This window comes from Miscanthus floridulus, chromosome 4 (assembly GCF_019320115.1).
Source record: "Miscanthus floridulus cultivar M001 chromosome 4, ASM1932011v1, whole genome shotgun sequence".
Classification (NCBI taxonomy): Eukaryota; Viridiplantae; Streptophyta; class Magnoliopsida; order Poales; family Poaceae; genus Miscanthus; species Miscanthus floridulus.
The window spans coordinates 4,475,124-4,545,879 of record NC_089583.1 but is presented as its reverse complement, the minus strand read 5'-3'; the positions used below and the strand labels follow the sequence as shown (position 1 = coordinate 4,545,879).

Genomic DNA, 70,756 nt, shown 5'->3' with positions numbered 1-70,756 from the left:
CAAGCGATCGGCTCTGAGAGTTTATTTTAGTAAGAAAGGTTACGGCTTCATATCGGCCATTGGAATAAAGGAAAACAAGTATTAGTTATGAGGTTTAGGCTGATGTATGAATGCTAGATAAGGTGGCGAATTCGAAGTTAATGGATTTGAAGAAGTCATGTTTGACTTAATAGTATGTTCGACCTGGGTTGATTGCTCGTTCGACTTTTGATGTGAAAGTTTCTGTGATACATTATCCTGACAGTCGGGCAACATTCGATAGCCGATTCATTCTCGGCTCTAATAGCCAATGCCAGGAGGGTATCGCCTCTAGTTCAGTAAACATCTTCAAAGATAGTAATAGCCAATACGATATGTATCGCCTATAGAGCAAAAAACAAAAAGAGCAAGAAACATTCACAGTCATACATGAAGGCATTGCATTGAAACACAATCATAAAAGAACAGGAGTCTTCATTCATTGATTTATCCTAAATACAAACTAATCGAAGACCTTGTTCACCACATCCTGAGCGGATGTGATGTCTACTACGTCCTCCACTGCCACGGTGAATTCTTCAAGCAGGTCCTTGTGCTCCTCAGGGCCATCGCCCATTGGGAAACCTGTGTCCATGGCATGAAGCTCGTACCCAGTTTGGACTTGTGATGCGGTCAGCGACACCACCGCACCATGACGAACGCCATGGAGGGTGATCTCCCGAATGCGAACTGGGACGTCTTGGAGGCGAGCGTCGATGGAGGAACCCCAGGTATTGACAACATCTATGGCCGCGTTCACCACCAGTTGGAGAGATTCCAACTGTGCTGTTAGGACTGACAATCACGAGAATAAGAAGGCGGTCAAGATGAAGATAATGGAAGTTAGAGTAAAAAGCCTTCATGGGATTCATCTTACCCACCACCATGGCGTCGGATTCGGCCAGCCGCGCTCGGACAGCGCTGACCTCCTCCTCAGTTGCGTGAAGGGTAGCCTAGGAAACCCTGAGGCGAGTCTCCAGTTGGCTGTTCTCCCAAGTCACCTTGGAGTAACGGTTTTGAGCCATCCTCCACTTGTGAAGACAGCGCCGGGCGTCATTGCCATAGTAGGAATCAGAAGAATCCGACGACGAGGCCGGCACAGAAGATGCTACGTTAGAGGGCCCACCGGCCCTGGGAAGAGGATAGAGATTGTCATTCACAACAAACCTGTAGGTGGATCAAAACTGTTCATCATCATGAACAAGAAATGTCAATCTCACCTCATGCGTCGGAGGCACTGATTCATCGGCATATTCTTTTCTGGGATTTCCTCCGCCGCGTGCTTGCTCCGGTTATCTTCGCCGACCATGAAGAATGATTGGATCTAACCGCTACAGGGTTTCGGCAGGTGGAGAAGAGCAAAGGAACAGTTGCGGATGGAGATGTGTTCAAGGCAAAATACATCGGCTGGTATTTGAAGACATGAAGCGAAGGGACGGATGCCTCGGGATGCGCAAAAGGCAACCGTAATTAATAGGAGGCAAAGCGCTGCTTCACCAATGTCGAAGAAAATACGGCACCAGATGACTGAGGATAGAAGATCGAGGGGCTCCCTTAATGAAGGCCATGTTTTTAGACTTGAGTGGGATTAAGATCAGAAGTCTGGAATCGGCTATTCTCATTGGATCGGCTCTTTAGCCGAAGCGGACGTACTCAGTCGACTATAGTGGTTCTTTAAACCTCTTGCCTGTTCAAGTGCCCCTTGGCCAAAAAGGGAGATGAGACTATAAGGAGGGCTGAGAATAGGTCACCCTTGGTGACCAAGAGCGAAGGAGCTAATGTGATCGCCTTATGAACTTGTGTAGGGACACAATGCAGTCTTTCTTTTGGAAGTTCAAACTAGATCAAGGCATGTCACATCGCAAAAGGATTTATCAAGCCGAAGTCTACCATAATTTTGTGATTGATGACTTTGAAGACTTGGGTTGCCTTTGGCTGCATGCTCTTGAAAAATATTGAAGCCAATAAACTGAGGATTGCAAGATGTTATGATTAAGAGGTCAGGGTTAAGCAATTTTTTGAAGGAGACTTAGTCTGGAAAGTAAAATCGCCGATCGGGTCAGGGAACAACAGGTTCGGCGAAAGGTCACCCAACTAGGAAAGACCTTATCGAATCAAATATGCGCTTGGCAATACTTGTATTTTGGAGGTACTAAGAAGAGAAGGAGAATTCGACAGAGCAGTCAAACAGGGAATATTTGAAGGAGTATTTCCCTAGCATTTGGATTGATACTTAACAACCGATTTGCTCGATCGTCAACTCTAATGGCCGATACCGGGAGGGTATCGTCGCTAGCACAAAAATAGACCCGAAGGGGTGAAAGCCAGTACAATGTGTATCGATTATACAGACAGAGTGATACATATGGTATGAAGCACAAAAACAAAAGGGAAATCGCTCAAGATAAAGAATTTTTTTGCTAAATGTCGCCTATTACAAGTCATGGGCCAGAAAACACTTTGCCTACTATGTCATCGGGCAAAGTATTGAAAGCTACAGAATTGGCGGCGCTAGAGAACTCCTCAGTCAAACACTCATGATCCCTGGGGGGCACTGCATCCGGGAAACCATGAGGAAGAAGCTGAAGATTGTGGCCAGAGCGGACTAGTGCAGTAGCCAACACTGTGGCAGCGCCATGATGAACACCATGGAGACAATCCTCCCTAACATGGTTTGGAATGTCATGCAAATGGATTTCTAGAACAGTGCCCCTAGCATTGACAAACTCCACCGTGTGATCTGCGACTGATCGAAGGCTTTCCAACTGAGCAGTTAGATCTAAAAATTCAAAGGAAGGGATGATCAAAAAATCTCGAAAGCAAAAGTTAAGAAAAGCTAAGAAGATTGTGGTAGCCTTCTCACCTGTGATTCTGGCTTCAGCCTTGGCCAATCGTTCCCTTAGGTCAGCCTCGGAGGATGATCGGATTTGAATCATGGCTAGAGCCGATTTCATGAGGGAAAGGCAGTTGGATAGACTCTGATCAGTCCGATCGATGGAAGCGATTAGATCGACATTATCGATCTGCCTCCTCGGATAACTAGGGAGCTAGCGATGAATAGTGTTGAGGATGATGTCAACGGCTGAGCCGAGTTGACCCTGTGCTCTAAAACGATGGGGACATCCCAAGTGACACCTTCCCAGCGATGAAGGTGCTGGCTTGATGGTGCGGGCTCATTAAGAGCCTCCTTAGTAGGTCTCTTGCTATTCTCTATGATCTCAAACCTACAGAAGAGCAGGAACTATACTAAGGACGCATAAGGTTTGAGACGAGACAGGTAGCTTTCTGAGCCTCAGCCGTGGTCCGTATATATAGCCCGGGGAGGCAAGGAGATGGATTTCGCCAAGGATGTGAAAACTAAAAACAGATACAGAAATGGATCGGCATTCCAGGAATTCAGGGGCCGGATAATGAAAGGGTAACAAATTTGAACTTATCATTTCCCCAAATTACGAAGCATCGTGAGACGGATACAAAGAATCTACATTGGCTAGAGATCTACCCACCAAGGCTTATTTGGATTGAAGGGAGTCCGGATCCCCATAAGGCCGAGGGTCATTGTGAACCAAGTCACATCGGCTCATTGATAAGATTGTGCAAGAGAAAGGGAAGAGCCACCGACCTAACAGATACCCAGCTAATTCCTCGATAACTGAGAGACCACTGGAAAGAAGCTTGTGGCTTTCCCGATAGGCATTTGATGGGACAAACAAGGGAAGAGTGTCCACACATTCTAGCCCTTGCAAACACTAGAACAGCTCTATGAGCCTGGTGAGAAGACGCAGGCGACATCACAAGATTTCTTCTAGCCGTAGCAGCTGATTCTCTTGCTTGACAAGGTGCTAGAATGAGCGACACAATCACCCTACGCACAAGAATTCTTCGAACCACTCAAGATCTTTATCGCAAAGAGATAGGCCATGGAGGGTCCAGCAGAGTTGGGAGCACTCGAAAAGATGGATGGAAGAGAAACATGACTGAAATGGTGAGTTGCTCTCGCTAGGGGCGGGTAATCGTTTTATAGCTGGCCTAGGAAGATGAATCCAAATGCCCATGAAATAGTGGTACTCTTGAAAAGGTTTTGAGGCATAGGCTCATGAATGGATGCAAGCGGCGACAAACGGTGCACCCCAGATCAAAGTTCTCTACCCGTGACTGTGGACCAATCAAGGATGCGGACAAGATAATTTTGGAATAAAATTACTTTTATCCCAAAATTGGGGGGCATGTGTTTACACCGGAATTTGGAAGAAGGATTTCAGAAGCTTGGGAGCTCCCAAGATCATGACAGCAGGGGATTAGTTGCGTGCAGATCGAAACCAGCTGATTCAGATGCAACGCCAGAATTGGCTTTCTTCAGATAGTGCCAGCAGATAACGACAGAGGCTATGATCGACACTAAGACGAGACATGCTGGACTCTACAAAAGGGTAAAGATTAGAGTCCAAGTTATCTTAAATTAGGAATGTTTTCATTATGCCAAAGATTGTATTGAGTCGTACTCGAGTAGGGTTTGTTTTTAGACTCCAGGTATAAATACCAAACCCCGGCTATTGTAAAGAGGGAATCAATCAATCAAATACAAGTCAATTACTTTTTTTGGCTCCAGCCACCCCTTAGGAGTAGGAGTAGAGTATATCTCGGCGAGTTCTTCAGCAAGTATGGCTGCATCGATTCGGTCGACCTCCACTGCTTGTTGTAAGTACCGTCATGGTTTATACCTCTGTTCGTATGGCTGCATCGATCCGGTCAACCCCCACTGCGGCTTTGGTATAAGCTAGTTATCGACTCTTGCCTAATTCAAGTCTGGCCTGTGTGATTCTGCCTCACACCCCACTGCTTGAGTTGGATCAAGGTCAAGTTATCGGCTCTATCTTAGAGTGGCAGTCTTTGGTAGATTCATTAAGTTACCGATATTGCTTATTGCTTTCATTGCTTATCTAATTACAGCAATATCACTCTACCCGATTGAGATTGATCTGGATCGGCCTCATATCTTGTTTAACTCATCATTTGCTAATCTAAAATTGATCTAATCTACATCTTAAGCGATGAATTATGTTTTTATCGACTGTTTTGCGTCAATCTTAATCGTGCATAGCGTGCGGTTAAGGCATGTTCAATCTTGAGTAGATCTATCGGTTAGCGAGAACCGTTTCATGGCCTGCCATCATGGCCTATGGGATTCTACCTCTCGCCCCACTGTTGGCACCGTGGAGTGGGGATCATTAGTTGATAGATTCGTTCCTGAGAAGATGTGACCTTAACTGTGCGCTATGCATGTATCGGCTATTTAGCTGATATCGAATGCTTTCACGAATAGTTCACATCATGAGATCATTGAAATAGAGATAAGTTGAAAGATGTGTTAGCCCATGATCTTGTTATTGTATTACGACCTACATGATTCTGCCTCATGCCCCACTGATATTAGTAATGAGTTAGGGTCATTGAGTCTATTGTTGTTTCTATGGCCTGCATGATTCTGCCTCATGCCCCACTGGTCATGGCGATAGATGAGATCTAAAATGTTCATTAGATTTATCTTTATTAAATGATTAAGTGATGTTGAATTGTTTCTTTATATAAAAAGGAGTTCGGTTACTCGTAATCATTGGCTCAGCATGGACCGATAATCATTGATATCTTATTGCCATTGATTAATATTCGTTTAAATGATGTTTATCCTGAATGATAACCGATTCTCTTCACATGACCCCATGAGCTCAAACTGACTTCTTCTCATGAATATACTAGAATCGGCTATTTAGCCAATTTCCTTTCATATCGGCTCTCACAGCCGTACATTTGGGACTGTCTAGCAACACCGGCAAGTTCTGCCCTTAATTATTGATGAACTTTCTCTCCTTATCAATTGCAGGGTCAAATTGACTGGCACGCCTCGGGAGGATCGCGCAGGATTGACCACCCCTGTGCTGAAGCTAGGCGGATCTGCTCCATCGAGCGGACCCTTCCGACTTGCTACGTGTGTCCTCGGCACGGGATGAAATTCTATGTCGACAGCGGTCCTCCGAGGGGTATCTCATGAAGGTAGATTGATCGGTAGTGGTGCACGTAATCAAGAACAAGAAGGCAACAGAGACACAAGAGTGAGATAGGTTCGGGTTGTTTGCACGACGTAATACCCTACTCCTATGGTCTATTGGTTTGCATTGGCTATCGTATGATATTGTGTGTGTTTTGAGGGGTCCCCTACCCGCCTTATATAGCCGGGGGTTAGGGTTACAAGTCGATTTGATCTAGGAGATAACCAGTAAGTAATAACAGATTACAGGAATCATCGGATCAAACATATCCTAATAGATCTCGTAGTATCTTCAAGATATCGCCCTTGATGTCTTGCGGTACACGCTGAGTAGTAGCGTGCACTGTAGGTCTTTGTCTTGTGGGCTAGACCACCCCTAGGAGCATAGCCCATGTAGTCTACCATGGGTATCCAGGGTCGTACCCCCCATAGCTAGTCCCCAAGCGCCTTCTATCCACTGTGCAACGCCGTCTTGAGCTTGTCCGAGCAGGTGTAAACAAAGCTGAGCAGTCAGACTCATAGTCTGACCACCCTAGTGAGTCGCCAAGCAGTTGTGGACCCTAGATGACCAGCTTAACTATTTGGCTGAGCACTGGCTTTCCCAAGTAAGACTTGCCAAAATGATGTAAGGAGCTCAAGTTCAAAATCAAAAATTTCCTCACAGTGGACCAAGTGTGCCCACTTAGAGTTCGACCACGAGAAAGGGAGATAATCTCCTTCAACTTTAGGAGGCATGGAGTCTTCCAGATTATAGAAAACACACTCACTGCAAGGTTAAGTGTGCCCATTTAGTCCCTGAGCCTGACAGTAGGTGATGTGGTCACATGGTGCCAGGGTCCAGAAAGTAGAAGAAAGGCAGAAGACCAGCCAAGCAGGCAACCAGTCCATGGGTTGAGCCCTAAAATGAAAAGCGCACATTCACTGCAAGGTAAAGTGTGCCCACTTAGTCCTCGAGCCTGACAGTAGGTGATGTAGTCACATGGTGCCAGGGTTAGAAACAACAGTAGCCATAAAAAAGTCCCCCAAGTGGTGAGGAACTAAGTCATAATGATGACGTAGTCCCTGAGCCACAAGTGGAAATCTCGAATAAATCAAGAAGTACTGATTACTCAAATCGTGGAGAAAAAACCAGAGCAATGATTGTACAGTACAAATTACTAAGCCTTGATTGTATTGCGGAGAAGTCGGTGAATATTCGGTGTACAGTACCAAGTTGCATAAAAAAATAGGCGATATGGGGCCGCAGTTGCGTGGAAGCCCAGATAAAGGCCCAGCACGCCTCTTTGGGGAATTCGGAAAGGCGCAAATCGGCATGGAGTGGTTCCCCAAAAACCTTTGATTGCAAAAAGTAGAATGGGTGTGTTTATAACTATGTTGCCGCACTCCATGCTCACACCTTTGCCACTTTGCCACTTTGTCTTCCTCCTTGCCCTTGCGCTCCCCCATTCGCATTCACACGCACTCCGTCACTAGGGCTAAAAAGCTTGCATGAAGAGGCTAGTCCCAATCCAGATCTGAGGGATGGCGCCGAAGAGGGGAGGTGGTAACGCGAAGAAGGCGGCCGCCAGGATGTGCCGTGATAAGGAATGGGTACCGTCACTCATGGGGGATACAGAGCTCAATGAGATGGTGGAGGCGGGCGTTCTTCCTGACCGTGTCACCGTCGGATGGCGTTCGACCGATGGTGAGCCCTATCCGATGCCACACACCGACAAACTCGTTGTATTCAAAGATTACTTCTGGCGTGGATTAGGACTTTTGGTACATCCTTTCTTGTGGGATCTGTTGGAGTATTGGGGAGTCAGCATGTGTAATCTTCATCCAAACACTATTTTGCACATTTATGTGTTTATCCACTTATGCGAGGTTTATCTCGGCATTCTTCCCCATTTCAATCTCTTCCAACACTTTTTCTGGCTAAAGAAGAAAGGAGGGAGTGGTTCCAAAGTTGTCGGCGGTGTGTATCTATAGCTCCACGATGGGATGGCAGGCAAATACATTCCCATGCCATTGAACACCTCACTGAAGGGATGGAATACCAGGTGGTTTATATGAAGCAAAGCCATCCTGTCATCCGATCCGATGTCGACCACAAGCTGGAGAATCAAAGGGGCTGGTTAGAGAAATCGACCAGTGCCGATATGGATTAGGTGAAGGAGCTCCTCAAGCTAATAAGGGGCATGAAGATGAGCGGAGTGGTGGTGGCGGTGAACTTCATACTGCGCCGCGTCCAACCCTACAAGGAGAGGGCCTACGTAGGCTTTGACTTCAAGGGAGATACCGACGGCACCCAGGAGAGGATGGAGAACCTGGCAAAGGAGGCTGTGCTACATCGGGCTACTGAACTATTCACTCCAAACGTGTTGTACACCATGCTGGGGTAGCCAAAACCCTTCAACTGCATGAACCCACCTCCTTAGGTAAAGATCTCGACTGTTGTTCCTAGTGCTTTTTATCCCATGCCGACACTGAACAGTGGACTGATTTGTTTGTGGAAAGATCCATTGGTAGGAACAGACGGCGTACTTCTCGGGTGTGCCGAGGGGTGATTGGCCAAAGGCAGTGGACGCCAGGCTGACCACTCAGCTAGAGGAAGGTGCTGTCAGCACCTCATCTAAATCCAGAGGTGAAGCTATTGGTCAAAAGGAGAGTCCCCCCGGTATCAGAGAAAGTTCAGGGGAAAAGGGTGGCGAGAGATGAGCCAGATCGAAAGAAAAGAAAACGGTGGATGTAGCTCCCCGCAAGCCGGGCCGCATCTCACTTGGTGGTGATCGGACCGCTCGGACATAGAATGCGGCGATCTCTGAGTGGTTGAACGACGACGAGGCTCCAGCAGCTCCCCCTCCGAGCACTAAAGCGTCAACGCGCAACACGCGTGTGGAGGTGCAATCGAAGGGGGGAAAGGAGTCCCCGAGCAATAGGCAAAGGAGACGCCGATGGTGGGGGCCACAAGATCTCTAGCCCAAGACACACGGGTTAACCCTAGAGCAGTGCCTAGGTGCTCAGGGAGGCCACGCCGGTTCAGAACCATTTACTGGGAAGCCGATGTGTAAGTATCTTTGCTTTGGAATCGGTTGCTGTCAGATCTTTATAGTGGCGGTGATCGATGGACTAATCTGATGCAGAACGGGGCACGCGGAGGATCTAAATCCTTTAGACCAGACTGGCGAGCAGTCGGGGGTTGTTCTAGGTGCAGAGACATTGCGAGCAGACTCTATCCAAGAGTCCCCGAGCGCTCATCGGTTTGCGGGAGATTTGGCCACCGCTACTGATGTAGTTGGAGGCAAAGAGCGGTTGGCGACCATGATGTGCGAGTCGATGGAGATGGTAGGAGCAATGGCGAGAGCCACCGAGTCTTCAAAGGCGGTTGCGAGAGCTGCCGACATCGTGCCGGAATCGGGGGCGTAGAGGTCGGCAGCATCGGAGGAGCAAGCTACACACCCTGAGATGCCGTAGGGCATGGTCGGTCACTCTATGCGGCCACCGAGCCCTCGGGGAGCACCACTGGCTATGGAGGAAGAGGACGAGGTCGAGGAGATTGAGCACGAAGAATCATGACCACAAACCGTCTAAATCCTCCACAAGCGAGGGGAGGAAGTTGTGGTCGTGGAAGAGGAGGACACCACCCAGGAGGTGAGGAGGCTATGGTCTAGCCTTTCCACAGCTATGAAGCAAATTGAGGTTAGTATTGCGTTAGCAGCGTCCGTCTTTGGCGTTGGAGACCAAGATCCTTTATAATCTTGGTGCTTTGCTGGGCATAGCGCGAACTGCCGTACAACAATAGCAGCTGATCAAAAGGATGGAGCCCCTTGCCGAGGAGAACGAGAAGCTGAAGGAGGCGGTGAAACTGATGGAGAAAAACATCTAGAGGGCCCAGCGTGAAAGGGATCTTGCTGAGTCAAACACGAAGGACCTAGAATACCAAAAGGGCTCCTTATCCGAGCAGTTGAAGACCATCTCTAAGTAGCTGGAGTGCACCTCTGAGAAGCTGAAAAGCATCTCCAAGTAGCTAAAAACATCTTCGAATAGAAGAAAGGTATTGCGGATCGGTGAATTTGTTCTGCATTGCCAAATAGTCTTGATGTGGCTTGCGATCATTACGTTTATTGATCAAGATGCAGAGCTCGGTCGGTTGCGTCAAGTCGTCAGTCAACACCAAGAGGCGAAGGAGAAGGCGTCTGGGCGAGCGGAGAAACTGGCCAAGGATCTAGAAGGTGAGTAGTTCGTCGTCAGCGTTGTTGCTGAAATGATTTCTTTGTTCGACAGATCCCTTTGGTGTCTGCAGAATACCGTCGAAGAACCAAGGCGCAGTTCGATGTGTTGGGGCTGGAGGCCAAAATCCAGAGGGGAAAACTTGACACCATGGTGGCTGGAGTCACGCCGGTGCTCGACTATATAGACATGGAGGTAGCTCCTCAGCCCGACGACAGGACGCACTGTCCGGACGCCATCATTGACAGGTGCAAGGCAGCATGGGAGAACTTTAAGAGCTTCAACCGAGACGCCACTATCTCCATCGTAACACATGCCCTAGCAATGGTCCAGTCTCGCTACCCTGCCATCAATCTTCGAGCAATAGGGGCCAGATTCGCTAGAGGGACGGGTGTGATGAAGCAGCAGCAGCTGAAAGATAAGGTGGAGGACGTGGCAAAGAGGTTGGCCAGCGATGTCGATCTGTTCGGTGAGGTAGACGGTGAGGGCCAAGCTCAATAACTTGAGTGGAGAGGAACCTATATGGGACAACTAGAGAGGAGAGTTAGTTGCACGAGGGCATAAGCAAACATTTGTGTATTTGTATAAATGTTGTAAGTAGATGACATGTGCATGTTCAAGCGGCTTTCTAGCGCTTGCGATGAAAAAGAGATGTATTGTTAACCCTAACGTGTTTATATGTGGTATAAGTAGCATCCAAGCTGTTAGTTCATTACTAGGCTCTTGGCCTTGGCTAGCCCGTATTCCATAACGTCGAGCGCTGGAGCCCGTGCACATGTAGGAGGAACAGATGTGACCAAGGAACCACAGCCAACCACCCATAACGTAGAGCGCTGGAGCCCGTAGCATGTGTAGGGAGAGATTGGAGACAGGGTTTTCTCTAAAGAACACAGAGCGGAATGTGTGCTACTTGATGGTTAGCGGAATATCTTAAAGATATTTTAGTACAGAGAAACGGGGTGGAGCATTTATGGAGATCATGTATAATTGTCGAAGTTTGTTGAGGAGTAACTTGGAGCTGGTAATCGTAAATGGAGATCAAACTGGAGTGGAGAAATAATGGAGATAAATTATGGTGACAAAAACTTCATTCATTATGGAGTGAAGAGTACATATCTAGAGCGTTTCAAGGATAGAAACGTATGAGGTGCTCGATGTGCCATGAATTGGGGATGTCGATTCCCTCCATGTCACATAGCTTGTGCATCCCTTCAGTTTTCTGCTTTCTACAGAGAACAAGGTCACCGACCACAAATGAATGACCTTTGATGTTACGATTGTAGTATCTTCGCATGCCTTCTAGGTATTTGACTGTGTGGATGCTAGTGATCAGGCATTCTTCTTCGGCCCTATCGATGTCCTCTGTCCAAACAGCTGCAGCTTGCTCTTCATTATAATGTTCCACCCTAGCTAGGGGCTCTTTGAGCCATCTGCCTAGATGCTTTTCCTCTTTCTGGTATAGTCTCTTTTTGAGGGCAATGAGGATCATGTCGTTCGCCCGTTCGACTTAGCCGTTGGCTCTAGGATGGGCAACAGAGACGTATTTGACGGAGATGCATCGGTCTTCGCAGAAGTCCCAAAATGGTGCCCAGTGAATGTAGTTCCAAGGTCGGTGATAATGTTGTTCAGGAGACCAACTGCCTTCTTTGCAGTGGTCGAGACAAGCGGCCTATATTCTATCCACTTGGAGAACTTGTCAATGGTGATGTACACATACTAAAAACCGCCTGGTGCAGGCTTGAAAGGCCCGATCATGCCCAATCCTCAGCATGCAAAAGGCCAAGAAACTAGGATGGTCTACAATTCCTACGCCGGTACATGTATTTGCTTGCCGAAAAATTGACATCCTTTACAACGTCGAACAAGGTCTTCTGTGTTAGCAAAGGCCGTGGGCCAATAAAAACCACCTTGGAAAGCTTTGCCGACTAGGTTTCTAGAGGCCACGTGACTGCCACAGGAACCAAAGTGGATTTGAAGGAGTAATTTCACTCCTTCTCGGGTGATGCATTTCTACAGTATCCCTTTCTTGGCGCTTTTCCTCATCAACTTCTTGTTTACCAGCAAGTAATGTTTGTGGCAACTAATGAGGCATTTAGTTTCGGTCTTGTCGGTGGATACGTTGGTGCTGGTGAGGTACTTGATGAACTGTTCCCTACAATCTATGGCCGGCGAAGGTACTGCAAGTACCAGCTGCTCGGCGGGGGGAATTTTTTGAACTTCCTTCTCTTCCTTAATAGATGGCATAAAGAGGTCTTGAACAAAAACCTCAGGCAAAATCATGGTGCGAGAAGAGCCTATCTTAGATAGGTGGTCGGCGAGCTAATTTTGGTCCCGTACCACGTGGTGGTACTCGATACCGCAGAACTTTCCTTTGAGTTTCCTGATCTCGGCGCAATATGCGTCCATCTTCTCTCTAGAATAGGACCAATCTTTGTTGACTTTGTTGATGACCAACGCGGAGTCTCCGTATACCATGAGGCCTTTGACACCGAGCTCGATGGCTATACAAAGTCCATGGAGACATGCTTCATATTCCGCGGCATTGTTGGAAGCTGGGAAATGAATCCGGAGGACGTATCGGAGCTTGTCCTTAGTTGGAGTAATAAACAAAATGCCAGCGCTAGTACCGTTGATGTTGAGGGCGCCATCAAAATACATTATCCAGTGCTCGGGGCAAGCAACGGGGATGGGCTGTTGGATCTCGGTCCACTCAGCGACGAAGTCAGCTAGTGCCTGTGACTTAATGGTTGGCCAGCTCCTGAACTTGATGGAATAAGTGTCGAGCTTGACTGCCCACTTGATGATGTGGCCATTGGCCTCTTTATTGCGGAGGTTGTCCCCTAGAGGGAAATCGGAGACCACGACTATCTTGTAGTACTCGAAGTAATGGTGGAGCTTGCATGAGGTGACCAGAATGGCATACAATAGCTTCTAGACCTGAGGGTAACAAGTTTTGGACTCATTATGAACCTCATTGATGAAGTAGACCGGACGTTGTACCTTATAGGCATGTCCAAGTTCCTCACGCTCAACGATGATAGCTGTGCTAACGACGCGAGAAGTGGTGGCGATGCAGATCAATAGGGTTTCATCTGGTGAGGCGCCATCATGATCGGAGGCTTCGTTAGAAACAAATTGAGCTGCTTGAAGGCTATATCAGCCTCCTCTGACTAGGAGAAGTGCTCAGAGGCCTTGAGTAGTTTGAAGAATGGTAGTCCCTTTTTGCCGAGGCGTGATATAAAGCGACTGAGAGCAGCCTGACACCCTATGAGCTTTTGTATATCCTTTACGTAGGTTGGCTGTTGGCCATTTCATACTGGTAATGACGGAGACCATGTCGGGGTTGGGTTCGATACCGCGGGCACTGATGATGTAGCCCAGGAGTATGACGGATGGAACTCCAAAGATGCACTTTGAAGGGTTCAACTTCAATTTGTATCTTTTTAGGTTGGTGAACATTTCTTCGAGGTCGACGATGAGACTGTTGGTGGTTTTGTATTTGACAACCATATCGTCGATGTAGGCTTCGACGTTCATCCTATCTGTTAATCAAGGAATATTTGGATGACCCTTTGGTAGGTTGCCCTGGCGTTCTTGAGTCTGAAAGACATGGTGATATGGCAATACGCACTGACAGGCATGATGAATGATGTTTTGATCTTGTCATCTTCTTTGAGGGATATCTGGTGATAGCCGGAGTAATAGTCAAGGAAGGAGAGGAGTTCGTGATCGGCGGTGGAGTCTACCACCTCGTCTATCCGAGGCAGACCAAAGGGGTCTTTAGGGCAGTGTTTATTGATATCAGTGTAATCAACGCACATTCTCCATTCTTTATTCTTTTTGAACAAGAACAGGGTTTGCCAACCACTCAGGATGATACACTTCTTTAATAAATCTGATTGCTAGGAGCCATTTTATTTCTACCCTAATAGCCTCCTTGTCTGGTACAAATCGTTAGAGTTTCTGCTTGATCGGCTTGGCAGTCGACAAGACATTCAAGGAGTGCTCAATCTTCTCTCGTGGTGCCCCCGACATGTTTGTAGGTTTCCAAGCAAACACGTTGGCATTGGCATGTAGGAAGGAGACGAGCGCGCTTTCCTATTTGGGGTTGAGATGAGCCCCAATATTGGTGATCTTGGTGGGGTCATCAAGGCCAAGGCCGACCTCCTTCATTTCCTTAGATTTGGCGAAGGCGTGAGGAGGCTCCAGCGCTGGGATCTCCAGGTCATCGGTGGGCACCATCTTGGCGTCGTTGACCATGCTGGCCATCTGGATGGAGGGGTCGGTGGCTTCGGTGAGGACAAGACTCTCTGTCTTGTAGGCGTAGGCGATAGAGAGGTTGGCCTGCAGAGCCAGAACTCTTGTAGGCGAAGGCATCTTCAATACCAGATAGGCATAGTGTGGTATGGCCATGAACTTGGCCAGAGTTGGCCGACCAAGTATGGCGTGGTAGGTGGTGTTGAAGTCGGCAACGTAGAAGTTGATGTGCTCGACACGGAAGTTGCTAGCCATGCCAAATTGTACTGGGAGGGTGATCTCTCCAAGCAGTCGTGATGCCCTGCCAGATACCACACCCCAGAAGGAGGAGTTGGAGGGGGTGATGTCTTGTACTCCAAGGCCCAGCTCCTTTAAGGCTCCGGCGAAGAGCAGGTTCAGGGCACTTCTGCCGTCGACTAGTACTTTCTTAAAGAGTACCTTCTTGATGGTTGCATCGAGAACGAGGGGGAACGCGATGTGTAAGGGATGTGTGCCCACTGGTCGGCCCTGCTAAAAGTGATGGGGACCTCAGACCAGGGGCGATAGCTGGGGTTGGCGATAACGTCTTCTATGTTGACGGCGAGCACCAGGACGGCAGTGAGCTTTCAATCTCTTCTACTCTTAGTGGAGGCGAGGCCCCCGAAGATAGTGGCGACCACTTTGTCGTGATCCTAGAAGGCGTTATTGTTGTCCCTAGGTGGCCGGCGACATCTAGCTCCGTCGTCGTTGTCGTCGTCCTTCTTTTCGGCCTAGAACTCCTTAGCTGAGCCAAGGAAGTCCTTCATCTTGTGCTTGCTGTTCTTGTGGAGGGGTCACGGGCCCTCGAGGACTTTCTTCTATTGCTCATCATAGTTATGTTTGGCAAGAGGTTCGTCAACGGTGGCGATGATGTTGTCTAGACGACGGCGGCGATACTGACCAGCTTTAGACCCTTCTGACCGATCACGACCACTATCCTGATGGTGGCCACGGTCGTCGTAACAGCGGTCACTATGGCGTCGTTCGTCGGGGCGCTCATTGCTGTGGCGAGTTGGGCGGTGAGTGCCCGCATCCCCGTTGAAGCGAACTTCGGCCTCTTCAGCGTCGGCGTACGAGGCCTTTGACACCGAGCTCGATGGCTATACGAAGTCCATGGAGACATGCTTCATATTCCGCGGCATTGTTGGAAGCTGGGAAATGAATCCGGAGGACATATCGGAGCTTGTCCTTAGTTGGAGTAATAAACAAAATGCCAGCGCTAGTACCGTTGATGTTGAGGGCGCCATCAAAATACATTATCCAGTGCTCGGGGCAAGCAACGGGGATGGGCTCTTGGATCTCGGTCCACTCAGCGACGAAGTCAGCTAGTGCCTGTGACTTAATGGTTGGCCAGCTCCTGAACTTGATGGAATAAGTGTCGAGCTTGACTGTCCACTTGATGATGTGGCCATTGGCCTCTTTATTGCGGAGGTTGTCCCCTAGAGGGAAATCAGAGACCACGACTATCTTATAGTACTCAAAGTAATGGTGGAGCTTGCACGAGGTGACCAGAATGGCGTACAATAGCTTCTAGACCTGAGGGTAACAAGTTTTGGACTCATTATGAACCTCATTGATGAAGTAGACCGGACGTTGTACCTTATAGGCATGTCCAAGTTCCTCATGCTCAACGATGATAGCTGTGCTAACAACGCGAGAAGTGGTGGCGATGCAGATCAATAGGGTTTCATCTGGTGAGGCGCCATCATGATCGGAGGCTTTGTTAGAAACAAATTGAGCTGCTTGAAGGCTGTATCAGCCTCCTCTGACTAGGAGAAGTGCTCAGAGGCCTTGAGTAGTTTGAAGAACGGTAGTCCCTTTTTGTCGAGGCGTGATATAAAGCGACTGAGAGCAGCCTGACACCCTATGAGCTTTTGTATATCCCTTACGTAGGTTGGCTATTGGCCATTTCATATTGGTAATGATGGAGACCTTGTCGGGGTTGGGTTCAATACCACGGGCACTGATGATGTAGCCCAGGAGTATGACGGATGGAACTCCAAAGATGCACTTTGAAGGGTTCAACTTCCATTTGTATCTTTTTAGGTTGGTCAACATTTCTTCGAGGTCGGCGATGAGACTGTTGGTGGTTTTGTATTTGACAACCATATCGTCGATGTAGGCTTCGACGTTCATCCTATCTGTTAATCAAGGAATATCTGGATGGCCCTTTGGTAGGCCGCCCTGGTGTTCTTGAGTCTGAAAGACATGGTGATATGGCAATACGCACTGACAGGCGTGATGAATGATGTTTTGATCTTGTCATCTTCTTTGAGGGATATCTAGTGATAGCCAGAGTAATAGTCAAGGAAGGAGAGGAGTTTGTGATCGGCGGTGGAGTCTACCACCTTGTCTATCCGAGGCAGACCAAAGGGGTCTTTAGGGCAGTGTTTATTGATATCAGTGTAATCAACGCACATTCTCCATTCTTTATTCTTTTTGAACAAGAACAGGGTTTGCCAACCACTCAGGATGATACACTTCTTTAATAAATCTGATTGCTAGGAGCCATTTTATTTCTACCCTAATAGCCTCCTTGTCTGGCACAAATCGTTAGAGTTTCTGCTTGATCGGCTTGGCAGTTGACAAGACATTCAAGGAGTGCTCAATCTTCTCTCGTGGTGCCCCCGACATGTTTGTAGGTTTCCAAGCAAACACGTTGGCATTGGCACATAGGAAGGAGACGAGCGCGCTTTCCTATTTGGGGTCGAGATGAGCCCCAATATTGGTGATCTTGGTGGGGTCATCGAGGCCAAGGCCGACCTCCTTCATTTCCTTAGATTTGGCGAAAGCGTGAGGAGGCTCCAGCGCTGGGATCTCCAGGTCGTCGGTGGGCACCATCTTGGCGTCGTTGACCATGCTGGCCATCTGGATGGAGGGGTCGGTGGCTTCGGTGAGGACAAGACTCTCTGTCTCGTAGGCGTAGGCGATAGAGAGGTTGGCCTGTAGAGCCAGAACTCTTGTAGGCGAAGGCATCTTCAATACCAGATAGGCATAGTGTGGTATGGCCATGAACTTGGCCAGAGTTGGCCGACCAAGTATGGCGTGGTAGGTGGTGTTGAAGTCGGCAACGTAGAAGTTGATGTGCTCGACACGGAAGTTGCTAGCCGTGCCAAATTGTACTGGGAGGGTGATCTCTCCAAGCAGTTGTGATGCCCTGCCAGATACCACACCCCAGAAGGAGGAGTTGGAGGGGGTGATGTCTTGTACTCCAAGGCCCAGCTCCTTTAAGGCTCCGTCGAAGAGCAGGTTTAGGGCACTTCCGCCGTCGACTAGTACTTTCTTAAAGAGTACCTTCTTGATGGTTGCATCGAGAACGAGGGGGAACACGATGTGTAAGGGATGTGTGCCCACTGGTCGGCCCTGCTGAAAGTGATGGGGACCTCAGACCAGGGGCGATAGCTGGGGTTGGCGATAACGTCTTCTATGTTGACGGCGAGCACCAGGACGGCAGTGAGCTTTCAATCTCTTCTACTCTTAGTGGAGGCGAGGCCCCCGAAGATAGTGGCGACCACTTTGTTGTGATCCTAGAAGGCGTTATTGTTGTCCCTAGGTGGCCGGCGACATCTAGCTCCGCGTCGTTGTCGTCGTCCTTCTTTTCGGCCTAGAACTCCTTAGCTGAGCCAAGGAAGTCCTTCATCTTGTGCTTGCTATTCTTGTGGAGGGGTCACAGGCCCTCGAGGACTTTCTTCTATTGCTCATCATAGTTATGTTTGGCACGAGGTTCGTCAACGGTGGCGATAATGTTGTCTAGATGGCGGCGGCGATACTGACCAGCTTTAGACCCTTCTGACCGATCACGGCCACTATCCTGATGGTGGCCACGGTCGTCGTAACAGCGGTGACTATGGCGTCGTTCGTCGGGGCGCTCATTGCTGCGGCGAGTTGGGCGGTGAGTGCCCGCATCCCCGTTGAAGCGAACTTCGGCCTCTTCAGCGTCGGCGTACTGATCGATGGTTGTGATCATCTCGCTAATCCCCTTTGGCGGCTTACGATTGAATTTGGAGCGGAGGTCGTGGTGACGGAGTCCTTAGACAAAGGTGGTGATGACTTCTGCTTCCATGATGTTAGGAATAGAATTCCTCATCTCGAAAAAATGTCTGATGAAGCTACAGAGAAGCTCAGACGGTTTCTGATAGATGCGATTCCGATCGTGCTTGGTGCCTGGCCGAGTACACATAGCCATGTAGTTGTTGGTGAAGACCTTCTTCAACGGCTCCCAAGATCCGATGGAATCTGGGGCGAGGCTCTTGAGCCAGTTCATTGCGGTTGGCGTGAACATGACGGGAAGATAGTTTGCCATGACATTGGTATCCCCCCCCGGCGGCACGCACAGTGGTAACATAAGCTTGTAGCCACCATGTGGGGTTCATCCTCCCTTCATAGGGCTCGACCCTGGTGATTTTGAAACCACGGGACCACTGGAGTGTTCGGAGTGCTCTCGTGAATGCTCAGGGCCCTTCGGGATCGTCACCGTCGAGATCTGCAGCATTGCCAGTGTTAAGTGGCTAGAGGGCTGCATCCGGATTACCGAACTCTTGCTCGTTTTCTTGACGCCGGCGTACTTCCTCTTCATGGCAAGCGAAACGGCGCCCGTCGATATGACGTCGTGCATCCCAGAGATTGTTGATGTGCGCTCGCACATCTTGGTCGACTTCTTGGTCGTGTTGGCAAGGGTGGTTGATATGGTTCCCACTAGCTCCCCCTGGAGGGGTTGTCCATCATCACGATGTTGATTGGCGAAACGGCTTCTGCCGGGGCGGCGATTGGATCTTGGCGTGGCGGATCGGCGATTCGAGCTTGTCGAATAGGAAGGCCCGTGATCCTGGTGGATCTGGTTCACCTGGCAGTGTGCAGCTTTAAGCATTGTGGCGACCTCGGCGACCTCTGGCGTTTGCTCGAGCCGAGCGAGCTCATTAGCGGTCATGGCCAAGTTGGCGCTTAGGGTCTTGTAGACGTCGTGGCCATTGCACTGTAGGTCTTCGTCTTGTGCGCTGGACCGCCCCTGGGAGCGTAGCCCATGTAGTCTGCCGTGGGTATCCGGGGTCGTACCCCCACAGTGCGCCTGTGACTAACAAGTAGGTTGTGGGTTGGGAGCCTTAGTTTTCAATTCTACTAATGTATAGTACATTTTTAATGGCCTCGCTTGTTTAGTGTTTCTGGTCTCGCTGGTGGCCCACTAGCTAGAATGAAAACACTATTGTAACCTTTTAAAAAGTCTAAAACTTTCTGTATGCTAAAGGAAAAAAAAGGGGCTCAGTCCCGATCGTGGAAAAAAAGATAAGAATGGTAAAAGAAACAATGAAAAATGGCAGCAACATGTTGGGTCAAGCCGAGAAGGTGCAGAATATGGACCCAGCCCAGGCTAGCTTGACACTCGTGGTCCCCATATATACTTTGGTACGCGGAAGCTCTGCTGGGAGGTAAAAGGAAAAAGTCCACAATACCTCCCTCAACTTTTGCGAAAGTCTGCTTTTTCTCCCTGACCTCTAAAATTAAACCAGGCAAACCACCTCCCTGAACTTTTAAAACCGTTCGTTTTATCTCCCCGACCGGTTATAAGCGGTTCTCAAAGACGGTTTTGTCTTTTTCTTTTTTACTTATTTCGGCTGAATCATTCAAAAATCATAGTAAATCATAGAAAATTCATAAAATAGAAAATTTAATTTTGTTGGACTTCAAATGAGTAGATCTACACATTGAACATATAACATGATATGCTTTATTACAAATATTTTGTTATAGCTTTAGACATATGCTTTTGTATAATTAATTCGTAACTGTAGTTTCTATGGTTCAATTGTGGTAAAATTTTTATGGTGAGCTAATTATTGTATGCTTGAAATGTAATAAAAATTTTATACTCATTGGATCATGTATAACTTAGGTATAGATTTATTTAGGTGTTTGCTTGTTAAAAAGTATTTATAAATCTATAACTATGTTATACATGATCCAATGGGTATGAAATTATTACTACAGTTCAAGCATACAATGATTAGCCGACCATAAAAATTTCACCACAATTGGACCATAGAAACTGCTGCTATGAATTAATTAAAAAACATAGATCTAAAGCTACAGTAAAAAATCTGCATTAAAGCATACCATATTATATGTTCATTATATAGATATACTCACGTGGAGTCCAACAAAATTAGACTTTTTATTTTATGATTTTTCTGTGATTTACTATGATTTTTCAAAGATTCAGCCAAAATAAATAGAAAAGAAAAAGACAAAACCGCCTTTAAAAACCGCTTATAACCGGTCAAGGAGGTAAAACAAACGGTTTTAAAAATTCAAGAAGGTGGTTTACCTGGTTTTAGAGTACAGGGAGGAAAAACAGATTTTTGCAAAAGTTGAGAAAGGTAATATGGATTTTTTCCGAGGCAAAATGCAAAAATGAGCCAACACGTTTGGTCAACTGTACACCGCCGTGGGGAGGAGGAAGAGCGCGTCCCGCCAGCCGGCGGAGAGGATGGCCGAGCCGACGCCACCCTTTCCCACCACACGAGAAGGCGCTCTCGTGGACTCGAGGTACGGTCGATTTGCTCCCAATCCCGACGTCACAGTCCAGAGTCCACAGCCTGTTATTCCGTTAGTTCCGATTGCAGCAGGAGCAGAGTAGCATTAGCCTGTCTTATTAGTTGAATATTTGATGCATTGCAATTTGCAACAGGAGTATCTGTAATCGAACTGTCCAACGAGGAACTAGCCTGTCTTTTGTGTATTTCTGATCCATTTTATTCATTAGAAATAATCCCCTTTTTGTTCCTCAGTCGCAGTTTTGTGTTCGACTTTTTACTCTTTTTTTTCCCGCTCAGTTGCAATTTTGTGTATCAAACACTGTCCTTTTTCACTGACACTCTGACAATAGTTTATTGGACCGAATTTACACGGCATCGAGCAATTAGCGAGGACACTAAAAAATGACAAATAAGAGAAAATGCTAGTGTGTCGATCATCGGTCAACAGACTAGGGTGGCCTGAAAATGAACCGAGAAAGACTCACATATTGGCTTCATCTACAAGAAATTGCCAGTGACAAGCAACCCAGACTTTTCCATGTTCCTTGTCTAGTGCTGTGTGGATGAATTCCTGCCCTTGTTTGTTACTCTACTGCACCATTCTACAATTGATTTTCCACGAAACTTCAATGCAACTCTTCGAGCTCTGTTAACTTAATGCCTGTTGGCTTTTTCCATTCAAACATGGAATAAGTAGCTAGATATTCTCATCGTTGACGAAGTCTTGTTGACCAAATTTTCCATTGCAGAGACCATCATGCACACATTCCCCCTCAAAGTCTTGGACATCACTGTCTTCTCTTTAAGTTCTCATCTTACCACGCTGTGTGATTTCTCCCCAAGACATATCTATACACAGGATAGGTGTCCACCATTCACGTCTGCAATTCAATCAAAGGTAGGTTCTTACCCCCATTAAGCCAAATCATTGCCTGTGATCCAAAGTTCATTTATCTAATATCTCATTATTACTGTTGTATGTTGAATATCCTGAACACGGAAGGGATATTTTTGCAGATGTTTCAATCCTAATGGCGGAGATTGTTGGTTCTACGGTTGTTCAGGAGTCGGTTAGCCAAATTGTATCTTGTCTATTTCAAAAATATGAAGAGAAACATAACTCAAATGCGTTCCGAAACCTTGAGAGGCTAGAGATGGCACACATCAGGCTGGAAGCTGCTCTTGAGACTTCTAATAAATGGCAGATCACTGATACATCCGTGTTGCGTTGGCAGAAGAAGCTGAAGCGTGCTGCACAAGAGTGCGATGAGAAACTGCACAAACATAAGCAGAGAATCCTCGAAGAAGAATGTATGGAACAGGGGGTAAGGAATTCCTCCATTCCTAAACGGATTGGACATGCTACCAAGTCATTTGTTTTCTCCATCTTTAACCGCAACAATGATGAGTTGAACCCCTCTGTTGTTAAACGATTTGAGTGGTATGCAGATGGTGCTAGTGAATTCCTGAGATTCATAGAGCTTGGTGGCACACCACTTTGTCACGTCATGCCCTTTGGCGCCCTTATCAAGAATCTTTTGGCAGGTAAGGAACTTCACCATGAAATTGTTCGAGGAAGCCAACAGCCTTACAAGTGTCAACTATGGTTGATCCCCTTTAGTACTGCAGAGCAAGGAACAGAGGTTTTATTAATATTTATAAAGAAAGATGGTACAATAGAGGGTAATATCTTCTTTAGTATGATAGTACAGCTTTCAGAGAGTACAGACATAGTTGGGATTGCAGTTAGGAGTTTGCAGTCGTTTGCCCCTCATGTCAAATTTATAGTTGAAAATATTACCAACGAACTTACTCAACTACCTACTCAAGACTTCTCATGGGTGCCATTTGCTTCTTCATACCACAGAGAACATTTGTACAATCTTGACAACCTTGCATCTCAATGGTGTCGCCCGAACCCGTCATGTTGCAAGCTGCAGCAACAGCATGAGGTTCCATATTTTAGCAACTTAAACGCAGGATTATCAGATGTTTCACTAGAACCAGTAATTATATTTAATTTGCAGTGGCTGGTGTCACATTCAGTTTATAGCAAGCGAAAGACCTCACTGTCTGAAGGCACAATGTCTCTGCAAAATTCTCCATATCTAAAAGCCGGAATTGCTTTTGCACCCCATGGCTCTTCTGAAGACATGCTACCAGTGAATAAAAGTTCTGAAACAGTAGAGATAGATGGCAGTCAGCAACATGTCTTGCATACGGACATCTCCTTGGAGCAACTGGAAGAGATTATGCTAGCAAAGGCCGTAGATTACTTCTGCCACAATGGTGAAGCGTCCGTATACCAAATGATTTGGAGGTCTAAACATGGGGCTGCACGCATTCAAGTTGAGAAGCCAAGCATAAACAAACGAAGAACAAACATGAGAGCACAGAGAACTTTTGGGGGGCCTACAAATAGAAAGCTACTTCGAGGACAGGATCAGAAGATTGGGAACTTTTTAGGTGTGTTCACTCACCTCCTCGACTTATGGGGTGCCCATGTGCCCATCCAGCTGCAAAGTTCTCTCATGGACTGGATGCAGAAACAAAAGGAAACTCAGTTAGCCGACAGAAAAGCAAAACCTGTGAGAAACTTATAAGCATAGATATCCTCGAGAGCTATTGTCTTAGTGTTAAATGCTATAAATGCAAAGGCAAGAGGAGAGAAGCTATGAATGACATAAAGATCTTTATTTCATATTCTAATAGTCCTTATTGTGTATGTCTTTGTAATGCAGTAGTGAAGTACGTATGTTCGACATCAGGAACTTATGCAACTATGTCTTAGTTTAGTTGTCTCACTGTCTCGTATAAGTGATATTGTTTGTATCTCATCAGCTGAGATATGCTGGGAATTACTCAATTATAATGGAACCATAATGCAGTGGACTTAGTAGAAGGAGAAAATAGTTAACTCTGTGCACTGTGCATTTGTCTTTCTTTATTGCTATGTCTGTGTTTCCTTTCCTTTTGTTTTTGTTATCTCATTTTTGTTTGTTGGTTGTGCATGCTGCAATTGTTATGCTTTGAGGCCCTCTTCCCCTTCTACCATAATAATGTATACTACACTGCATAAACAATTTTAGGAGACCAACACTACCATCTCTAGAGTTCACTAGAGGCTTCACGCCCAACAACTGCCTTTGTATATCTATTTATAGAGGTGGATGGGTATAGAAGAATGCCCCCAAAATCAGCCCATTTTCAGAGGTGGACTTCCTTACCCCACCGTCGCTTTAAATAGGAGAAAGTCCACAGCTAACCCATCCTAGTTGCATTAGTACCTAGGCTAGGCTCCACCAACGGCACCCCTACTCTCCTCTCTCTTCCTGTTCTATTTGCCTTGATCAACGCCAGTTGTCACCGACCTCTGACACTCTCCCTCCTCACTCATTTCCCTCCTTCACCTTGCACGCCCCCTTCCCTTCTATCTTAGTTGCTTGTCACATCTCCTCTGCCGACACAGCCCCCACCCCCAAATCTCTAGTCCCGCCGGTTAAAATGATGAAGCTGCCAACCTCAATGCCACGTGACCTCCACAAGCTATTGACCAGGAATCCAATAGTGGTGGTGCATTGCTCCTGTTAGAGTGGGTAGAGTATCTGACCCAGCCTGCTATACACACAAGTCGGTGCTCCTCAGGCCTATGTCCACCGGAGCCCAGAATATACCAATGCCTTGGGCCTAGCTCAACCCAGAAGACTAGCTTAATAGATGAGGGATGCCCCACCTTATATGCTTTTCTCCCCTACCATTAATTTTTGATGTGGAATCAAACCTAACAGTATGAAATTGATGGTGGGGGAGTACAACTATATCTTGAGCTATATGTGTAATGACTGTATGTAGCATCTTGGTACAAAGGTTAAAACTTTATTTTAAATAAAGCTTCCCTTTTGTGTCCAACATTTAATCCTTATCTGCAGTTCCATGCATCAGATGTAGTGTACTTGTTTTTTGTAACAACAATGTATTAAGCCAAAATTTCACATAGCATCAAGCCATGTGGACCGGGTAAACATTATTTATCCTTGTCCAGACCTTCCACGCCCCTCACTATCAATAATTAATCCCTGGCCTGCAGTTTGATTTAATTTTAATATCCATAGCCTGACCTAGTCTGATTAGGTCATGCCATAGTTTACTATGAAGATTAGTATATTTGCTTTATCAACAACAAGGAAGTGGCACTTTAAAGGTGTAATCTTTCATGTGGTGAAGATGGAGATTTTTCTGACTTTTGAGTTTCCTTGTGAAATGCAACTTTGATGAAAGGAGTCGCACTTTGCTCTATAATCTGAAGTTATAGGACCACCCTCCTAATAATAATTTCTAACACAACTTAGGCCCTATATGGATATAAATTTATTTAGTTTTGGAAAACTGTACAGTTTTTCAAAATAATTTGGTTTTGGAAAACAATGAGGTTCTTGGAGTCAACAAATCTTAGCTTAATTTTTTGAAACTACGGTATTACAAAAATAATGTGTTTTTGAAATTTTAAAAACTCCATCCTAGCCTGGGGTTTTTTCTAAGCTGCTGTTTTTCACACCTATGGTTTCTAAAGCAACATTATCGTGATATCACTTCCTATATTTGTGGAAAAACCATCACCATATATTTAGGCTACCATATAGAGATACATATATTTTGTGAATTACGTAGGCTACCATATATAGATACATATACCAGTACCTATATAAAGTGCCCCCGATTCAATCCCCTCATGTGCAGTTTGATGCATCAGATGTAGTCTAGTCCATTTCCCTGACAACAATCTGTTTAGCCAAATTACAACTGGGTAAGCATTATTCCCCTGTGGAGAAATTTTTTTCCACAACCCTCACTATTATCAATTAATCCATGGCCTGTTTGATTTAACATCCCTAGTCTGAACTTTTCTCCAAGCCATGGCTTTCCACGCCTTTGGTTCTAAAGCTACACATTCCGGCTATCAGTGTCTTTTGAAACTGACATCCAAAGAGGCCCTCTTCAGGTATTAATTCACCACTTAATTCATGCCTGCCATTTAATAAGTTAAATACCCCTGGCAGAATACCATTTCTTCCACACCCATTGCTATCAGACTCATAAATGTCGATGATCTGCCTACCTATTATTGTGGGACTGGTCCCTTGACATTTTTTAAGACATCACCGGCGGAGGGGGGGGGGGCGGGGACGGGGGACGAAAGGTCCCCACCTGAATAATTTTCCACTGATACCAGCGAGGCCGGGAATGGAGAGTGCAGAGCACCTAATGTAGAGGTGACCCTTGAGGGTCAGAGAATAATATGTCAAGTGGGAGAGAGAAGGATTACAACATTAACGAAAACAACATGGTTCAGCTACCGGCACAACCTACTAACCGGAGTGAGTGCAAGCACTACTTCCTTACCTGTGCCACCACCAAAGACAGACTCTAAAGAACTCTAAACCACATGCAGCTGTAAGGCCATTGAGTCAGAGCCAATAGGTAGCAGCCGTGAGTTGCATCGCCCATGAAATCATCTAGGGTCCAACCGACGCCCACCTACGCCATTTGGGGGAAGGAAGCCTCAAAGTGGGTGGATCATCAAGAGGAGAATGAGGAGATCTAGAGGAGGAGATCAAGATCTTGTAACCCAGCATATGATAAGGCGAAGCACTCAAGTGAGCTAGAGAACGACAGAGGAAGCCGTGTGTGCAAAAGCCAAGGGGTAGGAGGGTAGTCCGACCAATAACATGATGGGGGTGGGAGAGCAACCGGAGAGAGCACAAGGTCGCGCCAAACGCAGACGGAAGCAGGCGTGCTTGTACGGACGCAACCATCAACGATCGGAGCACCAGGGCTCGTAAAGGGCTTTTGCCTCGGGACCTACCTAGCTGATGCAGCAAGCTTGGAATGGCTTCCGCGATGGCAGGAGATGAAATAGCACCTCCACCTTCAAACCAAACAACCAAAAACAAGAGGATCAGATCAAAGGCCAGGCATTAGTGGAGGTGGAGGTATGATAGAAGCACCATCGGTGCAGGTGGGACAAGGCCTGATTCATCGGGTCGCTGCTTTTAGTTCCTCCCCACCGCTATATCTCATTGCTCCTCCTCTACCGCATCATGGAGAAGACCTAGGGGGAGATGGAAAAGGCAGAGGATCATCTCTCTGGATGTCGCGATATGGAGCACTTCAGTGGAGGTGGTTGCAGTGGTCATGGGTGGGTTCACTGATGTCTGATTAACTCACTGATGGCACTAGTTCACTGATGTCTGATTAACTCACTGCATTTTTTCTGCGCCCCATTTTTGCATGTCTCCTCTCCCCTCATTTGCTTGCTTGATTGAACGACGCCGTGGAAATTTGTTAAAGCAGTAGACTACTCTCAGTGAAATGGACGGACTGTGTTGGATTGGATGCATGAAGCTGCAACAGCCGACAAAAAAAGAAAGAAAAAGAAAAATGAACCATCTGTATACGTTCTCTCTAAATAGTAGTATAGCATGTTGATAAAATCATAATGTTATGATGCTCCTTCCGTTCCAAATTATAAGTGGTTCTAGCTTTCCTAGGTTCATAACTTTTACTATACATAAATATACACTATATCTAGATGGATATGTAGTTTATTATTTATGTATATATAAAAGCCGTAAATGCAAGGACAGATCCTAGTCCCACATAGCCAGATGCCCAGATCTAGAGGTACAAGGTCGAAGCGCCATGTAGTGAGCCGAGCAAGAGGCAGTCTGGTTTCTGAAAGCAGAGCAGCAGGCAGAGGAGGCGCCGAAGGGAATAAGTTGTGCGCCCCTGCCCCCTGCCCCCTGCCCGGCTCCGGCTGCCCCGTGAGTGGCGGAGCAAATCGTGCGTACCTGGAGGCTGGAGTGCGCTTGCCGGCTTGCGTGAGGTGGAGCGCCTCGGCCGTCATCTCCGGTCCCTCTCAGCTCGCGCTCCACCTCCACGGTGCCTTCTATCTCCTCTCCGACCGTCGTTCTCCGCTCCGCCCAGGCGCACCCATGGGTAAGACTAAAATATGCATTAAAATACTAAAATATGATTTAATCTTAGAAAATATCCTTACCTCTCAAAAATATGAAACTTTCTGAGCTGGGCATGATTTTATCAAAATGTACGAAGTCCAGCATGCTAAGTTGGTCCAAGTTATCTCCCCGCTCGATCATGTGTTCTTGGGTGCACGCACAGACCTAGCTACCATGAGGTGGAGGATGCAGTGCACCGCGGCCTTGGCGAGGTCGAACATGGCGTGGTGGAGCGCGTCCTATACTAGCTGAGCTACCATGAGGTCGTGTTGGTCACCTCGAAGCACACATTGCTACGGTAGTGCTGCGTTGTGTTGTACAGTGGGACCATGACATCGGAGAAGCAGTAGATGAGAGGTTGTCTTTATAGCCGCCCATCGAGGTCTTGATGACTGGCTCAGCATGTCACTGCAATATTTCTGAGTTAAAACACAATTTATAAGATTAGATCATATTTTAATATTTTAAATGCACATTTTGAATACAATATTTGGACATTTTTTAAATGTTATCTGTATATATTTTTTAATAATGTCTAATTGACCTGAAGAACGATTTACCTCCTGGTGGTGACCACTACTACAATAAACATTTGTAGGGGCGGCTGGAGATCGCTTGTAGAGGTGGCTCAGCCAGCCGCCCCTACCATACCATCTCTACAAATCATGCATTTGTAGAGGCACAAATCGATTTGTAGGGGTGGCTACAGTATCAACCGCCCCTACCGTATATTTTTCTGCAAAAAAAAAATCAAATTTACAATTCAAATTCAACCAGAACATATATTTTTCATGCACAACCTCATCATGACTTATCTTCTGCGATTGTACTGAAACTCAATGACAATACACATTTATTTATACCAGATTATAACAAATATTCCATGACAATACACGGTGCAAATTATTGTGCTTGCTGTTCATTTAAACTATGAGACTGCACATAGGTATATGAAAAGTAATGTGAAAAGCAGGTAACACAAGAGAGAACAAGACACACTGCAGCAATTGATGGTATATCTGCTCGACCTGGAGAACCATGTAAGATGTGGTAAAAAAAACTAAAAATCTGCATAAATTATGAGACTGCTATTATTGGATATTGGTTCTAATAGAACAAATACCTTTGGAAAAAGAGGTATGAGCTGATGAAAGATGTTACTATCTTGACAGAGTTCAAAGCATTCCAACACCTGACAGACAAGAATAACAGAATTACACAAATTCAACACCACACTCTCCGATATTTAATAACAGTAGCATAGCAAACCAAGACTCACAATATCAAATACACGATTTGGGTCCAGATCAAAATGGCCAATCAATGGCTGCCACAAAATAAACAATTTGTTATTACACAGTACTGGGAAAAAAGCTAAAAATATAGCAATTAGGGAATTAAGGCCTACAGACAACCTTTATAATGCTGATCGTAACCGAAGAAGAATTCTGGCATGCCAGATCTGAACCAACTTGACAAAGAGACTGGAAACACATGAGTATTTATTGTTGCCTAATCAAGTGTACATGTCCTAATATAGACATGTATAAATAAAAGGGCTAGATGACTTACCGAAAGACCAGCAGAGTTGATGGTCTCATGAATGGAGAACAAGGTAGGCAGGTTTGTTAGGCAATTGGCACCTGCATTGTGCAGGAGCAAGCTGACAACCTGGAAAAAGGAAAAGGGTATGCAATAGCAGACAACAATACAATTGATTCAAAGTAAAGTCACTTCTAGAAGAGCATAGCAGCCCATAAAAGCAATATTCATAGTAGCAATTGACATTGTGCATTTGTGTAACAGCACAATATCCATATTTTCACTTTCAACGAGGAGAACAATAATTAGCATACCTTTAGCCTCATCATACACCTGCAAGCAGAACTGTACATAGCATAAATAGCAAATCATCAATAGGATAATAGCCATGTCCTGGTCTAAGTGATCAGGCATGCTGATTTCAATAGAGAGAGAGATGTAAAAATAATTTGGAAATCAGCGTATCCACCTTGTAAGCTGCTCTCTCCATTGCAAATTGTAAGACGTTTTGGCTTTTTTAGATACATAGATAGTAGATACATGACAAAAGTAATTTATGTAGAAAGGACAAAATGTCTGCATGTTTGTAACTCAAATATCAGATAAGCTAAAGCGAAATAATTAACATGACGCTGACCACATCACAAGCAGCCCAGGTTGCAATGCAGTGCTTTATAATAGGAACAACTTTTCCTTTAGCGATAAAGAATTGACCTTCTAAAAAAATAGTGCTAAAGAACTCGATAAATAAGCTGTTAATTTTGGCAGGGCATTCTTCTAATTTGGGGTAGCCTTCATAACCTCTGCATGTACAGACGCATTTTCTGGAGCCTGCTCAGCCACCTAAGTGTGTGTGGTTTTAGTTTCCCTCTCACATAGATGATACACACACAGATAAATAAATAGATAAATGTGTGTGCGGTTTTAGTTTCCCTCTCACAGAGAGAACTACTCAAATATTTTAGAACAGAGGGGGTAATATGTCTACCAACGAGCTGAGCTCAAGCCAGCTTGTGTACCACGGATCACATGATCCACCACAACGGTCAAGCAGGGTTCGACAGGAAGTGCATTAAGATCTCCGTTCTTTGTGCACAAACAATGTTAATCATCAGGCCGGTGGATTAGAATAGCCTCCATGAAAAATAAATCAATCATCTAGATGTATTCAAAACCAAAATCTAACAGGATTGAACTCGAATCCCCCAAAAACCAAAGAGGAAAAGGGACAGAAGTGGGAAGAGGACAAGGGGAGGGAGAGGAATGGAGCCTCACCAGCAAGTATCAAGAGTGGACGAGCGGAAAAGATAAGCGAAAGAGGACGAACAGGGAGAGCAGCGGTGGTGGGTACCAGAGATGGCGTGGAAGCGGTAACCCTAGTGCTCCCGCGCGTGTCGCTGTCCACGACCGAGGCGGACGGAGGGGCCCAGAAGGAGATGGATCCGGCCAACCAGGTGACAGATCCGTCCTCCCAGTAGACGGATTCGGTCAAGGACGTGGATTCACCAGAGCGACATCCATCCACGCCACTACGACGACGAGCCGGGGGAGTGGGTGCTCGCCCTGCACCCGCACCCAACTCCGGGTCCTGCCCGCGCGGGTCTGCCGCGCTCGCACCGGCAGCCGCCAGGTCCCGCCTATGCTGGTGTGGCTGCCTCTCTCCGGGCGCTCCGCTCCGGGCCTCGGCTGCATCCCGTCGCTCTGAGCGGGCCCCTCTCCGAGCCTCTACTCGCTGCGTGGGGGTGGGGACCGAATCTAGGCCCGCCGTGGCCAGATCTGCTGCCGGCCACCAGCCAGCACCCGTGCACTGCCTCGACCGGGGCTCCGCGCCGCCGCAGTGGAGGCAATGAGGAGGGCGGGGGAGGTGAGGAGGAGGCTGGATCTACCATCGGCCACCAGCTAGCACCCGTGCGCTGCCTCAGCCGGGCCTCCACGCCGCCTCAGTGGAGGCAAGGAGGAGGGCGGGTGAGGTGGGGAGGAGGCCGGATCTGCGCGGGGAAGGCGAGGAGGAGGGCAGGGGAGGCCGGATCTACGCGGGGAAGGCGAGGAGGAGGGCAACGGAGGCGAGGAGGGCATCGTGGTGTGGGAGGGAGGGAGGGAGCGAGCAAGTGGAGGCGGGGTGCGACCATGCGAGTGAGCGACCCGAGGAGGAGAAAGGAGTCTGTGGCCTTTTGTACGTGCAGCGTTCATAGAGGCGGCTGTTGATTGAGCCGCCTCTACAAATCATAATACTAGAGACCTGGTGAGTGAGCCGCCCCTACAAATCAGACCCATTTGTAGGGGCGGCTCGTATCATCAGCCGCCCCTGCTATTCCATTTGTAGGGGCGGCTGGTCTCTGGGCTCCCAAGCATGCTACTATTGGGGCAGCTCCATCACCAGCCTCCCCTACAAAAAATTTGACCCGTTGCTTCACGTGGTGCGCAATCGAGCACGCGCTCTACACGCGGCAACGGGGGAAGGAGGAGGTCATCGTCGACGTGTATGTGGACGACTTGATCGCCATCGGCATGCGTGCGGAGGACGTCGATAGCTTCAAGCGCAAGATGGCGGTTCATTTTCGAATGAGCGATCTCGGCGTGCTCTCCTACTACCTCGGCATTGAGGTGAGACTAGGGAAGGAGGCGCTCATGCTCGGTCAGAGCGCGTACGCCTCAAAGCGTTTGGAGTGGAGTGGCATGGCTGAGTGCAAGCCGTGCGTGACTCCGATGGAGGAGCGACTGAAGCTGATGAAGGCCAGTATTGTGTCAAAGTTAGATGTAACACTCTACCGTAGCATCATCGGTGGTCTACGCTACCTAGTCCACATAAGACCGGACATTGTGTTCGCCATGGGCTACGTCAGCAACTTCATGGAGGATCCCCGAGAGCATCACTGGGTCGCGGTGAAGCGGCTGCTGCGCTACGGCAAGGGGACAGATGGTTAGGGGATCGTCTTCCCTAAGACCGGCGGAAGTGGGCTGTAGCTCACTGTGTTCAGTGATGCAGACATGGTGGGAGACATCGACGGATGGCGAAGCACCTCTGGCGTGCACGTCTTCCTCGGGTCGGCTCCAATCTCATGGCTATCGCTGAAACAGAAGGTGGTGGTGCTATCCACGGGCGAGGTAGAGTACATGGCGGTGGCCACAGCGGTGTGCCAAGCTATGTGGCTGCACCGGCTGCTGGGCGAGCTGACCGGTGTGGAAGCTCACCCACCAGCACTGATGATGGACAACCAGCCCGCCTTCACCCTCGCGAAGAATTCGGTTCTCCACGATCGGAGCAAGCACATCGATATCAAGTTCCACTTCCTCAGGGAATGGAGGGTAGATCGTCATCAAGTTCGTTGAAACTGGTCGGCAACTCGCGGACGTTCTCACCAAGCCGCTCGGCCGTCTTTGGTTCATGGAGTTGAAGAAGATGATCAGCATGGTGGAGATTTTAGGGTTAGCAGCAGGATTAGGGGAAGAATTATAAAGTAATTTGCTGCTCTCCCATCTCTGAACGGGCGGCAAGGGCAGACGCCGAAAGGGCTCCCGGCTTCTGCACTATAGCCGCAGCAGGGGAGGCACCGAAAGGCTCCCCTGCCGCACTGTAGCCACAGCAAGGGCAGGCGCCAAAGTCAGACCTGCTGTCACATCTAGTCACTATAGCAGCATGGCAGCCTGGCATGTCTGTGTACTAGGATTAGATGGGTAGAGTTGTATATATAGCTTCCCACTGCAACTCAGTAAAGTGAGCGAGTTCAGTTTTGCCATCTCCTCTGCAGAGCTCTGGCCAACGCTGGTACTTGTGCTGTGTGTTTGCGCGCTCTGTTCTCCCTCCCTCTTCTACCTCCAGCCGTAGTGTGTGTGGTCGGCAATGATGGTGAGCAGTCGGCTCACCCGTGCGAGAGATCTCGAGACCAACAACTACAAGCAGCAGACCACAACCTCGCCATCTCGATGCAGAAGTTCTACGCAGGACTACTCACCATACCTCAAAGCTGGGCTCCACTTTACCCCCCCATGGTTATACGAAGCATAGGCTTCCTGAAGAAAAGAACTCCGCGGTAGTGACAGTCTACGGTGAAGAGCAGCACTATGTGCATACTGACATTACCTTGGACCAGCTGAATGAGATCATCCTGCCAAAGGCAACAGATTACGGGAGTGTTTGGTTTTTTAGTCGCTCCTAAAATTTATGTCACATCGAATATTTAGATACTAATACGGAGCATTAAATATAGATTAATTACAAACCAATTACATGGATGGAGGCTAATTTACGAGACGATTTTTTAAGCCTATTTAATCCGTCATTAGCACATGTTTACTGTAGCACCACGTTGTCGAATCATAGACTAATTAGACTTAAAAGATTCGTCTCGTAAATTAGTTGCAAGTTGTGCAATTAGTTTTGTAATTAGTCTATATTTAATACTCTATGTATGTATTAAACATTCGATGTGATAGAAATTTTATGAGATCCGGTAACCAAACAGGCCCTACTTCTACCGGAACCCCGAAGCGACGGCCTGCCAAATGCTTTGGAAGTCTAGACATGGCACTGAGTACATTCAGTTCAAGAAGCCAAGCATGGAGGAGATTCCAATGCCATGTGCAGCACGACGGGTAATTTCTAGGGCAGGTAGTAGGAAAAGGAAGCTGTAGGTGCAACAAGATCAGGTGCAGGTGCTGGGGAGCTGGAATCGCAAGGTGGCATGTTTCCTCAATTCGTGGGTTGCACATGCACCTGTCCGGCTGCGAGGCTTGATCCTGGACTGGATTCAGAGAGGGAAGGAAAGTCAGCTAGCAGCAGTGCCACCGCCACTGCACCTGAAGATCTGAATCGATCATGTGTAACTTATATTTAACCGTACAATAGGCTCCGGAAGGAGATTAGATAATCATGGGATTTTTTTTGTTGTATCATTTACTTGTCTGCAATCCATGATCGCATCACGCCCTGTAAGCATTGTCTCCTTTTTAATTGATTTGACTAGCAATAATTGTCGATTTGATGCCCTCCAACACCTGTGAGCTCTAGCCTCTATGTACTCCCTCTGTCTTATTTTTTGAGAGTCAACCAATTTTAAATTTGATAAAATTTCTCTATACATAATAGAGCAGTAAATATAATTTGGAAATACTAATGTTGATATTATTTTTATAAGTGTAGTGAAACTTGAAATTTATTGAACGACTACTACAATGGCAAGGCAATTTTTTATGGGACGAAGGGAGTAAGAGAATTTAAGTCACCCCATCACAGTTTTTCTTTGAGAGGCCCAGTATAAACAAAATTTGGATGTGAGGTAAAAGTAGACATGATTTTAAAAAATACATTAATTTGTAAAAAATACATTAATTTGTAAGGAAATTGTTGTAACAGTGCTTGAGGTTAATAATTTTTTTTTAAAAAACAGGAGATTAATAAGAACTTACAATAAGTTTTTGAATGCCTTTTCTGGTTTACATTGAGAATATATAAGGCAGTGATATTTGTAATCTTGATGAATGCTCTCCTAGATAAGGATGGTAGCCTCCCCAGGGGATCCCCCCCTTGACCCGCTCCTCCCCTCCGTCAACCCCTACCCACCTGAACCTAAAAAAGTACCCAGATCCGCTCCATCCCCAGCCATTCCACATGCCATCAGCGCCCAGATCCGCGTCCACCAACGCCTGATCTATCCTTTGATGGGTATGGGTCTCACTCCAGCGCTCACCTAGGAATCGGCGAGATCAAAGCCTCCGATGCCCCCATCCAGTTTCTGATCGAGTCACCGGCGCCGCCACCGTCAGTGCTTGGCTCGTGCCTAAGGAGTGGCCGCACCGGCGTCGACTCCGAGCCCAGCGGCCACCGCCTTGCACCGCTTTTCCACTCCCTTGTCTGGTCTAAAGGACGACTAGCTCAGCCGGCCAGTGCCCACCTCGACGTTTCCACGCATGGCAAGTGGCTTCCCTCCCTCCGCCCTGCCTTTCCACCCTGGAGGTAGCTCGGTGGGAAGATCCTTGCTCCATCTGTGGGCTGTTGAGGATGATGACCTCCTATCCAATGGGAACCCCACCTCCATCGCGTCCCCATCTGCCAGCCCCGCCATCGTGCATTCGGTCGATGTGCAGATGCTGGCGCCGCTGCCGCGGGAAAATTCCACTAGGCCCCAACTCATGTCTATCCAGGTGCGAACCGGTGATGGGGATCCTCCTCAGGTGGGTGTGGAGGCTAGATTCATGGCCGCGAGGCTGCCCCAAGGCAATGCAGGCGTGACCATAGGTGCCAGAGGCCCCAGATGGTTCATGGCTTGCCACTATAGAGGTCTGACAACCACCCATCACCTCAACGAGCTCCTGCTCTAAAATGGATTTGGCCTAGGGCGGTGTCCCACCACCACTGCTCATGCTGCCGAATGTGCATAGGTGGCAGGACATCCTGTGGCGAGGCCAACCGGAGCTACGTGGTTGTTCAACCCACGCGAGGTCTTTGCGGTAACAAGGAAGAGCACCGCAACCATGGCGCGCTTTCCATGGCTGATGCTTTAGGTGCCTTGTGTGGGACCACAATGTTGCTTCCTGTTGGGACCCTTTGAGGTGCTTTCACTACAACTGCAGGGAACACTTATCCAAGCATTGCCCAGCTCGCCGTAGCCTCAACAGTCGCCGTCGAGTCAAGGACAACACCCAGTCCAACAGGCTAATCGCCGCTCTGCTCACGAGCGGATCAACTTCGATGAGTTCCCGCCGTTCGTTGGGGCACCTATGTTGTCCTCGGGTGAGATGCGTGAGGTGGACACAGGAGTTGCAGTCATGACACCCAACTCTACTGTTGTGGCAAAGTTGGTCGACTTTGGCGATTGGATGCCACACTCACCATGTCAGGTCGCATGCTCTACTCTAGACCCCATGATCGAGGAAGCGGCTATGGCTTCGCTGCTAGCTAGTTTTTGGGGGAATGGTCTCATGGAAGGAATCCAGGGTAACCTAAGCCCCCATTGCTCTCATCATGCCATGGGGTCTCGTGGGTTCCTGGGGCCCATCATCCTTCAGGAGGACTTAAGCCTAATGGGTCGACAAGCCATCAACATTGGTCCAACAACTGATTATTTTGGGCTTGGGGACTATGTGCTTGCTATCACGGCCTTAACCTCTCCATTTGCCCTTCTCCCCTATGGAGATCGATGGCCCTGATGGGATGCTTGTGTCGCTAGGTTTTGGCCTAGATACCATCCAGTCAGCCACCACCGCCATGCTAGATATAGCTACCAATGTCATCAAGGATTTCGTCGACTCCTTCCAATGGCCCCTACAACAACCCCTCATCATGTCCCCTCCTAGTTTGAGGGTGACCAAGGTAATCGACTCTGATAAAGAGGACGATATTATGCCGAAGCATAACGCTCGTCTGGCAGGTAAAAATAAGTTTAGGGAGCCAAAACCAGAAGCTCAGGCAAGGAAGGCTATGATGAAGAGGTTAGGCTTAAAAACTCCTACGGAGCTTCCTGGTCAGGCATCCTTTGAAAAATTTCAGCAAGCCTTCACTCTACCGCTATCGACCATGAAGGAGGCAATGCATGCACTATTCCTAGGTAGGCGGCGCAAGAAGGGTGTGTGTTGACAGAATATCGTCGGCGGTCCTCCGAGGGTTATCCCACGAAGGTAGATTGATCGGCAGTGGTGCGCGTAATCAAGAACAAGAATGCAATAGAGACACAAGAGTTAGACAGGTTTGGGCTGTTTGCACGACGTAATACCCTACTCCTGTGGTCTGTTGGTTTGTATTGGCTATCGTATGATATTGTGTGTGTTTTGAGGGGTCCCCTACCCGCCTTATATAGCCAGGAGGGTTAGGGTTATAGGTTGGTTAGATCTAGGAGATAACCGGTAAGTAATAACAGATTACATGAATCATCGGATCGAACATATCCTAATAGATCTCGTAGTATCTTTAGGATATCGCCCTTGATGTCTTGTGGTACAAGCCGAGCTGTAGCGTGCACTGTATGTCTTTGTCTTGTGGGCTGGACCGCCCCTAGGAGCGTAGCCCATGTAGTCTACCATGGGTATCCGGGGTCATACCCCCCACAGCTAGTCCCCGAGCGCCTTGTATCCACTATGCAATGCCGTCTTGAGCATGTCCGAGCAGGTGTAAACAAAGCCGAGCAGTCAGACTCATAGTCCGACCACCCTAATGAGTCACCAAGCAGTTGTGGACCCTAGCCGACCAGCTTAACTGTCCGGCTAAGCACTGGCTTTCCCATGTAAGACTTGCCAGAAGGATGTAAGGAGCTCAAGTTCAAAATCGAAAATTTCCTCATAGTGGACCAAGTGTGCCCACTTAGAGTCCGACCACGAGAAAGGGAGATAATCTTCTTCAATTTTAGGATGCACGGAGTCTTCTAGATTATAGAAAACACACTCATAGCAAGGTAAAGTGTGTCCACTTAGTCCCCAAGCCTGACAGTAGGTGACGTGGTCACGTGGTGCCATGGTCCAGAAAGTAGAAGAAAGGTAGAAGACTTGCCAAGCAGGCAACCAGTCCACAGGCTGAGCCCTGAAATAAAAAGCGCACATTCACTGCAAGGTGAAGTGTGCCCACTTAATCCTTGAGCCTGACAGTAGGTGACGTAGTCACGTGGTGCTAGGGTTAGAAACAACAGTAGCCATAAAAAAAGTCCCTAGTGTGGTGAGGAACTAAGTCATAATGATGACGTAGTCCCCAAGCCACAAGTGGAAATCTCAAATAAATCAAGAAGTACTGATTACTCAAATCGGGGAGAAAAAACCAGAGCAATGACTGTACAGTACAAATTACTAAGCCTTGATTGTATTGTGGAGAAGTCAGCGAATATTCAGTGTGTAGTACCAAGTTGTGTAAAAAAATAGGCGATATGGGGCCGCAGTTGCGCGGAAGCCTAGATAATGGCCCAGCACGCCGCTTTGGGGAATTCGGAAAGGCACAAATCGACATGGAGCGGTTTCCCAAAAACCCTTGAATGCGAAAAGTAGAATGGGTGTGTTATAACTACATCACCGCACTCCATGCTCCCACCTTTGCCACTTCGCCACTTCGTCTTTGTAGGGTCGAGATGGTGGACTAGAGGGGGTGAATAGTCCTTTCTAAAATTAATCACGTCGTCTAACCAAAATAAGTGCGGAATTAGAACTATCGGTCTAGCCAAGATTACACCCCTCTATCTATGTTCTCTAGCACCTTCCAAAGATACTAATTAAGCAACAAAGGTACCGGGCTAGCTAGAGCTCACCTAACCAATTCTAGGAGCAAGGTCACACAAACCTATGCCACTAGTACTTTAAGCAACAAGGGAGCTCCTACACATGCTAGTAAGCAAAAGCACAAAGCCAACTAAGCTCACTAGCAATGCTCAATAACAAGGCAACCAATGCCAAATTAGAGAGCACAAATACTTAGCTACACAAACTAAGCAAAGTGACTAACAAGGTTACACAAACCTAATTAGCCACGCAAGGGAGCTACTTCTATACTACACAAGCAAGAAGGTAACTAGTAAGCTACACAAGCTAACTAGTTACAAGAGCAACTACTCAAGCATAATGTATATGAAAGTAATTACAAGCTTGTGTAACGCGGATGCAAACCAACAGGAAGAACAAGGTTGACACGATGATTTTTCTCCCGAGGTTCACGTGATTGCCAACACGCTATGTCCCTGTTGTGTCGACCGCTCACTTGGTGGTTCGGTAGCTAATTGGCATCACCCACCAAGCCCACGCGTCGGGCACCGCAAGAACCTACCCCGAAAGTGAGGGTAGCTCAATGACACGCTCAACTAGAGTTGCTCTTCGTGGCTCCCACGGGGCGAGCACAATGCCCCTTACAAAGCTCTTCTCCGGAGCACCGCACAAGCTTCTTGCGGGCTTCAATGGAGACTACCACTAAGCCATCTGGGAGGTGGCAACCTCCAAGAGTAACAAGCACCACTGGCTTACAACTCGATCACCTAGTGCCACTCGATGCAACCTCACGATGCAATCGCATTAGAATCACTCTCTCACACAATCGAATGATCACTATCAAGTATATGTGAGATGGAGGGCTCCCAAGCACTACTACACAAGCCACCAAGGCTCTAGTGTGCTTAGCTTTTGGCCCAAGGCCGACCATGGCTTCTATTTATAACCCCATGAACAAATAGAGCCATTACCCCTTCACTAGGCAAAAGTCGGGACGACCGGACGCTCTAGTCCGATCGACCGGATGCTGGACCTCAGTGTTCGATCGTGCAATGCACGCCACGTGTCCCCTACTTCAAATACTGTTCGCCCGATCTCAACGGTCATCTATCGATCGGATGCTGCAGCAACAACTGACCGGACGCAGCAACCCCAACGTCCGGTCGTTTCTAGTAAGGTACCAGACATGATTGGACATATCCGGTCGATCGCGATCGGACGCAGCACTAGCATCTGGTCACTTCTAGCTACTCTGCTCTGCCTATGTCACCACACGTCACCTTGACCGGACGCACACAGTTAGCGTCTAGTCACTTTCAGCGCCAGTGTCCGGTCAATGACCGACACCTGCACGCTGTCTACCGCCACTGATCGGACGTAGGACCCCAGCGTCCGATCACCACGTGACCAGCGTCCGGTGAACTATGTGAGACCCTGTATTTTCTATATAGGGCACCGGTGGCACCGTCGGACTGTCTACACTCTATGGGTGAACACTCCACCGGTGGAGTTCCTAACCCTTGTCACCTCCGTTCCATCGCCGAGTTGATCCACATCAACTCCAACTTCATCTCCTTTGGAAATGTGCCAACACCACCAAGTGTACACCGCTATGTGTATGTGTGTTAGCATTTTCACAATCATTTTTCAAAGGATTAGCCACTCAACTTGCCACGCCACTCAATCCTAGCGATGATGCAAAGTTAGATCACTCGAGTGGCACTAGATGACCGATATGCAAACAAGTTTGCCCCTCTTGATAGTACGGCCATCTATCCTAAACCTAGTCACAAACTTCTCTACACACCTATGACCGGTGAAATGAAATGCCCTAGGTTATACCTTTGCCTTGTGCATTCCATTCCATCTCCTCCAATGTCGATGCAACACATGCACCAACACGATCAACAATGATATGATCCACTTCATATCATCACGTGATCATATTGGTTCATCGATCTTGACATCACTTGCTTTTCACCGTTGCCTTCATCCATCGGCGCCAAGTCTTGCTTAAGCTTCACCGCCACGCGGTCCATCGCTCCAAAGCCTCCGACTTGCCCTTCATGCTTGCAACCGGTCCATCAAGCCAAGTCTTGTCTTGATCTTCTCCACCTTGATCACATGACTCAATGTCATGTCTCATGTGCAATGAGCTCCTTCATCATCACATGTGTGAGCTTTGCAACATCTCCAAACCATTTTCACCTTCATGGCATATGTTGCTCACACATATGTATCTATGGACTAATCACCTGTGTATCTCACATAAACACAATTAGTCCACCTAGGTTGTCACTCAATTACCAAAACCACACAAGGACCTTTTAGTCTTCCTCCTTGCCCTCATGTTGCCCCATTCACATTCGCATGCATTTCATCGCTAGGGCTAAAAAGCTCGCATGAAGAGGCTAGTCCCGATCCAGATCTAAGGGATGGCGCCAAAGAGGGGAGGTGGTAACGTGAAGAAGGCGGCTATCGGGACGAGCCATGACAAGGAATGGGTATCGTCACTCATGGGGGATATGGAGCTCAACGAGATGGTGGAGGTGGGCGTTCTTCCTGATCGTGTCACCGCCGGATGGCGTCCGGTCGATGGTGAGCCCTATCCGATGCCACACACCGACAAACTCATCATATTCAAAGATTACTTCTGGCGTGGATTAGGACTTTTGGTACATCCTTTCTTGCGAGATCTGTTGGAGTATTGGGGAGTCAGCTTGTGTAATCTTCATCCGAACACTATTTTGCACATTTATGTGTTTATCCACTTCTGCGAGGTTTATCTCAACATTCTTCCCCATTTCAATCTCTTCCGACACTTTTTCTGGCTAAAGAAGAAAGGAGGGGGCGGTTCCAAAGTTGTCGACGGTGTGTATCTAAAGCTCCACGATGGGATGGCGGGCAAATACATTCCTATGCCATTGAACACCTCGCTGAAGTGATGGAATACCAGGTGGTTTTATATGAAGCAAAGCCATCCTGCCATCCGATCCGATGTCGACCAGATTCTGGAGAATCAAAGGGGCTGGTTGGAGAAACCGACCAGTGCCGATATGGATTAGGTGAAGGAGGTCCTCAAGCTGATAAGGGGCATGAAGATGAGCAGAGTGGTGGTGGCGGTGAACTTCATACTGCGCCGCATCCAGCCCTGCAAGGAGAGGGCCTACGTAGGCTTTGACTTCAAGGGAGATACCGACGGCACCTAGGAGATGATGGAGAACCTGGCAAAGGAGGCTGTGCTACACTGGGCTACTGAACTATTCGCTCCAAACATGCCGTACACGATGCTGGGGCAGCCGAAACCCTTCAACTGCACAAACCCACCTCCTTAGGTAAAGATCTCGACTGTTGTTCCTAGTGCTTTGTATCCCATGCTGGTGCTGAACAGTGGACTGATTTGTTTGTGGAAAGATCCATTGGTAGGAACGGGCGGCGTACTTCTCGGGCGTGCCGAGGGGCGATTGGCCAAAGGCAGTGGACGCCAGGCCGACCACTTACCTGGAGGAAGGTGCCATCAGCATCTCATCTATGGTAGAACCACCTGAAATAGCGTACTTACGGAGGCGCTCATCTTCCACCAGACACTAAGCACCCCAAAAGCAACCACAGCGAGCGGTGTCCGTCGGGCACACCCCGAGGGAGAACTCGAAAGATCCACATTTTTCCCAAGGATCCAATAATGAGAATGAGTTACAACACAAGTCCATTTCATATATTAGAGTTTCTTAAAAAGTACATTATTACAATACCAAATATAGAGTGCGGAACAATAAACAGCGGAATATTAAAAGATAACATCTAATGATAAGATAATGAGGATTCCGTCTGAGCCCACCAGAAGAATCCTCCACACAAGGTATTCCTCAAGCATCACCTACAACAGGGGTAAATAAACCCTGAGTACACAATGTACTCGCAAGACTTATCTGACCAGTGGGAATACTTTCCTGACTCCAAGGAATATGCTAGGCTTTATGGTTGCTGGTTTTCTTTTAGCAAAAAGTAATACTAATAGTGAGACCTTATTGATACATTATTATCATTAGCCGTATTAAGTTTTCATCTAGACAATCTATATATGCACCTGTTCTACTTTCAAGCAAGAGTTGAGCAATCGATACTATTCCTTCTCCTTTTTCCACTTCCAGTTCTTACTACGGTGCTAAACCGCAGACAAGCCATACCAGATAACCCAGCGATTCATGAATCAATGTGCCCAACTGGGTGCCCTGAAGACACACGCCCCGCTTGTACCCTAGGCACAAGCAGGACTAACCCACCACTCTCCTGTCCTGGGTGTCTAGGTCCCCATCCAAACTTGGACTCCAAGCCCCTGTCCCTGAGTCCCGGACTCAGTGCGGTGCAAGGACCTCCACCACCTCCTCTTCCCATCAGTCGGTCCGGAAAGAGCCAGATCCGCGACAATAGAGCAGCAAGACTTCCCTACGCCCATACCCATGTATGTGCTCGGGACAATAGTCTGTGACTTGCCTAAAGTCATATGCAACAACCGGTCCTTAATCGACACAAACAGGGAAAAAGTGTAACCGGGCTATGCCCTATTGGTCGTAGGACACAACCCCTCATACCCACCAGTACCAAATCCACATCCCTACCCGGTCACCATTTTCCTTTCCATTATTTCATCATGATATCTTAGTTTAATCACCTATTTGCGAGTAATGGCAGGTTACTCACGTTACTGACCTCCAGAGCATAGCAGCTACTCGACCTGTACTAGTAGGACTCATGGTGGATATATTTATGCATGTAGTTTCCATAAAATGCCTGTAACGTAAATGCATATCATATAAATATATTTAGTGATCATTTAAAAATAGAGGTTATGCATCGGGGCTTGCCTTGGGTAGGTGCCGAGTCAGCAAGGTCAGTACCAATAGGCTCCTGGGCTCCCTCCTGTGCGAAGAGCTCCTCCTCGTACTCCTCGATCACCTCGTCGTACTCCGGCTCGTAGACGAGTACAAAGTCTACCTGTTCATGATCTACATGAAATGATGATGCAATGATTAACACTACGGCAACAGCAACACTCAATGCAAAAGTACCTCTATTAAACTACTAAGTGAGATCTACCCACTAAAGTCTAAGCTACATACCAGCACCACTAACAAGTATGAACATGACATACATTCTTACGGCGACTATGAATATTCCTACTCCTGATGCCAATTTATGATACATACATTACAACAAGGATAATAACTATGCTATTAAGCAACTCGCTCTATGGCTACCAATTTTACAGCAAGTACATAATATCCTAGTGAACATACTATAAAATTTCTAAAGCTAAAACTGTTACCAATTTGCCACAAGAATTCCTACAAACATTAATCTATATAATGCTAAGTCTTCTAATTAGAATTTATGAGCCTATAATCATAATAGCTAGCTGTGAACTAACTACACTAATAGATAGATGGTATTTTTGTGAACCTAACAAACTTAGTTTCACTATTTTTGGACAACCATGCAATTTACTATGATTTATCGAAGTTGGGTTCATAACAGAAAATAAATAAACATTTCTATTCTCAGGAAAATAAGAAAATCGAATCCTCTTATGTCGGCACACAAGCGCGTGGCTCGGCCCAGCGTGCCATTCCACCTACGCGTGATAGCAGGCCGCCGCGCGGCCCACGCGGAAGCGTGGCCCAGCTGGCCAACGGCCCGCGACGGGGAAGGGCCTGCGCGCATCAGCAAATATGCACGGACACCCCCGACGCACTCGGTAATCTCTGCAAGCACTAGAGCACTATTTCCTTAGTCTACCGTTTTATAGCTGCACCCTCCCATTTTTACGTCTTCACCGCGACTAAGTCCCTAGCCCCCAGGGCGCGCACCGGTGCGACGACGCGGGCACCAAGTGACCACGCCGGCCTCAACCGAACCTCTACTACCTACCTAAGGGGTCGATAGGTACCTTGATGACAAGTAGAAGCTATTGGAGGCGACACGGCAAGCAGAGGCGCAATCACGAACTCCCTCCCCGACGGTGGCCCTTGACCTGCAAAGGCGGGCGCATTCCCGTAAGCAACAATGGAGGCAAAGCCAGCACCTGAGCCAGCGAGCACCAGGGAGTACTCACAGATACCTTCACGTTGACGGTTTGGTCAGAGGTGGTCTAAGCAGAGCTGGCCACGTGCGCTCATGGCGATGCGGTGGTGCCCGATGATGGCACAACCGCCACGGTGGTGGCTGGCCTACTGCGAAGCTACAGCTGCGGTGCGCGGGGTGCTTAGGAGGGTACGGTGAGGCTGTGGGTGCACTGAATCGTTACGAGAGGCACTGTGTGGCTGGCTTGCCATCGAGGAGTGCCAGCGCGGTCTTATGGACCCGGTGGCGCAGGATTATGAAATCAGGGCCCTGTGCAATGGCATACACCGCAAGGTGGGGACGGGACGCAGCTAGATGCCTAACGAAGCTGTGCCTAAGACGAATTGGAGTCTACTGCTATGGTTAAGGAGAATTGAAGAGAATCGCCTCGGCGGCCAAGGAGACAGCGGAGACAGGGGAGGTCATGGCGCGGCTTGGCTTGGACCTGCGGTGGTCATCAATGCAATTACTGATGTGCACAACCATGGGGAGCAGCAGGGCATGGCTCCAGGCGCCAGTCAGCATGGTGTGGCAGCAAGCCGATGAGGCAATGGCACGGTGACGCAGCGGGAAGTGTCCGACAAGAGACACAGCGTGAGTGCGATGCGAGGTGACGGTGGGCAGACTGTCGTCCAACGCACAAGCAGCCAAAGCGATGTCAACGGCGCAGAACCAGCGTGGCGACAGGCGGCGTGTAGCGCAGGCCCAGCGCACTCTCGGCCAAGGCAGCGTAGAGCAGGATGTGTGTGTCACATCTCGGCGGCAAGGAGACATGGCTTGCGCCTCGGCGCGTAGGGCGAGCCAGCCGTGGCGGCAGGCGAGCAGCAGCGGGGCCGGCGGCCAGGACGCGTAGGCCATGCGCGTGCACGGCACAGTGGGGCATAGCCAAGCGCGGCAGTGGGTGCTGGCAAGCCAGCAGCGGGTGGTGACCGCGCCCAGGGCTAAGCCAGGTGTCTTGCATGCTTTTTAAAGCAGTGAGAAACCTTATACGCAATGCTCCAATCTCTAAACTAATTGCTCGATGCACAAGAGGGTTCATCAAGCTATCGACCGCAGTCATTACATCGCGCTACTTCTTAAGCCAATCGTTCCACAAAGTTAGCCAAAAGTGGCATCGTCGGCCACCTCCAAAACTTACATGAATGACGTTGAAACGAATGATTCCGCGTCGGAATCCAAACCCAGCCTACTCGAGGTACTAGCCAACTATCCTTGTCCAACCACACCTAGTTGTATCACCGTTAGCCAAACATTCTTTTGCCCTTTTAGATCCCAGAACAAAGCGATTACACAGTATTATATGAAACATAACCACGGACTCATATTTCGTGTGAATGTTTCAAGTGCCAAACATCGAGGTATACTTTATGTCATACACATATGCACATAATTCCAGATGCTTACGAAATGTTTAAGCAAAACATTACAATGTAACACCAGAGTTTTACAAATCTACCCCCCTAAAACAAAATCTCGACCCAAGATTTCATGTGCCTAGTGTAAGAAAGAGGTAGGGAGTACATTTGGCGCAATAACTAACTATCTGACCCAGAGAGAAGATGGGGGTAATTCTTTAATATGTAGCTCTCTTGCTCTTAGGTGGCTTCGTCTTCTGAATGATTTTGCCATTGCACCTTGTAAAACTTTATCACCCTGTTCCTGGTCACTCTCTCCTTCTCATCCAAGATTTTTATAGGATGCTCCACATAAGACAGATCCGGTTAGAGCGGAAGTCCTTCTATTTCCATAGATTCTTCAGGAACTCATAGGCATTTCTTCAATTGCGAGACATGAAATACATTGTGAACTGCTGAGAGAATTTTAGGGAGTTGGAGACGATAAGCAACGGGACCACACTGCTGCAACACCTTGTATGTACCCACATACCGAGGGGCTAACTTGCCATGGACACCAAACCGAGGTACCCCTCTCATAGGAGATACCTTGAGATACACATAATCCCTAGCTACAAATTCCAAAGGCCTTCTTCGCTTGTTTGCGTAAGCTTTCTGCCGACTCTGAGCTGCCTTCAAGTGTTCATGAATTATATTTACTTTCTCTCGAGCTTCCTTTATGAAATCAGGCCTAAAATACCCACGGTCTCCTACTTCGACCCAGTTTAGTGGCGTCCTACACTTCTGCCCATATAAAGCTTCAAATGGTGCCATGCGGATACTCTCTTGGTAGTTGTTATTATAGGAAAATTCTGCCAGCTTCAAACACTGATCCCACTTCTTAGGAAAAGAGATGGTGCAAGCCCACAGCATATCCTCGAGCACCTGGTTCACCCTTTCAGTTTGACCATCAGTTTGTGGGTGGTATGCCGAGCTTCTGAGAATACGAGTACCCAGACATTCCTAGAGTTTCTTCCAGAAACGAGAGACAAAAACTGACCCTCTATCAGAGATGATGGTGAGAGGAACTCCATGTAGGGTCACAATCTGATCAAAGTATAACTCCGCATACTTCTTGGCAGTGTATCTAGTATCCACCGGAAGGAAGTGGGCAGACTTGGTGAGACGGTCCACAATGACCCAAATAGAATAAAAACCCATGGAGGTGCGCGGTAGCCCCACAATAATATCCAGGGAAATATCCTCCCATTTCTAAACAGGGATGGGCAAAGGCTGCAAATATCCAGGAGCACACAAATGATCTGCCTTAACTCTACCACAAGTGTCACACTCCGCAACAAACTGGGTGATATCTTGCTTCATGTAGGACCACCAGTATAGTTGGTGCAGATCGTGATACATCTTGTTGCTACCAGGATGGATAGACAGCTTTGAATGATGGGCTTCTTGCAAAATCTTTCTTTTTAGTGCTTCATTGGATGGGACCACCAGTCTATCCTTGTATCTCATGACTCCCTGCTCATCAATGCTAAAATGAGGTCCACGCCCTTCAGCCAGCAACTTCCTGATGTGCGGAATCTCTTCGGAGTCTTCTTTCTGTTCCTGAATAATTTGCTCCAGCAACTCTGAGGTCAATGCAATCTAAGCTAGCACCTCTGTGTGGTGGAGTGACAAGGGTATTTCCTCAACCTGATGTGACTTACGACTCAAAGCATCAGCTACCACATTGGCTTTTCCTGGATGATAATGGACTTCCAAATTATAATCCTTGATCAACTCTAACCATCTCCTTTGCCTCATGTTCAACTCCGACTGAGTGAAAATATACTTAAGGCTCTTGTGGTCAGTGAAGATATGCACTTTGTTGCCCAATAGATAATGTCTCCAAATCTTCAAAGAGTGAACTACCGCAGCTAGCTCTAAATCATGAGTGGGGTAGTTCACCTCATGCTTCTTTAGTTGGCGCGAAGCATAAGCTATCACACGCCCATCTTGCATAAGCACACATCCCAATCCCGTCTTTGAGGCATCACAGTAAACATCAAAGGGCCTCTCAATATCTGGTTGGGCCAACACAGGAGCAGTGGTCAGAAAAGTCTTCAGGGACTAAAAAGCTTCTTCACAAGCTGGACTCCAAACAAACTTAGCTTCTTTCTAGAGCAGCTTGGTCATGGGCTGGGCTATCTTGGAGAAATCAGGGATGAAACGTCGATAGTATCTAGCTAGCCCAAGGAACTGATGGATCTAGTGCACAGACGTGGGAGACTTCCAATCTAATACATCTTGCACCTTGCTGGGATCTACAGAAACACCCTCAGGTGTCAACATGTGTCCCAAAAACTACACTCGATCTAGCCAAAACTCGTACTTGCTGAATTTAGCATACAGCTGGTGCTCCCTTAGTCAAGTCAGGACTATTTGGAGGTGACAGGCATGCTCTTCATCATTCTTGGAATAGATCAAGATGTCATCAATGAAAACCACCACAAACTTATCCAACTCCGGCATGAAGACTGAGTTCATCAGGTACATGAAGAAGGCCGAGGCATTGGTGAGACCGAAAGACATCACTAGGTACTCATACAACCCATACCTAGTAGAGAAAGCTCTCTTTGGTATATCCTGTGGCCTAATCTTGATCTGATGGTAGCCTGATCGGAGATCTATCTTCGAGAACACCTTGGCACCAGCTAACTGATCAAACAAAGTATCTATGTGGGGCAAAGGATACTTATTCTTAATTGTTACCGCATTGAGGGGGCGGTAATCCACACACATCCGTAGAGTACCATCCTTCTTCTTCACAAAAATAGCTAGGCAATCCCATGGTGAAGAACTTGGGTGGATGAAACCCTTGTCCATCAACTCCTCCAGCTGCTTCTTCATTTCTGCTAGTTCTCTCAGAGCCATGCAGTACGGGCGTCTGGAGATAGGAGTAGTACCAGGCTCAAGCTTAATGGAGAATTCTACCTCATGGTCCAGTGGCAATCCAGGAAGATCTTTAGGGAAAACATCTGGAAACTCACATACTACTGGAATGGAGGTAAGATCAGGAACGGCTTCAGCATGGGCAGCAACAGGTAAGACTGGTTCTGAGGGTATGATGAGAGACATCCTATCCTTAGAAGAAGGAAGTCATAACTCTACACTTCTTCTCTTCATATCCAATACTACCCCATACACTCGCAACCAGTTCATTCCAAGAATAGCATCAATGCCTTGCCCAGGCATTATCATGAACTGTAGACGGTAAGTGTGGGTGGCTAATACCAAACTTACTGTATCTGTGCAGGTATTGATGAACATCTGAGAACCCGCAGTACGGATCTTATAGGCATACGGTATAGCCAATAGTGATAAGTTGTGCCGCTCTACAAACCCCATGCTCATAAAGGAATGCGATGCACCAGAATCAAACAACACCAAAGCTGGATGGGATTCGATGGTAAACATACCAGCCATAACTATCTCCTGCTGCACAACCTGCTAAGCATCCGTGAAGTGCACCTAACCAGATCTGCTGGGCACCTTCCTCTTGATGATAGTCCTCTGAATAAGCCTACAATTTGTAGACGGCTAAGATGACTGAGTTGCCTGCCGCTGAGGACACTCCCTGGCATAGTGGCCATCCTTGCCACACTTGAAACAAGCACCAGGCTTGTTCCCGAATCCCTGACGAGGTAGGACCTGCTGTCCCTGAGTCTACTGAGGCTGCACCTGCTGCGGAGGTGCCTTGTACTAAGTAGAGGAAGTCTGTGATGTCTGCTGGGGTGACTAGAACGGAGGCCCACCGGATGGTTGATAGGACCCCCACCTCACAATTTGTACCTTCTACGTATGAGGGAGGCTGGAGGATCCAGCTGCCACCCGCTTCCTCTTCCAATCTGCCTGTGATGCCCGCTGAAAACCCTCAAGAGCAATAGCGGCGTTCATGAGAGCCCCAAAGTTCTGATAGTTCCCTAGATACAGCTTCTCCTGAAGTGAAGGAGTGAGACCATGAAAGAAGCGGTCCCTCTTCTTGTCATCCGTGTCCACCTGACTACCAGCATACTGAGCCAAGTGGTTAAACTGGGTCACATACTCCATTACCGTCCTGCTTCCCTAGCGCAGCTCCAGGAACTCGGTCACTTTCTAGTTGATAACACCAGCAGGGATGAAGAACTTGCGGAAGGCGGTGGAGAACTCCTGCCACGTTGCCGGATGATCCAGCAGCTCCGTGGCCTGGAAAGTCTCCCACCAGGCACCTGCAGACCCCAAAAGCTACTGGGACACAAAGTGCACCTTCTGCTCATTGGCCACACCGAGCAGCCAAAACTTCTGCTCCAGCATGCGAAGCCAGTGCTCCGCCTCCAAAGGCTTATCTGATAGCGTGAATGTGGGCGGGTGGGTCTTGAGGAAGTCCTAGTAAGAGGACTATCCCTCAGGATGGTGGGCACCACCCCCATTCCCACTGTTGCCCCTAGGGCCTCCACAGGCAAGGCCCACGACGGCCTGTGCCATAATCTCCATGACACGAGCTATCTCCTGACGAGCAGCGGCTGACTCCCGATGAGCAGCCAACAACTCCACCATGATCTCCGTGGGGGACATCGGCGGAGGCGGTGGCGGCGGCAGGAAAGGATGAGGAACCAAGGGTGGAACCTCCTGAGCTCCCTCATTGCCACGCTCAAAGGCCCAAGCACTGTCACCATGGCCCTCATTAGCCACTCCTGAACTGGTGCTCCCACGTCCGGACCTCAGATTCATCTGTAAGAGAGACGAACCATCCATTAGGACACCTTCCCGATCAGAATCCAGGGATTAAAGAGATGACAGCATATTTATTAAAGCATTCATTTAGTTAGTCCTACCAATTTACTACTTTCATTATACGTGAAGGGGGATTTATAGTTCAAGTAAGATGTTATTATATGATGCATGCTTCGACCTATGCGTTCACTCAAGCCGGAATATAGTGGCATTCGTAAAAATTTTTTGGCACATCATACACTCACTTTCTGTGTTCTAAACGATTTCTTACGCAACGTAAGTTAGTGTACCTATAGAAAACTAATTAGATAAAACCAGTGCCGCTATCCTAGATATACCATATAGCTAGGTCTTATACTTATATAACTTAACTTAATCGCATCCTACTTTTCGCAAAACTTTTGTTGGTCAAATTTTTAGTTTTGTAAAAGAGTGAGGAACTCGTGACCATTATTGGCTCTAGTACCAACTATGGCAGAACCATCCGAAATAGCGTACTTACGGAGGTTCTCATCTTCTACCAGACACTAAGCACCCCGAAAGCAACTACAACGAGCGGTGTCCGTCGGGCACACCCCGAGGGAGAACCCGAAAGATTCACATTTTTCCCAAGGATCCAATAATGAGAACGAGTTACAACACAAGTCCATTTCATACATTAGAGTTTCTTAAAAAGTACATTATTATAATACCAAATACAGAGTGCGGAACGATAAACAGCGGAATATTAAAAGATAACATCTAATGATAAGATAACGAGGATTCCGTCTGAGCCCACCAGAAGAATCCTCCACACAAGGTACTCCTCAAGCATCACCTGCAACAGGGGTAAATAAACCCTGAGTACACAATGTACTCGCAAGACTTATCCGACCAGTGGGAATACTTTCCCGACTCGAAGGAATATGCTAGGCTTTATGGTTGCTGGTTTTCTTTTAGCAAAAAGCAATACTAATAGTGAGTCCTTATTGATACATTATTATCATCAGCCATATTAAGTTTTCATCTAGACAATCTATATAAGCACCTGTTCTACATTCAAGCAAGAGTTGAGCAATCGATACTGTTCCTTCTCCTTTTTCCACTTTCAGTTATTACTATGGTGCTAAACCGCAGACAAGCCGTACCGGATAACCCAACGATTCATGAATCAATGTGCCCAGCTGGGTGCCCCGAAGACACACGCCCCGCTTGTACCCCAGGCACAAGTAGGACTAACCCACCACTCTCCTGTCCTGGGTGTCCAGGTCCCCGTCCAAACTTGGACTCCAAGCCCCCGCCCCTGAGTCCCGAACTCAGTGTGGTGCAAGGACATCCACCACCTCCTCTCCCCATCAGTCGATCTGAAAAGAGCCGAATCCGCAACAAGAGAGCAGCAAGTCTTCCCTGCGCCCATACCCAAGTATGTGCTCAGGACAATAGTCTATGACTTGCCTAGAGTCATATGCAACGACCAGTCCTTAATCGACAAAGATAGGGAAAAAGTGTAACCGGGCTATGCCCTGTTGGCCGCAGGACAACCCCTCACACCCACTAGTACCAAATCCACATCCCTGCCCGGTCACCATTTTCCTTTCCATTATTTCATCATGATATCATAGTTTAATCACCTATTTGCGAGTAACGGCAGGTTACTCACGTTACCGACCTCCTGAGCATAGCAGCTACTCGACCTATACTAGTAGGAGTCATGGTGGATATATTTATGCATGTAGTTTCCATAAAATGCCTGTAATGTAAATGCATATCATATAAATATATTCAGTGATCATTTAAAAATAGAGGTTATGCACCGGGGCTTGCCTTTGGCAGGTGCCGGGTCAGCAAGGTCAGTACCAACAGGCTCCTAGGCTCCCTCCTGTGCGAAGAGCTCCTCCTCGTACTCCTCGATCACCTCGTCGTACTCCGGCTCACAGACGGGTACAAAGTCTACCTGTTCGTGATCTACATGAAATGATGATGCAATGATTAACTCTACGGCAACAGCAACACTCAATGCAAAAGTACCTCTATTAAACTACTAAGTGAGATCTACCCACTAAAGTCTAAGCTACGTACCAGCACCACTAACTAGTATGAACGTGACATACATTCTTACGGCGACTACGAATATTCCTACTCCTGATGCCAATTTACGATACATACATTATAGCAAGGATAATAACTATGCTATTAAGCAACTCGCTCTATGGCTACCAATTTTACAGCAAGTACATAATATCCTAGTGAACATACTGTAAAATTTCTAAAGCTAAAACTATTACCGATTTGCCACAAGAATTCCTACAAACATTAGTCTACATAATGCTAAGTCTTCTAATTAGAATTTATGAGCCTATAATCACAATAGCTAGCTGTGAACTAACTACACTAACAGATAGATGGTATTTTTCCGAACCTAACAAACTTAGTTTCACTATTTTTGGACAACCATGCAATTTACTACGATTTATCGAAGTTGGGTTCATAACAGAAAATAAATAAACATTTCTATTCTTAGGAAAATAAGAAAACCGAATCCTCTTACGTCGGCCCATAAGCGCGCGGCTTAGCCCAACGTGCCATCCTATTCGTGCACGACAGCAGGCCGCCGCGTGGCCCACGCGGAGGCATGGCCCAGCCAGCCAACAGCCCACGACGGGGAAGGGCCTGTGCGTGTCGGCAAATATGCACGGACACCCCCGACGCACTCGGTAATCTCCGCGAGCAACAGAGCACTATTTCCTCAGTCTACCGTTTTACAGCTACACCCTCCCATTTCTATGTCTTCACCGTGACTAAGTCCCTGGCCCCTAGGGCGCGCACCAACGCGACGGCTCGGGTATCGAGCGACCACGCCGGCCTCACCTGAACCTCTACAGCCTACCTAAGGGGTCAATAGGTACCTTGACGACAAGTAGAAGCTACTAGAGGCGACACGGCGAGCAGAGGCACAGTGACGAACTCCCTCCCCGGCGGTGGCCCTTGACCTACAAAGGCGGGCGCGTTCCCATAAGCAACAACGGAGGCAAAGCCAGCACATGAGCCACCGAGCACCAAGGAGTACTCATGGATACCTTCGCGTTGACGGTTCGATCGAAGGTGGTCTGAGCAGAGCTGGCCACGTGTGCTCACGGCAATATGGTGGTGCCCGACGATGGCACGACCGCCGCAGTGGTGGTTGGCCTGCTGCGAAGCTACGGCTACAGTGCGTGGGGTGCTCAGGAGGGTACGGCGAGGCTGTGGGTGCATTGAATCATTACAAGAGGCACTGCGTGGCTGGCTTGCCGTCGAGGAGTGCCAGCGCGGTCTTATGGACCCGGTGGTGTGGGATTATGAAATCACAGCCCTATGCAATGGCATACACCACAAGATGGGGACGGGACGCAGCTAGATGCCTAACGAAGCCGAGCCTAAGACGAATTGGAGTCTACTGCTACGGTTAAGGCAAATTGAAGAGAATCGCCTCGACGGCCAAGGAGACAGCGGAGACAGGGGAGGTCATGGCGTGGCTTGGTTCAGACCTACGGTGGTCGTCAATACAATTACTGACGTGCACAACCATGGGGAGCAGCAAAGCGTGGCTCTAGGCACCAGTCAGCATGGTGTGGCAGCAAGCCGACGAGGCAACAGTATGGCAACGCAGCGGGCAGCGTTCGACAAGGGACACAACACAAGTGTGACGCGAGGTGACGGCAGGCAGATTGTCGTCCAACGCACAAGTAGCCAAAGCGATGTCAACGGCGTAGAACCGGCATGGTGATGGGCGGTGTGTAGCATGGGCCCAGCGTGCTCCCAGCCAAGGCAGCGCAGAGCAGGACGTGCACATCGTGTCCCGGTGACAAGGAGACGTGGCCTGCGCCTCGGCGCACAGGGCGAGCTAGCCATGGCGGCAGGCGAGCAGCGGGGGGGGGGGGGCGGCCAGGACGCGCAGGCCGTGCATGTGCATGGCGCAGTGGGGCGTAGCCGGGTGCGGCAGTGGGTGCTGGCAAGCCAGCAATGGGTGGTGACTGCGCCTAGGGCTAAGCCAGGTGTCTTGCATGCTTTTTAAAGCAGTGAGAAACCATGTACGCAATGCTCCAATCGCTAAACTAATTGCTCGAAGCACAAGAAGGTTCATCAAGCTATCGACCGCAGTCATTACATCGCGCTACTTCTTAAGCCAATCATTCCACAGAGTTTGCCAAAAGTGGCATCGTCAGCCACCTCCGAAACTTACGCGAACGACGTTGAAACGAACGATTCCATGTCGGAATCCAAACCCAGCCTACTCGAGGTACTAGCCAGCTATCCTTGTCCGACCACACCTAGTTGTATCGCCGTTAGCCAAACGTTCTTTAGCCCTTTTAGATCCTAGAACAATGCGATTACACAGTATTATATGAAACGTAACCACAGACTCATGTTTCATGCTTATGTTTCAAGTGCCGAACATCGAGGTATACTTTATGCCATACACATATGCACATAATTCTAGATGCTTACAAAATGTTTAAGCAAAACATTACAATATAACACCGGGGTGTTACATCGTCCAAATCCAGAGGTGAAGCTGTTGGTCAGAAGGAGAGTCCCCCCCCGGTATCAGAGAAAGTTCAAGGGAAAAGGGCGGCGAGAGATGAGCCGGCCTGGAAGAGAAGAAGAACGGCGGATGTAGCTCCCCGCAAGCCGGGCCGCATCTCACTTGGTGGCAATCAGACCGCTCAGACATAGAATGCGACGATATCCGAGTTGTCAAATGACGATGAGGCTCCAGTAGCTCCCCCTTCGAGCACTAAAGCGTCATCGCGCAACACATGCATAGAGGTGCAATTGAAGGGGCGAATGGAGTCCCTGAGCAATAGGCGAAGGAAACACCAACGGTGGGGGCCACAAGATCTCCAGCCCAGGACATGTGGGTTAACCCTAGAGCAGTGCCTGGGTGCTCAAGGAGGCAGCACCGATTCAGAACCATTTACTGGGAAGCCGATGTGTAAGTATCTTTGCTTTGGAATAGGTTGTTGTCCGATCTTTATAGTGGCGGTGATCGATGGACTAATCTGGTGCAGAACGGGGCACGCGAAGGATCTAAATCCTTTAGGCCAGACTGGCAAGCAGCCGAGGGCTGTTCTAGGTGTAGAGACATTGCTAGCAGACTCTGTCCTAGAGTCCTCGAGCGCTCATCGGTTTGCGGGAGATTTGGCCACCAGTACTGATGTAGTTGGAGGCGAAGAGCGGTTGGCGACCACGACGTGTGAGTCAACGGAGACGGCAGGAGCAATGGCAAGAGCCACTGAGTCTTCAAAGGCGGTTGCGGGAGCTACCGACATCGTGCCGGAATCGAGGGCGCAGAGGCTGGCAGCATCGGAGGAGCAAGCTACACACCCTGAGATGCCATAGGGCATGGTCAGTCACTCTATGTGGCCACCGAGCCCCTAGGGAGAGCCACCAGCTGTGGAGGAAGAGGACGAGGTCGAGGAGACTAAGCGTGAAGAATCATGACCTCAAACCGTCCGCATCCTCCGCAAGCGGGGGGAGGAAGTTGTGGTCGTGGAAGAGGAGGACACCACTAGGGAGGTGAAGAGGCTATAGTCCACCCTTTCCACAGCTATGAAGCAAATTGAGGTTAGCATTTCGTCAGCGGTGTCCGTCTTTGGCATTGGAGACCATGATCCTTTATAATCTTGGTGCTTTGCTGGGCATAGCGTGAACTACCGTACAATGGCAGCAGTTGATCAAAAGGATGGAGCCCCTCACTGAGGAGAACAAGAAGCTGAAGGAGGCGGTGAAACTGATGGAGAAAACCGTCTAGAGGGCCTAGCATGAAAGGGATCTTGCTGAGTCAAACACGAAGTACCTAGAGTACCAAAAGGGCTCCTTATCCGAGCAGTTGAAGACCATCTCTAAGCAGCTAGAGCGCACCTCCGGGTAGCTGAAAAGCATCTTCGAGCAGCTGAAAAACATCTCCGAATAGAAGAAAGGTATTGCAGTTCGGTGAATTTGTTCTGCATTGCCGAACAGTCTTGATGTGGCTTGCGATCATTACATTTGTTGATCAAGATGCGGAGCTCAGTTGGTTGCGTCAAGTCATCGGTCAACTCCAAGAGGAGAAGGAGAAGGCGTCTGGGCGAGCAGAGAAACTGGCCAAGGATCTAGAAGGTGAGTAGTTCATGGTCAGCGTTGTTGCTAAAATGATTTCTTCGTTCCATAGATCCCTTTGGTGTCTGCAGAATACCGTCAAAGAACCAAGTAGCAGTTCAATGTGCTAGGGCTAGAGGCCAAAGTCTAGAGGAGAAAACTTGACACCGTGGTGGCTGGAGTCACGCCGGTGCTCGACTGTATCGACATGGAGGTAGCTCCTCAGCCTGACAATAGGACGCCCCATCCAGACGCCATCATTGATAGGTGCAAGGTAGCATAGGAGAACTTTAAGAGCTTCAACCGAGACGCCACTATCTCCGTCGTAACACATGACCTAGCGGTGGTTCGGTCTCGCTAACCTTCCATCAATCTTCGAGCAATAGGGGCCAGATTCACCAGAGGGGCGGGTGTGACAAAGTAGCAGCAGCTAAAAGATACGGTGGAGGACATGGTGAAGAGGTTGGCCAGCGATGTCAATCTGTTCGGTGAGGTAGACGGTGAGGGCCAAGCTCAATAACTTGAGTGGAGAGGAACCTGTATGGGACAACTAGAGAGGAGAGTTAGATGCATGAGGGCATAAGCAAACATTTGTGTATTTGTATAAATGTTGTAAGTAGACGACATGTGCATGTTCAAGTGGCTTGCTAGCGCTTGCAATGAAAAAGAGACGTATTGTTAACCCTAACATGTTTATACATGGTATAAGTAGCATCCGAGCAGTTAGTTCATTACTAGGCTCTTGGCCTTGGCTAGCCCATATTCCATAATGTCAAGCGCTGGAGCCCATGCACCTGTAGGAGGAACATACATGACTGAGGAACCACAACCAACCACCCATAACACAGAGCGCTGGAGGCCGTAGCACGTGTAGGGAGAGATCGGAGACATGGTTTTCTCCAAAGAACACAGAGCGGAACGTGTGCTACTCGATGGTTAGCGGAATATCTTAAAGATATTTTAGTACGGAGAAACAAGGTGGAGCATTTATGGAGATCACGTATAATTGTCGGAGTTTGTTGAGGAGTAACTTGGAGCTGGTAATCGTAAATGGAGATCAAACTGGAGTGGAGAAATAATGGAGACAAATTATGGTGACAAAAACTTCATTCATTATGGAGTGAAGAGTACATATCTAGAGCGTTTCAAGGATATAAACGTATGAGGTGCTCGATGTGCCACAAATTGGGGATGTCAATTCCCTCCATGTCACATAGCTTGTGCATCCCTTTGGTTTTCTGCTTTCTATGGAGAACGAGGTCGCCAACCACAAATGAACGACCTTTGATGTTATGATTGTAGTATCTTCTCATGCCTTCTAGGTATTTGGCTATGTGGATGCAAGTGATCAGGCATTCTTCTTCGGCCCTATCAACGTCTCTGTCCGAACAACTATGGCTTGCTCTTAATTATAATGTTTCACCCTAGGTGCTCGGAAAGCAATGTCCGCCGGAAGTATGGCCTCTGAGCCATTGACCAAAAAATATGGAGACACACCGGTGTTGCAACTAGCTTGAGTGCGCACTCCCCAGACCACAGCTGGGGGCTCTTTGAGCCATTTGCTCGGATGCTTTTCCTCTTTCTAGTATAGTCTCTTTTTGAGGGCATCGAGGATCATACCATTCGCCCGTTCGACCTGGTCGTTGGCTCTAGGATGGGCAATAGAGACGTATTTGACGAAGATGCATCGGTCTTCTCAGAAGTCCCAAAAATGGTGCCTAGTGAATGTAGTTCCAAGGTCGGTGATAATGCTGTTTGGGAGACCGAATCTATGGATGATATCTTCAAAGAGCTTGACTGCCTTCTTTGTAGTGGTCGAGACAAGCGGCCTATATTCGATCTACTTGGAGAACTTGTCAATGGCGACGTACACATACTAAAAACCACCTGGTGTAGGCTTGAAAGGCCTGATCATGTCCAGTCCCCAGCATGCAAAAGGCCAAGAAGCTGGGATGGTCTACAATTCCTACACCGGTACGTGTATTTGCTTGGCGAAAAATTAACATCCTTCACAACGTTGAATGAGGTCTTCTGTGTTAGCGAAGGCCGTGGGCCAATAAAAACCACCTCAGAAAGCTTTGCCGACCAGGTTTCTATAGGCCACGTGATTGCCACTGGAACCAGAGTGGATTTGAAGGAGTAATTTCACTACATCTTGGGTGATGCATTTCTGCAGTATCCCTTCCTTGGCACTTTTCCTCATCAACTTCTCGTCTACCAGCACGTAATGCTTGCTGCGATAGATGAGGCATTCAATTTTGGTCTTGTCGGTGGGTACGTCGGCACTGGTGAGGTACTTGATGAATTGTTCCCTACAATCTATGGCCAGTGAAGGTACTGCAAGTACCAGCTGCTCGACGGGGAGAATTTCTTGAACTTCCTTCTCTTCCTTAATAGATGGCATAAAGAGGTCTTGAACAAAAACCTTAGGTGAAATCATGGCATGAGAAGAGCCTATCTTAGATAGGTGGTCGGCGAGCTGATTTTGGTCTCATACCACGTGGTGGTACTCGATACCGTAGAACTTTCCTTCGAGTTTCCTAATCTCGGCGTAGTATGCGTCCATCTTCTCACTAGAATAGGACCAATATTTGTTGACTTGGTTGATGACCAGCGTGGAGTCTCCGTATACCATGAGGCCTTTGACACCGAGCTCGATGGCTATACGAAGTCCGTGGAGACATGCTTCATATTCCGCGGTGTTGTTGGAAGCTAGGAAATGAATCCAGAGGACGTATCAGAGCTTGTCCTTAGTTGGAGTAATAAACAAAATGCCAGCACTAGTACCATTGATGTTGAGGGCGCCGTCAAAATACATTATCCAGTGCTCAGGGAAAGCAATAGGGATGGGCTCTTAGATCTCGGTCCACTCAGCGACGAAGTCAGCCAGTGCCTGTGACTTAATAGTCGGCCAGCTCCTGAACTCGATGGAATAAGTGCCAAGCTCAATTGCCCACTTGATGATGTGGCCATTGGCCTCTTTGTTGTGGAGGATGTCCCCTAGAGAGAACTCGGTGACCACGATGATCTTATAGTACTCGAAGTAATGGCGGAGCTTGTGTGAGGTGACCAGAATGGCATACAATAGCTTCTAGACCTGAGGGTAATGAGTTTTGGACTCATTATGAACCTCATTGATGAAGTATACCGGACGTTGTACCTTATAGGCATGTCCAACTTCCTCGCGCTCGATGACGATAGCTATGCTAACGACGCGAGAAGTGGTGGCGATGTAGATCAATAGGGGAGGTGCCATCATGATCGAAGGCTTCGTTAGAAACAACTTGAGCTGCTCAAAGGCCGTATCAGCCTCCTCCGACTAGGAGAAGTGCTCGGAGGCCTTGAGTAGTTTGAAGAACGGTAGGTGGATATAAAGCGGCTGAGAGCAGCCAAACACCCTATGAGCTTTTGTATATCATTTATGTAGGTTGGCTGTTGGCCGTTTCATTTTGGTAATTGTGGAAACCTTGTCAGGGTTGGGTTCGATACCACGAGCGCTGATGATGTAGCCTAGGAGTATGTCGGATGGAACTCCAAAGATGCACTTTGAAGGGTTCAACTTCCATTTGTATCTTTTTAGGTTGGCGAACATTTCTTCGAGGTCGGCGATGAGACTATTGGCGGTTTTGGATTTGACAACCATATTGTCGACGCAGGCTTCAACGTTGCATCCTATCTGTTGATCAAGGCACATCTAGATGGCCCTTTGGTAGGTCGCCCTAGCGTTCTTGAGTCTAAAAGACATGGTGATATGGCAATACACACCAAAAGGCGTGATGAATGATGTTTTGATCTGGTCATCTTCTTTGAGGGATATCTGGTGATAGCCGGAGTAATAGTCGAGGAAGGAGAGGAGTTCGCAGTCGACGGTGGAGTCTACCACCTCGTCTATTCGAGGTAGACCGAAGGGGTCTTTAGGGCAGTGTTTGTTGAGATCAGTGTAATCAACGCACATTCTCCATTGTTTATTCTTTTTGAACAAGAACAGGGTTTGCCAACCACTCAGGATGATACACTTCTTTAATAAATCCGATTGCTTGGAGCCATTTTATTTCTACCCTAATAGCCTCCTTCTTGTCTGGCACAAATCGTCAGAGTTTCTGCTTGATCGGCTTGGCAGTCGACAAAACATTCAAGGAGTGCTCGATCTTCTCTCGTGGTGCCCTCGGCATGTTTGCAGGTTTCCAAGCAAACACGTCAGCATTAGCACATAGGAAGGAGACGAGCGCGCTTTCCTATTTGGGGTCGAGATGAGCCCCAATATTGGCGATCTTGGTGGGGTCATCGAGGCCGAGGCCGACCTCCTTCGTTTCCTTAGATTTGGCGAAGGCGCAAGGAGGCTCCAGCGTTGGGATCTCTAGGTTGTCGACGGGCACCATCTTGGCATCGTTGACCATGCTGGCCATTTGGATGGAGGGGTCGGTGGCTTCGGTGAGGACAAGACTCTCTGTCTCGTAGGTGTAGGTGATAGAGAGGTTGGCCCGCAGAGCCAGAACTCCTGTAGGCGAAGGCATCTTCAATACCATATAGGCATAGTGCGGTATGGCTATGAACTTGGCTAGAGCTGGCTGACCAAGTATGGTGTTGTAGGCGGTGTTGAAGTTGGTAACGTAGAAGTTGATGTGCTCGATGCGGAAGTTGCTAGCCATGCCGAATTGTACCGGGAGGGTGATCTCTCCAAATGGTCGTGATGCCCTGCCAGATACCACACCCTAGAAGGAGTCGAAAGGGGTGATGTCTTGTACTCCAAGGCCCAACTCCTTTAGGGCTCCGGTGAAGAGCAGGTTCAGGGCACTTCCGCCGTCAACTAGTACTTTCTTGAAGAGTACCTTCTTGACGGTTGCATCGAGAATAAGGGGGAACGCGATGTGTAAGGGATGTGCGTCCACTGGTTGGCCCTGCTGAAAGTGATGGGGACCTCAGACTAGGGGCGATAGCTGGGGTTGGCGATAACGTCTTCTATGTTGACGGTGAGCACCCGACGGGCGATGAGCTTTCAATCTCTTCTACTCTCAGCGGAGGCGAGGCCTTCGAAGATAGTGGTGACCACTTTGTCGTGATCCTGGAAGGCGTTATTATTGTCCCCAGGTGGCCGGCGACCACTGGCTCCGTCGTCGTCCTTCTTTTTGGCCTAGAACTCCTTAGCTAAGCCAAGGCAATCCTTCATCTTGTGCTTGTTGTTCTTGTGGAGGGGGCATGGGCCCTCGAGGACTTTCTTATACTACTCATCATAGTTATGTTTGGTACGAGGTTCATCAACGGTGGCAACAATGTTGTCTAGATGACGGCGGCGATACTAACCAGCTTTTGACCCTTCCGACCGATCACGGCCACTGTCCTGATGGTGGCCACGGTCGTCGTAATAGCGGTCACTGTGGCGTCGTTCGTCGGGGTGCTCATCGCTACGGCGAGTTGGGTGGTGAGTGCCCGCATCCCCGTTGAAGCAAACTTTGACCTGTTCAGCATCGGCGTACTGATCGACGGTTGTGATCATCTCGCCAATCCCCTTTGGTGGCTTATGATTGAATTTGGAGTGGAGGTCGTGGTGACGGAGTCCTCGGACAAAGGCGGTGATGACTTCTGTTTTCGTGATGTTAGGAATAGAATTCCTCATCTCAAAAAAATGTCTGATGAAGCTACAGAGAAGCTCAGACAGTTTCTGATAGATGCGATTCAGATCGTGCTTGGTGCCCGGCCGAGTACACGTAGCCATGTAGTTGTTGGTGAAGACCTTCTTCAACTGCTCCCAAGATCCAATGGAATCTAGGGCGAGGCTCGTGAGCCAGTTCATTGCGGTTGGCGTGAACATGACGGGAAGATAGTTTGCCATGACACTGGTATCCCCCCCGACGGCGCGCATAGCGGTAACATAAGCTTGTAGCCACTATGTGGGGTTCATCCTCCCCTCGTAGGGCTCGACCCTGGTGATTTTGAAACCACGGGACCACTGGAGTGTTCGGAGTGCTCTCGTGAATGCTCAGGGCCCTTCGGGATCGTCACCGTCGGGATCTGCAGCATTGCCAGCGTTAAGTGGCTGGAGGGCTGCATCCGGATTACCGAACTCTTGCTTGTTTTCTTGACGCCGGTGTACTTCCTCTTCATGGCGAGAGAAATAGCGCCCGTCGATATGACGTCGTGCATCCCGGAGATTGTTGATGTGCGCTCGCACATCTTGGTCGACTTCTTGGTCGTGTTGGCAAGGGTAGTTGATATGGTTCCCCCTAGCCCCCCTGGTGGGGTTGTCCATCATCACGATGTTGATTGGTGAAACGGCTTCTGTTGGGGAGGCGATTGGATCTTGGCGCGGCGGATCGGCGATTCGAGCTTGTCGAGTAGGAAGGCCCGTGATCCTGGTGGATCTCGTTGACCTAGCAGTGCGCAGCTTTAAGCATTGTGGCGACCTCGATGACCTCTGGGCGTTTGCTCGAGCTGAGCGAGCTCATTAGCGGCCATGGCCAAGTTGGCGCTTGGAGTCTTGTAGACGTCGTGGCCATTGCACTGTAGGTCTTTATCTTGTGGGCTGGACCGCCCCTAGGAGCGCAGCCCATATAGCCTACCGTGGGTATTTGGGGTCGTACCCCCATAGTGCGGCTGTGACTAACACGTAGGTTGTGGGTTGGGAGCCTTAGTTTTCAATTCTACTAATGTATAGTACATTTTTAATGGCCTCGCTTGTTTAGTGTTTCTGGTCTCCCTGGTGGCCCACTAGCAAGAATGAAAACACTATTGTAACCTTTTAAAAAGTCTAAAACTTTCTGTATGCTAAAGGAAAAAAAAGGGGCTCAGTCCCGATCGTGGAAAAAAAGATAAGAATGGTAAAAGAAACAATGAAAAATGGCAGCAACATGTTGGGTCAAGCCGAGAAGGTGCAGAATATGGACCCAGCCCAGGCTAGCTCGACACTCGTGGTCCCCATATATACTTTGGTATGCGGAAGCTCTGCTGGGAGGCAAAAGGAAAAAGTCCACAATACCTTCCTCAACTTTTGCGAAAGTTTGTTTTTTCTCCTTGACCTCTAAAATTAAACCAGGCAAACCACCTCCCTGAACTTTTAAAACCATTCGTTTTACCTCCCTGAGCGGTTATAAGTGGTTTTCAAAGGCGGTTTTGTCTTTTTCTTTTTTATTTATTTCGGCTGAATTATTGAAAAATCATAGTAAATCATAGAAAATTCATAAAATAGAAAATTCAATTTTGTTGGACTTCAAATGAGTAGATCTACACATTGAACATATAATATGATATGCTTTATTACAAATTTTTTGTTATAGCTTTAGACATATGCTTTTGTATAATTAATTCGTAACTGCAGTTTCTATGGTTCAATTGTGGTGAAATTTTTATGGTGAGCTAATTATTGTATGCTTGAAATGTAATAAAAATTTCATACTCATTGGATCATGTATAACTTAGGTATAGATTTATTTAGGTGTTTCCTTGTGAAAAAGTATTTATAAATCTATAACTATGTTATACATGATCCAATGAGTATGAAATTATTACTACACTTCAAGCATACAATGATTAGCTGACCATAAAAATTTCACCACAATTGGACCATAGAAACTGCTGCTATGAATTAAATAAAAAAAGCATAGATCTAAAGCTATAGTAAAAAAATTTGCATTAAAGCATACCATATTATATGTTCATTGTATAGATCTACTTATGTGGAGTCCAACAAAATTAGACTTTTTATTTTATGATTTTTCTGTGATTTACTATGATTTTTCAAAGATTCAGCCAAAATAAATAGAAAAAAAAGACAAAACCGTCTTTGAAAACCGCTTATAACCGGTCCAGGAGGTAAAACAAACAGTTTTAAAAATTCAAGAAGGTGGTTTACCTAGTTTTAGAGTGCAGGGAGGAAAAACAGATTTTCGCAAAAGTTGAGAAAGGTAATATGGATTTTTTCCAAGGCAAAATGCAGAAATGAGCCAACACGTTTGGCTTGGGCCAAGAGCCCAAGACAAAGCAGAGCGGACTTTGGGCCGGGACCGTCTGGTCAACTGTACACCAACGATGAGGTGACAGGTGAGCGGGGATGGAGAGGGACGCGATGCGCGGCAGCGGCGCCGACCGCCGTGTGGAGGAGGAAGAGCGCGTCCCGCCAGCCGGCGGAGAGGATGGCCGAGCCGACGCCACCCTTTCCCACAACACGAGAAGGCGCTCTCGTGGACTCGAGGTACGGTCGATTTGCTCCCCAATCCCGACGTCACAGTCCAGAGTCCACAGCCTGTTATTCCGTTAGTTCCGATTGCAGCAGGAGCAGAGTAGCATTAGCCTGTCTTATTAGTTGAATATTTGATGCATTGCAATTTGCAACAGGAGTATCTGTAATCGAACTGTCCTACGAGGAACTAGCCTGTCTTTTGTGTATTTCTGATCCATTTTATTCATTAGAGATAATCCCCTTTTTGTTCCTCAGTCGCAGTTTTGTGTTCGACTTTTTACTTTCTTTCTTTTTTCCGCTCAGTTGCAATTTTGTGTATCAAACACTGTCCTTTTTCACTGACACTCTGACAATAGTTTGTTGGACCGAATTTACACGGCATCGAGCAATTAGGGAGGACACTAAAAAATGACAAATAAGAGAAAATGCTAGAGAGTCGATCATCGGTCAACAGACTAGGGTGGCCTGAAAATGAACCGAGAAAGACTCACATATTGGCTTCATCTACCAGAAATTGCCAGTGACAAGCAACCCAGACTTTTCCATGTTCCTTGTCTAGTGCTGTGTGGATGAATTCCTGCCCTTGTTTGTTACTCTACTGCACCATTCTACAATTGATTTTCCACGAAACTTCAATGCAACTCTTCGAGTTCTGTCAACTTAATGCCTGTTGGCTTTTTCCATTCAAACATGGAATAAGTAGCTAGATATTCTCATCGTTGACGAAGACTTGTTGACCAAATTTTCCATTGCAGAGACCATCATGCACACATTCCCCCTCAAAGTCTTGGACATCATTGTCTTCTCTTTAAGTTCTCATCTTACCACGCTGTGTGATTTCTCCCCAAGACATATCTATACACAGGATAGGTGTCCACCATTCACGTCTGCAATTCAATCAAAGGTAGGTTCTTACCCCCATTAAGCCAAATCATTGCCTGTGATCCAAAGTTCATGTATCTAATATCTCATTATTACTGTTGTATGTTGAATATCCTGAACACGGAAGGGATATTTTTGCAGATGTTTCAATCCTAATGGCGGAGATTGTTGGTTCTACGGTTGTTCAGGAGTCAGTTAGCCAAATTGTATCTTGTCTGTTTCAAAAATATGAAGAGAAACAGAACTCAAATGCGTTCCAAAACCTTGAGAGGCTAGAGATGGCACACATCAGGCTGGAAGCTGCTCTTGAGACTTCTAATAAATGGCAGATCACTGATACATCCATGTTGCGTTGGCAGAAGAAGCTGAAGCGTGCTGCACAAGAGTGTGATGAGAAACTGCACAAACATAAGCAGAGAATCCTCGAAGAAGAACGTATGGAACAGGGGGTAAGGAATTCCTCCATTCCTAAACGGATTGGACATGCTACCAAGTCATTTGTTTTCTCCATCTTTAACTGCAACAATGATGAGTTGAACCCCTCTGTTGTTAAACGATTTGAGTGGTATGCAGATGGTGCTAGTGAATTCCTGAGATTCATAGAGCTTGGTGGCACACCACTTTGTCACGTCATGCCCTTTGGCGCCCTTATCAAGAATCTTTTGGCAGGTAAGGAACTTCACCATAAAATTGTTCGAGGAAGCCAACAGCCTTACAAGTGTCAACTATGGTTGATCCCCTTTAGTACTGCAGAGCAAGTAACAGAGGTTTCCCTAATATTTATAAAGAAAGATCGTACAACAGAGGGTAATATCTTCTTTAGTATGATAGTACAGCTTTCAGAGAGTACAGACATAGTTGGGATTGCAGTTAGGAGTTTGCAGTCGTTTGCCCCTCATGTCAAATTTATAGTTGAAAATATTACCAACGAACTTACTCAACTACCTACTCAAGACTTCTCATGGGTGCCATTTGCTTCTTCATACCACAGAGAACATTTCTACAATCTTCACAACTTTGCATCTCAATGGTTTCGCCCGAACCCGTCATGTTGCAAGCAGCGGCAACAGCATGAGGTTCCATATTTTAGCAACTTAAACGCAGGATTATCAGATGTTTTGCTAGAACCAGTAATTATATTTAATTTGCAGTGGCTGGTGTCACATTCAGTTTATAGCAAGCGAAAGACCTCACTGTCTGAAGGCACAATGTCTCTGCAAAATTCTCCATATCTAAAAGCTGGAATTGCTTTTGCACCCCATGGCTCTTCTGAAGACATGCTACCAGTGAATAAAAGTTCTGAAACAGTAGAGATAGATGGCGGTCAGCAACATGTCTTGCATACGGACATCTCCTTGGAGCAACTGGAAGAGATTATGCTAGCAAAGGCCGTAGATTACTTCTGCCACAACGGTGAAGCGTCCGTATACCAAATGATTTGGAGGTCTAAACATGGGGCTGCACGCATTCAAGTTGAGAAGCCAAGCATAAACAAACGAAGAACAAACATGAGAGCACAGAGAACTTTTGGGGGGCCTACAAATAGAAAGGTACTTCGAGGACAGGATCAGAAGATTGGGAACTTTTTAGGTGTGCTCACTCACTTCCTCGACTTATGGGGTGCCCATGTGCCCATCCGGAATTGTTCCCTACAATCTATGGCCAGTGAAGGTACTGCAAGTACCAGCTGCTCGACGGGGAGAAATTTCTTGAACTTCCTTCTCTTCCTTAATAGATGGCATAAAGAGGTCTTGAACAAAAACCTTAGGTGAAATCATGGCATGAGAAGAGCCTATCTTAGATAGGTGGTCGGCGAGCTGATTTTGGTCTCATACCACGTGGTGGTACTCGATACCGTAGAACTTTCCTTCGAGTTTCCTAATCTCGGCGTAGTATGGCGTCCATCTTCTCACTAGAATAGGACCAATATTTGTTGACTTGGTTGATGACCAGCGTGGAGTCTCCGTATACCATGAGGCCTTTGACACCGAGCTCGATGGCTATACGAAGTCCGTGGAGACATGCTTCATATTCCGCGGTGTTGTTGGAAGCTAGGAAATGAATCCAGAGGACGTATCAGAGCTTGTCCTTAGTTGGAGTAATAAACAAATGCCAGCACTAGTACCATTGATGTTGAGGGCGCCGTCAAAAATACATTATCCAGTGCTCAGGGAAAGCAATAGGGATGGGCTCTTAGATCTCGGTCCACTCAGCGACGAAGTCAGCCAGTGCCTGTGACTTAATAGTCGGCCAGCTCCTGAACTCGATGGAATAAGTGCCAAGCTCAATTGCCCACTTGATGATGTGGCCATTGGCCTCTTTGTTGTGGAGGATGTCCCCTAGAGAGAACTCGGTGACCACGATGATCTTATAGTACTCGAAGTAATGGCGGAGCTTGTGTGAGGTGACCAGAATGGCATACAATAGCTTCTAGACCTGAGGGTAATGAGTTTTGGACTCATTATGAACCTCATTGATGAAGTATACCGGACGTTGTACCTTATAGGCATGTCCAACTTCCTCGCGCTCGATGACGATAGCTATGCTAACGACGCGAGAAGTGGTGGCGATGTAGATCAATAGGGGAGGTGCCATCATGATCGAAGGCTTCGTTAGAAACAACTTGAGCTGCTCAAAGGCCGTATCAGCCTCCTCCGACTAGGAGAAGTGCTCGGAGGCCTTGAGTAGTTTGAAGAACGGTAGGTGGATATAAAGCGGCTGAGAGCAGCCAAACACCCTATGAGCTTTTGTATATCATTTATGTAGGTTGGCTGTTGGCCGTTTCATTTTGGTAATTGTGGAAACCTTGTCAGGGTTGGGTTCGATACCACGAGCGCTGATGATGTAGCCTAGGAGTATGTCGGATGGAACTCCAAAGATGCACTTTGAAGGGTTCAACTTCCATTTGTATCTTTTTAGGTTGGCGAACATTTCTTCGAGGTCGGCGATGAGACTATTGGCGGTTTTGGATTTGACAACCATATTGTCGACGCAGGCTTCAACGTTGCATCCTATCTGTTGATCAAGGCACATCTAGATGGCCCTTTGGTAGGTCGCCCTAGCGTTCTTGAGTCTAAAAGACATGGTGATATGGCAATACACACCAAAAGGCGTGATGAATGATGTTTTGATCTGGTCATCTTCTTTGAGGGATATCTGGTGATAGCCGGAGTAATAGTCGAGGAAGGAGAGGAGTTCGCAGTCGACGGTGGAGTCTACCACCTCGTCTATTCGAGGTAGACCGAAGGGGTCTTTAGGGCAGTGTTTGTTGAGATCAGTGTAATCAACGCACATTCTCCATTGTTTATTCTTTTTGAACAAGAACAGGGTTTGCCAACCACTCAGGATGATACACTTCTTTAATAAATCCGATTGCTTGGAGCCATTTTATTTCTACCCTAATAGCCTCCTTCTTGTCTGGCACAAATCGTCAGAGTTTCTGCTTGATCGGCTTGGCAGTCGACAAAACATTCAAGGAGTGCTCGATCTTCTCTCGTGGTGCCCTCGGCATGTTTGCAGGTTTCCAAGCAAACACGTCAGCATTAGCACATAGGAAGGAGACGAGCGCGCTTTCCTATTTGGGGTCGAGATGAGCCCCAATATTGGCGATCTTGGTGGGGTCATCGAGGCCGAGGCCGACCTCCTTCGTTTCCTTAGATTTGGCGAAGGCGCAAGGAGGCTCCAGCGTTGGGATCTCTAGGTTGTCGACGGGCACCATCTTGGCATCGTTGACCATGCTGGCCATTTGGATGGAGGGGTCGGTGGCTTCGGTGAGGACAAGACTCTCTGTCTCGTAGGTGTAGGTGATAGAGAGGTTGGCCCGCAGAGCCAGAACTCCTGTAGGCGAAGGCATCTTCAATACCATATAGGCATAGTGCGGTATGGCTATGAACTTGGCTAGAGCTGGCTGACCAAGTATGGTGTTGTAGGCGGTGTTGAAGTTGGTAACGTAGAAGTTGATGTGCTCGATGCGGAAGTTGCTAGCCATGCCGAATTGTACCGGGAGGGTGATCTCTCCAAATGGTCGTGATGCCCTGCCAGATACCACACCCTAGAAGGAGTCGAAAGGGGTGATGTCTTGTACTCCAAGGCCCAACTCCTTTAGGGCTCCGGTGAAGAGCAGGTTCAGGGCACTTCCGCCGTCAACTAGTACTTTCTTGAAGAGTACCTTCTTGACGGTTGCATCGAGAATAAGGGGGAACGCGATGTGTAAGGGATGTGCGTCCACTGGTTGGCCCTGCTGAAAGTGATGGGGACCTCAGACTAGGGGCGATAGCTGGGGTTGGCGATAACGTCTTCTATGTTGACGGTGAGCACCCGACGGGCGATGAGCTTTCAATCTCTTCTACTCTCAGCGGAGGCGAGGCCTTCGAAGATAGTGGTGACCACTTTGTCGTGATCCTGGAAGGCGTTATTATTGTCCCCAGGTGGCCGGCGACCACTGGCTCCGTCGTCGTCCTTCTTTTTGGCCTAGAACTCCTTAGCTAAGCCAAGGCAATCCTTCATCTTGTGCTTGTTGTTCTTGTGGAGGGGGCATGGGCCCTCGAGGACTTTCTTATACTACTCATCAT

General features: G+C 47.8%; 5 protein-coding genes and 1 long non-coding RNA gene across 8 annotated transcripts; 3 read left to right on the top strand and 3 right to left on the bottom strand.

Moving 5' to 3' along the window:
- Positions 1–17,248: 17,248 nt before the first annotated feature.
- LOC136547933 (uncharacterized) lies at positions 17,249–18,457 on the bottom strand. The gene is made up of 2 exons (XM_066539614.1): positions 18,326–18,457; positions 17,249–17,845 (listed from the first exon to the last, which is right to left on the bottom strand). The coding sequence occupies exons 1-2, from the start codon at positions 18,455–18,457 to the stop codon at positions 17,249–17,251; spliced, it is 729 nt and encodes a 242-aa protein (XP_066395711.1).
- A 3,370-nt stretch (positions 18,458–21,827) lies between these two features.
- LOC136550827 (uncharacterized) lies at positions 21,828–23,983 on the top strand. Of its 3 annotated transcripts, none has more exons than XM_066542420.1 (2): positions 21,828–21,979; positions 22,085–23,983. In XM_066542420.1, the coding sequence occupies exon 2, from the start codon at positions 22,113–22,115 to the stop codon at positions 23,682–23,684; it is 1,572 nt and encodes a 523-aa protein (XP_066398517.1). In that variant the 5' UTR covers positions 21,828–21,979; positions 22,085–22,112; the 3' UTR covers positions 23,685–23,983. The 3 variants fall into 3 exon arrangements, with proteins under 3 accessions (XP_066398517.1, XP_066398519.1, XP_066398518.1); XM_066542422.1 differs by having other exon boundaries at positions 21,828–23,033; positions 23,109–23,983; XM_066542421.1 differs by having other exon boundaries at positions 21,957–21,979; positions 22,099–23,983.
- LOC136550828 (uncharacterized) lies at positions 23,150–28,375 on the bottom strand. Its single transcript, XR_010782376.1, has 3 exons — positions 27,930–28,375; positions 23,562–23,617; positions 23,150–23,256 (listed from the first exon to the last, which is right to left on the bottom strand). It is a non-coding gene; the product is annotated as an uncharacterized lncRNA (long non-coding RNA).
- A 3,391-nt stretch (positions 28,376–31,766) lies between these two features.
- LOC136547932 (uncharacterized mitochondrial protein AtMg00810-like) lies at positions 31,767–32,564 on the top strand. The gene is made up of 2 exons (XM_066539613.1): positions 31,767–31,812; positions 31,963–32,564. Exons 1-2 carry the CDS (start codon positions 31,767–31,769, stop codon positions 32,562–32,564), a joined length of 648 nt encoding a protein of 215 aa, XP_066395710.1.
- A 26,634-nt stretch (positions 32,565–59,198) lies between these two features.
- LOC136547931 (uncharacterized) lies at positions 59,199–59,765 on the bottom strand. The gene is made up of 2 exons (XM_066539612.1): positions 59,628–59,765; positions 59,199–59,519 (listed from the first exon to the last, which is right to left on the bottom strand). The coding sequence occupies exons 1-2, from the start codon at positions 59,763–59,765 to the stop codon at positions 59,199–59,201; spliced, it is 459 nt and encodes a 152-aa protein (XP_066395709.1).
- A 5,410-nt stretch (positions 59,766–65,175) lies between these two features.
- On the top strand, positions 65,176–67,957 carry LOC136547929 (uncharacterized). Its single transcript, XM_066539611.1, has 4 exons — positions 65,176–65,315; positions 66,059–66,207; positions 66,313–67,261; positions 67,337–67,957. Exons 3-4 carry the CDS (start codon positions 66,341–66,343, stop codon positions 67,955–67,957), a joined length of 1,542 nt encoding a protein of 513 aa, XP_066395708.1. The 5' UTR covers positions 65,176–65,315; positions 66,059–66,207; positions 66,313–66,340.
- Positions 67,958–70,756: the final 2,799 nt, after the last annotated feature.

What these genes read in the sequence shown, in the direction of transcription:
- LOC136547933 (XM_066539614.1), bottom strand. Translation starts at nt 18,457, where the DNA reads ATGCGGGCACTCACCGCCCAACTCGCCGCAGCAATGAGCGCCCCGACG. An exon ending in GTCAGAAGGGTCTAAAGCTG is followed by an intron (nt 17,846 to 18,325) that starts GTCAGTATCGCC and finishes ACCATCAAGAAG; the next exon opens with GTACTCTTTAAGAAAGTACT.
- LOC136550827 (XM_066542420.1), top strand. Translation starts at nt 22,113, where the DNA reads ATGGCGGAGATTGTTGGTTCTACGGTTGTTCAGGAGTCGGTTAGCCAA.
- LOC136547932 (XM_066539613.1), top strand. Translation starts at nt 31,767, where the DNA reads ATGCGAGTGAGCGACCCGAGGAGGAGAAAGGAGTCTGTGGCCTTTT. An exon ending in AAAGGAGTCTGTGGCCTTTT is followed by an intron (nt 31,813 to 31,962) that starts GTACGTGCAGCG and finishes TTCCATTTGTAG; the next exon opens with GGGCGGCTGGTCTCTGGGCT.
- LOC136547931 (XM_066539612.1), bottom strand. Translation starts at nt 59,765, where the DNA reads ATGGTATACGGAGACTCCACGCTGGTCATCAACCAAGTCAACAAATAT. An exon ending in GTATCGAGTACCACCACGTG is followed by an intron (nt 59,520 to 59,627) that starts GTATGAGACCAA and finishes CCATCTATTAAG; the next exon opens with GAAGAGAAGGAAGTTCAAGA.
- LOC136547929 (XM_066539611.1), top strand. Translation starts at nt 66,341, where the DNA reads ATGGCGGAGATTGTTGGTTCTACGGTTGTTCAGGAGTCAGTTAGCCAA. An exon ending in AGCAGCGGCAACAGCATGAG is followed by an intron (nt 67,262 to 67,336) that starts GTTCCATATTTT and finishes TTTAATTTGCAG; the next exon opens with TGGCTGGTGTCACATTCAGT.